General features: G+C 45.0%; 3 protein-coding genes and 1 pseudogene across 6 annotated transcripts in view; all 4 read right to left on the bottom strand.

Moving 5' to 3' along the window:
• Nsfl1c (NSFL1 cofactor) overlaps positions 1 to 10,431 on the bottom strand; it is a 20,292-nt gene extending 9,861 nt beyond the window's left edge. The window contains exons 1-3 of one of the 2 annotated variants that reach the window (XM_027954151.2): positions 10,260 to 10,430; positions 7,780 to 7,877; positions 1,897 to 1,971 (exon numbers count right to left, since the gene is read on the bottom strand). In XM_027954151.2, coding sequence (XP_027809952.1) covers positions 1,897 to 1,971; positions 7,780 to 7,877; positions 10,260 to 10,364 — 278 coding nt within the window. In that variant the 5' untranslated portion in view covers positions 10,365 to 10,430. Of the gene's footprint in view, positions 1 to 1,896; positions 1,972 to 7,779; positions 7,878 to 10,259 lie in introns of both variants that reach the window. The other variant, XM_027954161.2, reaches the window with a different exon arrangement.
• A 9,764-nt stretch (positions 10,432 to 20,195) lies between these two features.
• Positions 20,196 to 28,397, bottom strand: Sirpb2 (signal regulatory protein beta 2). Of its 3 annotated transcripts, none has more exons than XM_027920464.2 (5): positions 28,196 to 28,397; positions 24,467 to 24,832; positions 22,823 to 23,164; positions 22,147 to 22,203; positions 20,196 to 20,842 (listed from the first exon to the last, which is right to left on the bottom strand). In XM_027920464.2, the coding sequence occupies exons 1-5, from the start codon at positions 28,314 to 28,316 to the stop codon at positions 20,742 to 20,744; spliced, it is 987 nt and encodes a 328-aa protein (XP_027776265.2). In that variant the 5' UTR covers positions 28,317 to 28,397; the 3' UTR covers positions 20,196 to 20,741. The 3 variants fall into 3 exon arrangements, with proteins under 3 accessions (XP_027776265.2, XP_027776283.2, XP_027776276.2); XM_027920482.2 differs by having other exon boundaries at positions 24,467 to 24,570; XM_027920475.2 differs by lacking the exon at positions 22,147 to 22,203.
• Positions 28,398 to 47,735: 19,338 nt separating this feature from the next.
• On the bottom strand, positions 47,736 to 69,316 carry LOC114108422 (signal-regulatory protein beta-1-like). Its single transcript, XM_027956046.3, has 6 exons — positions 69,189 to 69,316; positions 65,208 to 65,564; positions 54,223 to 54,537; positions 49,774 to 50,091; positions 49,124 to 49,223; positions 47,736 to 48,058 (listed from the first exon to the last, which is right to left on the bottom strand). The coding sequence occupies exons 1-6, from the start codon at positions 69,262 to 69,264 to the stop codon at positions 48,043 to 48,045; spliced, it is 1,182 nt and encodes a 393-aa protein (XP_027811847.2). The 5' UTR covers positions 69,265 to 69,316; the 3' UTR covers positions 47,736 to 48,042.
• On the bottom strand, positions 56,214 to 56,393 carry LOC114081079 (U2 spliceosomal RNA; annotated as a pseudogene).
• Positions 69,317 to 70,606: the final 1,290 nt, after the last annotated feature.

The raw sequence follows: 70,606 nt of genomic DNA, 5'->3' as shown, positions 1-70,606 counted from the left end.
GAGATAGTACTTGAGAAGGCCAGGGAAGCCCAGATCTCAAATACAAGCCCCCACACAACCACACGGGGCTTGGTAATGGGTTAAGGGTGGCTTGAGATTAAATTAGTAGTTTTTTTTTTTAACTTGAGCCTGAAAACCAGTTGTCATGTAGCTGCCTTCTTATCACTCTTAGTCACAGCCAAGTCACAAAACCTAGGAAAATTAGTTCCAATCCTCTAATTCTAGAAGTCACCTGGGAATGTGAAGCAAAATTTAGGTCCTGACAGGGCAGTGTCATTTCAGGTCTGAAATGCTGAGGGGCCAAGGGAGCTATGGATGTGAAATAATGGAGGGCTGGAGAGGAAACAGTGGAGGCCATTTAGGAGCCTAGCATTCACATACTTAATGACAACACATTTCACTCAAGGAATATAAAACCCTAAAATTAACATATATTACTGAACTTTGTATTTAAATGAAGGTTCTGGGGAACATAATATAGGTGAAATAGGAGAACACATATAATTTCTCAGCCCTCTTGCCAAAGACTAACCAATGCGAGGAAGCTGCATTTCCATGATTACATACAATGTTTCTCAGGAATATTTGGTGGACAGAGGCAGACCCATGGAGAACCAAAACCCATAAAATGAGGCTGAAGCCAGTTTATTCCCATTCAGTCCAGCTAAAGTTCTGCTCAACAGACTGTAAGGTTTTTAACTAAAGGATCTCCAAGCCTTGGCTTAAGAACTGGGAGTCTAGGATCAAGAGCCTTAGGAATATGCATGCCCTTGACCTGGTATTTCCACACCAGGAATTATTGTAAGAAAATAACCTGAAATTGGGTCAAAGATTAATACACAAAGATGCTCACTGCACTGATATATAGTAGTAAAGAAACTGGAAACAGCTGAGGATGTATCTCAGTGATAGAGTACTTGCCTAATATGCTCAAGGCCCTGAATTCAATCTCCAGTACTGACAAAAACAAACAAACAAAATCCAAAATACCCCCAAATAACAAACAAACAAACAAACAAAAATTAGAAACAACCTAAATGTTGGTTAGTCCACATGACAGATTATTATTTAGCCACTGAAGTTGCCATGTGCGATGGCACATGCCTGTAATCCCAGAGACCAGGGCGGCTGCTGAGGCAGGAGGTCATCATGTTCAAGGTCACCCTACACAAATTAATAAGACCCCGTCTCAAAAAATTAAAAGGACTTGGGATGTAGGTCAGTGGCAAAAAAGAGAAAGAACACGCTCATGAAGAATTTTAATGACATGAAGGGCTTAAGACCTAGCATTAATCCAACAAAAGAAACCAAAATCTGATCTTCACCTTGCAAAATACAACACAGAACAAAGACCCATTGGGAATACACCAAAATATTAACTGTAGTTATCAAAGGGTAAGTGAACATTATATTTTATATTAGTTCATATTTTCCACAATGGACATTGATTTTAACTTTTAGGAATGTTCTAATAAAATCAATCTGTGTGTGTGTATTGGAGGAGCACACATTTAGAAGCCTATTACTCTATTTATTATGTGATGTACTGCTTTATCTGTAAAAAGAAAAAAGCTGGAAAGAAATACATCAGAAGTACTGACACCCGGTTATGTCTGTGTTGATGTGAATGACTTTTTCCTTTTGATTTGTTCCTGTCCCATAATATTCATCAATAAATACACAGTTTTAAAAACAATTTAACAAGACAAACCCATACAACCACAAAAGGGTGAGAGAAAAGTAACAGGGGACAGGGATCACTTCTAAGCTACAGGGAGTACGGTTAGAATGTACCCCTATCCCCAGCAGTAAGACTAACAGTGACCCACATGTGTTCCATATCATGCTCTAGGTGATCTAAGCACCACTGCGGGATATGCCCCATCAAAAACTTACCTCTGTCCTTCCTCCTCCTCCTCCTCCTCATCTTGGTCATGAATGAGGTCTCTGAAAGATGTCACCCTATTATCACTGGAGACACAGAAAGGAGCAAAATGATTTTGGGGAGTTTAAAGAAGGTAACCCCATCACCAGCTTCGGAGTTGAGAACAATGGAATTAGAGATGTGTGTGTGTGTATGTGTATGTGTATATATATATATATATATATATATATATATATATATATATATATATATATATATATATTTTTTTTTTTTTTTTTTTTTTTTTTGTGGGATGAGAAGCTGTATGTAGATGAGGGTTAACCTCCCCTAAGCTTATTTGTAAAATAATGTGGCATTTATTTCTTCAAAGCCACACAGGACTGAGAATAAATTAAAAAGTGATACTATGAGGTAATATCATAATATTATGATATTATGGGGAATCTAACATAAGTTATCCTGGGAGGGGGGCAATGAGGTCTTTACTTCTTTAAAAGCATACTACTGGATAACTGTTTTCATAATTTAAATTTTAAATACTGAGGGATTGTCTGCATGTCAGGCACTGAATAGATGCTGGGTCTGTACAGTTCGTCCCATAATAGAAGAGACGGGCCAGGCAACCATCCATTAAATTTTGTGCCAGAGGGGCCCAGAGACAGCTCATAAGGCCTCATAAATATGGAGCCTCTTAAGAGGGAATGGGAAGAACATTAAAAAATACCATTCCAGCCCACCCCCTCCAAATCTAGGGACATTCTACTACTGAGCTATATCCATAGCCAATTAAAAAAAATAAAAAAAAATATTGTTTTAGTTGTCAATGGGCATTTATTTTATTTATTTATATGCGGTGCTAAGAATCGAACCCAGTGCCTCACACATGCTAGGCAAGCGCTCTAAACTGAGCTCCAACCCCAGCCCCTCCAGTCAACTTTACTTTTTTATTTTGAGACAGGGTCTTGTTGGCCTCAAACTTGTAATCCTCCTCCCAAGTTGCTAGAATTACAGGCATGTGATACCACACCCAGCTAAAACACCACATGTGGACTAGTGCCAAAGAACGGGTAGGCAGGCAACCAGGTGCATGAATGGTGGTTAGGCTGGTGGGCAAGGGGACAGTACAGCATTACAGGGAAGCTGCATATGTAAATGTACAGTCACACACTGCAGGAAGGATGAGGAGTCAGGAAGTAGAAATGAAATGAACATGAGGGTGGGCAGCCTCGGGGAGAGGTCCTGCTTGCTTCTGCTGCAGGTCAGTTAAGAAAAGGTGTTTATTAATACTTAGGAAACAAGCAGTGTTGTGCAGGTGAGGAGAGCACACTAACAGAGGCCTGAGGAGGGTGAACTCTCTCCTCCAACGCTGTCTTACACTACTACTTTCTTCCTAGTTTAGACCTGTTCTCAAGAACAGGCTTAGTTTTTCAAGGACAATAAGACACAAATTTTATAGATGAAATATTTCTGTATTTCTCCCAGGAAAAAATAGCGTTCCTAGAATATGGGGAGTAGAGTAGAGGCTAACAGAGGTTTCATGAGGCCAGACAGGAGGAGTTGTTTACAAAGATTAAAGTTTCAGCTTCATCTTGAAGATTTTTAAGTAGATAATGAGAATAAGAGAGGCTCCGAGCTTCCCTCAACAAGAAGTGAGAGAATCCCTGCTTGAGCTAGCTGAACAGCCTACTGGACATTCCTTTGGCTAAATACACTACAGTTCACAAGGATCTGAGTGCTGACATCTCTATGGTGCCCAGACAGGCTACTTCTACTTGCTCACCTGCCCTGGGGGGAGTTCAGAGAGGATCAGCCCAAAGTCTCCTCCAGTGATATGGTTAGGATAAGTATCCATGGGAAAACCCCTCCCCCTGTTGCTAAACTCTTTCATACAGACACACGTATGTCTGCTTGAGCAAGTCACTTGCTCTGGTTTTGGTTGGAGGTTTTCTCCTCCCCCACCCAAATCCACACATCTAGATTTTGAAGGTATCTGACAGATTCTGGTGTCAACGTATGTGAATCCAATCCCAATTCTGCCTCCTACTGTAGGATCTTGGGCATGCTATTTAAATTCTCTTAAGTCTTCATTTTCTCACGTGTAAACAGTAATAACCCCAGCATTAGCTTCCTGGGTTTTCTGTGTATGGTTGAGGTACTGATGGAGAAAGAGTCCTTTGCATACTGTGGCACATTTAAGTACTTCTCTTGAACAGCAATTCTGAAAGCATGGTCCTTGATCAGGAACATCAACATCACCCGTAAACCTATGCAATGCAAACCTCCTGAATAAAAAACTCTGGGAAGGGTACCTGGCAATCCAGTTTTAAGAAACCCTGCAGACAATTTTGATGCACCCTCAAGTCTGAGACCACTGTTCTGGAGTAATGCTCTGAGAGTCACCTTATGGCATGGACATCCCGGGCATATTACCAACGTTAGATTCCTCTATCCTATGATCTTCACAAAATGTCTCAGAAATTTCCATTTTTTTTTTTTTTGACCATCAAAACTATATTCCCCAGAACACTGAAAAACAAAATTCTATTCCTCAGACTACTTGGAATCCCAAAGAAGCACAAAATCCTTTATTAGATCATATTTTCAGTTTTTAATCTGGTCATCTTTGTTCTGTGTGGCAGCATCTTCCTGTGAAGATGGAAATGTATCTGTGTGGCTACTGAACATCTGAAATGTGGAAAGTGCAAAGAAATAACTGAATGCTTTATTCAGTATTTTAAACTTAAATAACCACATTAGGCTAGTAGCTAACTAAACGGACAATTTAGTTCTGGAGAATCTGACAATGGCAGTCCCTGAAATCCTAACAAATTATACATCTTGTTAGATAAGAGAGGAAAAATACTGGAAGAAACTGTTACCTCTTGCCTGATCAGCATATAGGGGACAGGGGTGGGAGGTGCTGGGCAGTGAGACAGCCTATGGCAGTATAAGCAACTATGGTTTTAGACAGACTTCGTTTGAATCTGTGAGTTACTCAACCTAAGACCGAGCACCATGATACATGAAAGGAGAGCGCACTGTCTACTCCCAACGCTGATGACAGATATAAGAATACAGGTGGGAATACCTGGACAAGCTAGACAGATGGTAAATGTTCCTGAAGTGCCAGCCCTCCTGCTTCCAATTTGCTTAGGGAGAAAAAATTAAGTTAAATACCAGGAAGAATTCAAGACAACACAGGAGATGTCACCCAGTAATAAGTGGGTATGGTCAAAGTGAATGAATTAGAGTTGCAACTGGAGTTCTGAAGAACAGGACTGTGGAGTACTGCTCAATAGAGAGTTGGGGGTGGAGATGAACTTGGAGGAGGCAGAGGGCAAGAGTGTGGGCACTCACTCAGATGAGAGGCTTGAGCAAGGGCAAAACCAAAAATAAGGCAGTACTGGGACACCAAAGAACTTGGTTTGGCTGGAACAAAGGTGAGAAATGAGGAAAGGGGAAAGCCTAGGAAGGTAGTTCAGAAAGGTGTTGAGTGCCCACAGGAGAAGCAGTATGCTGCTGGGGATGAGAGCCGAGATGCTGGAGGCAGAACAGCCCTGACCTGAAACCCTTGTTTTACTGACTGTGCGATCTTGGAAGAAGCCTAGCTCTAGTGTCCTCATCTGTAAGATGGGAACTATAACAGTACTCAACTCAGGGTTGTTGTAAAGACTAAAAAGGTGTGTATGGAAAGGCTTACCTCAGAGCCTGGCACCTACTAAGTGCTCAATAAACGTCAGCTGTTATCACTGAGGATTTTACACCTCCTTCCATAGCAAGTGCTAATCTTTTTAGGTCTACTCCTTTAAGAATGTAATAAAAGCTATGGACGCTTTTACTAAAAAAGGTATCTGCCGAAATACATACAAACTTGTGCCTATAATTCCAGTTAATTTGTAAAGCAACTCATATCCATTCCACACACTCCTCTTAGGAGTTCACAGGCTCCACATCAAACATCCCTGTCCTAGAGTGACGGAGGAGCTCACTGATTGTGGTTACAGGGCAGTTGTGGCACCATGAATGGAAGGTGAGAAGATGACAGCAGCAGGTTAAGTACTCTGCAACAGCCAGGTCAGCGGGAAGCAGGCACTCCTCAGATCCCTTCGGGTGGTAGCACAAGTATGGCTTATGGTGAGCATACAGTTGACACTTTCCTACTAGACAAGGACAATGACAGAACAAACAGTGCCTTCCTTCTTCCTCTTCCTAGGCTTCACCAAAGTCCATTACCAAAACCAAGGCTTAATCAAGACAACGGGACAAGGCCTCTTAGGCCTAAATGTGTGTCTAGTCTTTCATTCCTTTCAGGCTTACTGTTAAACTCTATTTCCTTGATTATTTTACTTTAATGCTTATTTTTACACATATGTATTTGCTGTGGAATGGGACAGGGTACAAAGAACCAAGAAGTTGAGAACGGACGCCCAAAATGATAAAAATAAAATGAGAACAGAGATAACATATACTGTGCTCTAAGTGCTATGTAAGTACTGATTCATTTAATTGTGCGGCAGGCACTAATATCATTTCCATTTAACAGGTGGGGAAAACTGAGGGATTGAGATAAGTAATCTGTCCAAGGTCACAAAGCTCTGAAGTAGCAGAGCTGGAATTTAAACTTGGCAGTTAGGTTCCTGAGCCCCTACTTTAATGAACACTGTCTTGGGGGACTTTAGGACTAATACAGAGGAGAGGAGTGTACTTGTGACTGGCATTAGAAACTAAGTTTCTAATCCTCTACCTTGGTATTTCTGACATGTCAACATCCCAACAGTGATCCACGATAGATATCAAAGGTTTATGTTCCAGGAAATAAGCCACCTCTACCAGCAGCTGCAAGAATGACCCTTATCCTAACAACCAATCCCAGGCAGTAAAATCCCAATATGCCATTACTAACACCTCACAGCTTAACACCTGCAAATAACTCAAAGATCACTTTCCTATTAGCTCTCTTCTCTGGAGATAGGAGGCTGAGAAAGATGTGAAGGGAGCAATGAGATTTGGACTTTGTGTTCCTTATTCAAAGGGAGGACATGGCCTTAAACTTCAGATGCACTCAGAAGACAGACAATTTACCACATCATGGCAAAGAAATATCCTTTTTGCATTTGGGGTTGAATTCAAATTCAAATAACCAGCACTGTCCCACTCTGTAGATCACAAGAGTGATCTGCCATGGGAGGCAAGGGGCCAAAAAAGTGATGCAAATGGGATCCCAGAGGTTAACGCTGTGTCACCTCCCTAAATCAACTTTGGAAGGGGTAGGTTACACAGGTTAATTTTCTACAAGACTTGTTTTTATCTTTCTTTCTTTTTGTGGCTGTCCAGGGACTTGTGCATGCTATGCCAGCACCTATCCACTGTATCCCAGCCCCTCTTTTCATTTTGAGCAAGGATCTTGCTAAGCTGCCTAGCTTGGCCTTGAATTTGTCATTCTCCTGCCTTAGCCTCTGGAGTAGCTGGAATTACAGGTATGTGCCACTATACTAGTTAATAGCATTAACGGCCATCCCAAAATATCAAAGCAGCATCCCAAAAGGCATCTGACCTAATCTCTTTACATCTACAGTGACACTGCTTAACAATGTCAAGAGATGGAGTAGTCACTCCCTGAGTTTCATAAATAAAAGGCCCTCAAAAATCTTAAAAAATAGATTTTGTAGTTTTTCCCAGACTTAGATTATAACAACACTTGGGTAAGAGTTACACATGCTTCTGCATAGGAAATGATGAGGCTTTCAGGGAGTTACTAGTCAACACTTGGTCTAATTTTCTCACTGGAACCCAGTGGCCCACAAATCCAGGTCTGAATCCTCTGTTAAGTCAGAAACTAGCTCCTCATCACTGCTGGAAACGCTCATGTAGCAGGAAGTGAAGTTGGCCCTTACCTGGGGGCTGTGCCTCTGGACACTGAACTGGGGGTTGCCTGCGAAATGGTCACAATGTCTTCATCCCCTCCGTCCTCGTAAAAGCTTGCTAGCGCGATCTGAAACAGAGAGGTAGTACCTTGGGACCCTTAAAACAGTCCTTCACCTAATACATATCTCATCTGAGCACAAAAGAACAAAAATATAGACACAGCCTACACTTACAAGATGGCTTGTGTCTGGGGCCATAGAAAATTAGACCAAAAGGTAGTGGATGAACTGTTAGACTTCATGTCACCTGAAATTCCACCCACTAAGGGGTAAAAAAGGCAAGAAAAAAGATACTCTTCATTCATATTTTACAAAGTAAAAGCAGCATGTATTTATTGAACATTTATTTATGTGCCAAATTGTTTTGAGCACTTGACATGTGTCAATTCATTTATTCCTCACAGAAACTCATGCGATTAGTACTATTACTGTTTCATTTTATATTGATACAGAAGCACTCTGAAGTTAAGAAAATTGCCCAAGGTTAAGGTTACTAAGGAGAAGAGCCAGGTTTGATCCCAGGCAATATGCTCAGATCCTCATTCTTTAAGTGGAGTCCCTCCAAATTGCCACTTTTCCTTTCTTTCTGAAGCCCAATTTCTATCCCCCCCCCCCTTTGGTACTGCGGATTGAACCTAAGGGCTTTACCACTAAGTCACATCTCCAGTCCTTTTTGTTTTTAATTTCGAGACATGCCTCCCCAAGTTGCGATTCTCTTGCCTCAGCCTCCTAAATTGCTGAGATTACAGGTGTTGACACTGTGCCTGGCTCCTAGTGTCTTACTCTGGGAAATGGGGACACCTGTCCCATCAACCCTGCACACTGGATGAGATGATTAATATTTAAGCACAATCATTTCTTTGCTCTATGCATACAGAAGGACTATATAAGAGTCCTTTGGCCATTTGTGATTATATGTCTCTCACCAGCTCAATTACACGTATTTACTAATCACTCTGCACAAAGAAATAAGAAAGAGCACTGAGGTCTACAGAGATGATGAAGACACCACTCCTAATCTCAAGGAGACACTGAATGTATAGTCAGTGTACAGGAGGCACCGAGCCAACATGGGACATATCAGCCTGTTGGGAGGTAGTGCATTATCTTGGAACTTGAAATGAACTGACATTCAGAGAGCCTGCATTCAAGTCCTGGCCCTGCTGGGTAAGTCACAGCACATACATGAGCCACTTTCTCCACCTGGAGCGACACAATGAGATAGATGACCTGTTGACCATTACACTATGTGCTTTCAGGAAGAAGATTTTCTATTTCGCACTTCTGCCCAGCACAGGGCCTTTGGGCTTTGCCTGTACAGGTATGCGATGCTTTAACTCTTACATTTGGGAAGCAATTTAAGTGGTGCTGTCAGCAGATCCAGTTCAAATCCCAACTCCACTACTTACTGGCTGTGTGACCTTGGGCACATTCCTTGTCCTTTGGGATGTTAATTCCTCATCCATAAAACCAGGCGAGTCTTTACTTGTTTGGTTAGAATCAGATAGAACTGAGTTCCGATTCTATCTCTCCCACTTGGAAGCCAATAAGGCCTTCCTTGAGCAAAGCCACTTAATCTCAAACCTCAGCTGTAAAACGTGAAGGTTAAATGACATAAAACATGTAAAGCAGTTAGTACAGTGCCTGGCTTGTGGTAAGTACTCAATAAATATTAGTCATTCATCATCATCTACCTAAGACGTAGGCTGGCCTAGAACATTTATGCAACTCCTTCTATAATTAATTATTGAGGGCTTCTTACATGCCAGGCATTGTTCTAGGCAGTGGGGGCTCATCAGGGTGCAAAAATCCCTGTCTCATGAAGCTTGTCTTCTTATTCAACAAGTATTTAGTGAACACTTAATACGTGCCAGTGAATTAAATAGTAAATTCCAAGAAACTCCCATTTTACAGTTGAGTTAACTATGGGGAAGAGGCTCTAACCCTGCGCCACCTCCCCAGGGGTAGTTTCTCCCAGCATTAGGTAAGAGGGGGCGTGGGCCAACTCCATGGCCAGGTTCTTCCCTCCGCCGCCGCCACGTTGCGGCTACGGAATTGCAGGATCGCGTCGTCGGGAGCGTGGTTCCACCCAGGAGCCAGCGGCTCCGACCCTCCTGGCCTGCAACTAGCGCCCAGCGCGGCAGCCACGCCCCCAGGCGACCCCTCTCCACGGCGGCGGCTGCTGCAGTGCGCGAAGTCTAGCCAACGCCGCGAGCGGGAGAGGCAGGGGGGAAACAGATCCGGCAGGGCAGGCCGGGGCTGGCCCGCGTTCCCCGACTCCCAAGCGGGGCCGGTGACGCGTGGCCAGCGGCCCTAGCACCCTGAGGCCTGGGTCGGGCCCCGACCGGGCAGGGATGACTATGCGCTTCGGGCGCCTCGGGCTTAAAGCGCCAAGCGCCCGCGCCCGGCAGTCCCCGGCCCACCCGATGCGGCCCGCCTCGCGGCGCTACCTGCAGGTCCCAGCCGGCGGACTCGAGGAAGAAGCGGGCCCGGTCCTCTTCGGTGCCCGTCACCGCCACGAACTCCCTCAGCGCGTCCTGTCGCTCCGCCGCCATCTTCGCCCCGTGCGCGTCTCAAACCGCTCCGGCTGCCGCCGCACAGCCCCAAACCTGCTGCAGCGTTCCGCTCAGCGGTCTACACAGCCCAGACGCTGGGCGCCCGCCCGCAGGCCCCGCCCCACGCGGTGCCTCACGCAAAACCCTCCGTGCGGAAATCCCCGTCGCTCCGCGCCCTCTGGAGGCCGCAGCGCGCACAGCAGCTTAACGGCGGGAGTGGGCGGGGCGGAGGATGAGAGGTGGAGCAGGTCTTCCACTCCCTGTGCGAGGAAGATCCCTTAGAGAATTGAGACTCATCGTCTCATCCTCTCATTTCACTCGTCCATTTATTTACTTGTTCAAACATTTCCTGAGGCCTGGCTATGGCCTGATGCGCTTCCAGGGTTATGGATTTGGCAGGGAACGAAGTTACTGCCCTCTTATTGCTTACAGTCTTGCAGGGGTGTGGGGGTTGGGGGAGGAGGGCGGTGCCCAGACCTTAAATCTGTCAATCCTCTACTCACAACCTTTCCATGGTTCTTTGCGTCACTCTGCACAAAAGACAGTCTCATGGCATGCAAGACTCTTGTGAGATAAGCCAGCTCCTCCATCTCATTTTCCCCAGTTCCTACTATGCTCCCGGCTCTAGGCACCTTGCTCCTCTTGCTGTTCCTGAAAGGTGCCAGGCATGTTTTGGCCTCAGGACCTTTGCATTTACTGCTTTCTTGCTTTGCTTAGAGCACCATTTCCTTGCAACTCAGCAAAGTACTCTCCCACTGCTCCAAGAGCACGTCTTCGGACATAAGTTTATCATTTAGGTACTCAGCTTCTTTTCCCTTTTGCCTCCTGCCACCCTGTCTGAGACTCTCTTCCCTTTGTCACCTCCTGATTCTTCTTCAGGTCTCTGTTTAGGTGTCCTCTTCTTGAGGATCCTTGAGACACTCCTCAGCCTCTGTCCAAACCCTTCTTAATAAAGTTGTTTTCTTGGAAACTTTGAAATATAGCTGGGCTCAGTGGTGCACACCTGAAATCCTGCCTACTGTAGAGGCTGAGGCAGGAGGTTGGCACGTTCAAGGCCAGCTTCAGCAATTTAGTGAGCCCCGTCTCAAAATTAAAAAGGCTGGGGATGTAGCCTTCAGTGGTAGAGTGCTTGTTTAGTATGAGTGAGGTCCTGAGTTCAAACTTGAGTACAAAAAAAAAAAAAAAAGGAGAAAACAAAGAAAATTTGATACACATTAAAACTGTGCAAAAAAAGAAACTTGACATTTATCTGTCAAGTGTGTTAGGGTCCTGAAATATCAGGAGGATCACAATTTTGAGGCAAGCCTGAGCAACTTAGACTCTGTCTCAAAGTTAAAATTTAAGAAGGAATTGGGGGCACAGCTCAGTGGTAGAGTGCTTCCCCAGCACGCACAAGGCTCTGGGTTTAACTCCACGTACTGTGAAGACAAAACAATAACAACAAAAAAGTATTAGGGTCTAGATTCTGGTTATTATGAGCAGGTTTTCAGCTTTACCAGGTCCTGGCAGGAGTCATAGGAGGATGGGGCTTTTTTGGAGGTACGAGACTCATTTCCATTTCAAGACCACCTAGCCCCACCCCTGCTCCTCAGCCCCTACTCCTTTCATTGCTTTGCCAACTCCACATGCCCCACAACCTCATGGAAAGTCCAAGAGGTGGAGGCTCGCTCTGGACCATGCTCATGCATTACTGGAGACTAACAACAATGAACCCCAGCTTAAAGATCGGTGGTATCTGGGCATGGTGGTACACACCTGTAATCCCAGGTACTCAGGAGGATTGCAAAATCGAGGTGGTATAGTGCTTTAAGACCTCAGCAACTTTGCGAGGTCTTAACTTAGCAAGATTCTGTCTCAAAATAAAAAATAAAAAGAGCTGGGGATGTGGCTAAGTGGTTAAGTGCCTCTGGTTTTGATCCTTGCTGCAAAAAAAGAAAGTAATGTGTGGTTTTGATTGGCTCAACTGGTATTAGAGACTGAACCTGGTCATCACCTGTTCTTCAGTTTGTTCCACTGAGGGGAGCCCTTTCTTAGGCCAGGGGACCCCTCGTGTCTCTCCCAGAGGCCTTGGGACATCTTTCCCCATAATAGTACCTGGCAGTTATGTTTACTGAGCACTTACTATGCCCTAGACACTCTTTTTTTTTTCTAATCTTTATTTTGTTTATTTATTTTTATGTGGTGCTGAGGATTGAACTCAGGGCCTCACATGCGCAAGGCAAGCGCTCTGCCACTGAGCCCCAGCCCCAGCCCCACCCTAGATACTCTTAAAAGAGCTTCAGATTTACTAACTCATTCATTCTTGTGGCACCTATGGAGTGAGTTCTGCTACTATCATTTTATCAGACCTCCAAGTGGGCTTGAATCTAGGTATCTCGTGCCTCCAAGTCCGTGTTCCTAACCACTGCACCACTCTGCCTCTCCTTGCCCCATGGGTCCCTGATCACCAATTCCTTTGTCTGATTTCTGCTGAAAGCTCCTGACCAATCTGACTAGAGGAATTTAGGAATTTGATCAGAAGCGGATGTGAGGGCATGAACTTGAAACTACAATTACATAACACTTAGATCTAAGTGTCCTGAACAAAACTGGGTGTGTACATGCTTGTAAAATGAGGAAAATACACAAGCGCAGGAAAACACATGAAATTGTGCAGGCCCACCCTGAATCCACCTCCAGTCCAGCTCCTGACACAGCCTTCTATAAATATTGGGCCCTCAGCCCAAGTCCGGGATGCTTCTCACTCTCGAGACAACCCTTCTGCTTCCTTGAAGGTATATCCACTTTCCTAGATAAACCTCCGTCTATGCCTTTGTGTGGCTTGTGCTGAAATTCTTTTCTGTCATGGCCAAGAATCCCCTGGGTCCTGAGTTCAGTTCCCCCTCCCTTCTGGGACTCCTCAGACCCTTCAACAGAGACATCTTTTCTCCCATGACAAGATGACACTGGACCCTCCAGAGGCTTCTGCAAAGAATGTTAATAATAATAATAATAATAATAATAATAATAGTAATAATAATAATAACAACAACAACAACAAAAAAAAAAACAACAACAGTTATTACTTTTTGCAGTACTGGGAATTGAAACCCATGGTTCTCTATCACTGAGCTATACTTCCAGCCCTTCTGATTTTATTTTGAGACAGGGCCTCACTAAATTGCTCAGGCTGGCCTTGAACTTGTGATCTTCCTGCCTCTGGCTGTTGAGTGGCTGGATTTAGCTCCTTTATCTTCCTGATTCCCTACTATCAACACTTGTCTCTGGAATATTAGTACTTGGAGGAGGTTTGTTATTATTGGGGTGTCCATGTGGGGTCCAGGTCCCTGGTGTCCCAGAAAATTGAGCAAGATCCTCACAAGTGATAGGCAAAGTACAGATTTGCGGAAGGTGAAGGTGGAAGTCAGCACAGAATGGACTCAGCAAGAGGCCCCAGTGTCTGGAAATTAGTGTCTTATATGCTGATGTGCTGAGCTGTGTGCTGTTCTCTTCCATCTATGGACCTGATTGAAGACCTTCCCTGTTTGCTCCCTTTGGTTACCTTATGATACCTGACTAGAATAGTGTCCAGTTTCCCCCCATTGGTTAATTAATTAATTTTTGGTACCAGGGATTGCACCCAGGGGCACTTAACCACTGACCACGTCCCCAGCCCTTTCTACATTTTATGTTGAGCCGGGGTCTTGCTAAGTTGCTTAGGGCCTTGCTAAATTGCTGAGGCTGATCTCAAATTTACAATCCTCTTGCCTCAGCTTCCTGTGTAAGCAAAAATAACCCCAAATGGGAGCCTACCTGGGATCAGCAAGCTGTCTTTTCCAGGAGCAGTGGAGTGGCACATTTTCAGGGGTGAAAATGGTGACTGGTGACAAGAGGGGTCTGTTTTTTATAAGTCTTAGTGTGAATCATAGCAGAATGTGTAGTGTGACTTAATCATTAGAGACTTGGGAAGTCGGGAAACTAGTCGTGCAGATTATAAATCTAACTCAGGAAAACAGCTGGAGAAGCTCAAAGCCACTGTTACTGGGGAAGGATGACTGACCAGAGCCCAGAGCCTAGAGTTTACCTCCTTCCTCCCGGGACTCATCATCCCTGGGAAGGGCTGAAGGCCCAGAGCCAGGGCCTGGTGTCTACCTTCTCTCCCCTGGACCCGATGTTCTCCCTCCTCCCTGGGGGCCGTCACCCCCCTTTTCTTGGGGGGTGTTATTTCCCACACCCTTCACGCTGAGTCACTGGGATTACAGGTGTTTGCACCAGGCCTGGCTCCCACTGGTTAATGCAGAGAACCTAATCACAGTACTGTCCACTGTACCCTTGTTGGTCATTTAGAGTACCGAAACTGTCGAGGGAATCGTTGTGTGACAGGGTCCTCTGGGCAGGAGTTGTCATGGCAACGGGACTTGTGGTGCCTCATCTCCTGTTATGTCCTTCAGGGGCATCTCTCTGGTCCCCTGCCTCCACCATCTTGGCGTCCTAAACTCCCACCTCCAATCTGATTCCAGTAGTAATGAGACCTAGTCCAAACCATTATGGCAACTGTGAAATATTTTACAAGTCTGGCCACAGGAAACACTGGTAGGGCTGCCTGGCAAACAGAATTGTCCAGGTCTGATGGGGGTGTGCATTGGCTCAAAGGCACATCACTGATCATTTCCCAAATTTTGGGATTCTCCCTCCTCCTCCTCCTCCTCCTCCTCCTCCTCCTCCTCCTCCTCCTCCTCCACCTCCTCACTTTTCTCTTTTTGTCGTACCTGGGATTGAACCCAGGGACAATCTACCAATAAACTACATCCCCAGCCTTTTAAAAAAATTTTGTATGGAGACAGGCTCTACCTAAGTTGCTTAGGGCCTCACTAAGTTGCTGAGGCTGGCTTTGAACTTGTGATCCTACAGCCTCAGCCTCCTGAGTCGCTGTGATGACAGGTACGCACCACCACCCTGGCTTTTTGGATTCCTTTTCTCTGGAGCAGGGTCAGTAATGACATGGGGGGACAACCACATAGAGTGAAGTCTTCTCAATGGCCAGTGAAGGTGGGCGGGGAGACTAGGAGTTTGCTCTCAAAGCATGTCCCCTGTCCAAGGGAGCAAAAGGAGTAGGGTTATATAGTTGGTGTGGGGGGGTCACCCAGCAGGCAGGTGAATGGGCAGAATATTTAGGATTTTCTGCCCCGCCTCCATAAGTGACCATATTTGGCCCATTCTAGCAGTTGCCATAGAAATTGTAAACTGTCAGCTGGGAGTGGGTGGGAGTTTTGCCATGAAAATGTACAAACTCCTGTCAACATGGCATGGAAACCAGCTTAGACCGGCTTAATCCACTTCTAGACACTTTTCTCTAAAGATGCTTCACATCTCTGACGTAGGTCATGCCTGTGCTGATCACGCAGGAGTGCTGGGGACAACGAGAAACAGGAAAGAATAATGGACCCAGAAGGGTCTCAGAGGGGCTCTGTAACAATTGGAACACAACTTGGCAAACCCAGCAGAGCTGATAACCTGCGAATTCTACTTGTCGCTGTGCACTAGGGAAACTTGCATGTGTGCACCAGAATGTAAAGAACCAGTCACTGTGATAGTGAGATGCCACAACAACTGAGGTTTCCATCCATCAGTGGAATTCACAAATACATGACTACAAAGGAATACTATACAACTGTGTACACGAATGAACTAGAGCATCAGGTAATCCACCTGGATAGACCTTAGGTGTGGAACCCAAAAATCAAGGCTGGGAATGGTCTGTGTAGCAAAGTGTGCATATACAGGGACATTTATAGAGAGATCAGAAGCATATTACACTGTGCTTGGCTAGACCTGGTCACCCTTGCTTCCTCAACCCAAAGGCATATAGCTGCACCTGAGCTGTGTGTCTTGAGGGGAGGATACCGTGGTCTTTGTTTTTAAAATGATTATCACTAACACGTATTAATTGTGCACATCAACGGGGTCTTTCTGTACACATTCACCTCATGCATTGAATGTGCCTAACCCCCTTCCACTCTCAGCCCTCCCTCTCCCTGACATCTGTCCCGGGCTCTAACAGCCCCTCCTAATTCCTCCATCCCCTCTCCTGCTTGCCCTTCTCCATCTCTAGCAACCGCTGTTCTCTTTCCACTTCTACAAGGTTGACTTCTTGGTTTCCTTCAATGAGTGAAAAACGGATGATATTTGTCTTCCCAGGTCTGGCTGGTTTCATTCAAAATAACCTTCTCCAGGGGCATTCATGTTGCTGCAAGTGACAGGATTTCATCTTTATGGCTGGACAGTATCCCATCGTGCGAATACCATGCTTGCTTTCTTCCTTTTTTTCCACTTTTTGTCCTGGGGATTGAGCTCAGGGGTGCTTAACCACTGAGCCACAGCCCAGCCCTTTTTACTTTTTGAAACAGGGTCCCACTAAGTTGCTTAAGGCTATGCTAGGTTGCACACATGCGCGCGCACACACACACACACACACACACTCCTACAACTCATTTTTTTTCCAGAATTGGGGTTGGAACCCATGGGTGCTCTATCACTAAGCAACATTCATAGCCCATTTTATTTTTTATTTTGAGACAGGATCTTGCTAAATTGCCCAGGCTTGTGGGAGGCCGACATAATACGTGACCATGTCTGTCTCCCCTTCTGACCCGTGCGGCATTGTCTGGTCACTCTGTGATCTGGTTGCGTAGGTAACCCAGACCATAGCCCCGATCTTTAGGGAGCAAGCGACTGTGTCTCGTGCATGGGTTTGTCTTCCTACATCCCCGTGGGTGGAGCTAGGCTAACCTGTTCCTTTGTAATATTAGTCTTTGCCCTGTTTGGGATAGAATGTTCCATGGAAACACCTTTTGTGTGTCCCCTTCTCTTACTGTGCCTTTGGGTGTGGCTTTCCTAGATGTCAGTCAACCTGCTGACAGCAGACACCATGAAACTAGACCCAGCCCCTTGAAACCTGACCCCTTGCCTCATTTGAATAGCTTCTCCTCAATAAAAGGGGTCAGCACTTGCAGGCGCTCCCCCCGCCTTTCTGTGGACCCTTAAGGTCAGAGGAGTTGTCACAGCACCCCCAAAGAAAAAAGTATTTCTGTCTCTTGTGTGATTATTTTGCACAGCCCAATTAGCCCAGTTCCCCTGGAGTGACCCCTGCGTATTTTAATCATGTGCAACTCTGCAAATGGTGTCCCTGGGTGGGCGAAAGGTCTGAGTGTTTAAGTCGCAGGGAATGCAACACAGGCTGGCCTTGAACTTGTGATCCTCCTGTCTTAGCCTCCTGAGTCACTGTGATGACAGGTGTGCTCCACTGTGCCTGGCTTTAATTTTTTCCCAGGTAGCAGTAAGTGCTACGAAGAAAACTCGAGTGGCTTTAGGGAAATGAGAGTGACAGAGGTGCCGTCAGGTGGAATGGCCTAGAGGCCTCCTGAAGGAAACAGTTAAGGAGACACTGGAATTAGAGGGCTTGGTGTGGCCATGGTCCTGGTGGCCGCCGGAGAGGCCTCACTTTAAGATGAAGTCAGAGGAGGCAGGAGGAATGGGCGCATTCAGGGCCCTGCAGAGTGAAGAAGCTCCAGGGGTGGATCAGGTCTCCTCTGAAGTTATGCTGGAGGCCCAGCCCCTGCTTCCCACTGCCCTGGCCTCAAGGGGCTCCTCTAACAAATTATCACAAGCTCAGTGATTTAAAACAACATTTATTTTCTCATTGTTCTGGGCAGACGTCTGAAATCGTCTGAAATCGAGGTGTCAGTGGGGCCTGGCTGCCTCCAGCCTCCGGGGGAGAATCCTTCCTGGCCTCTTCCAGCTGCTGGTGCCTGCTGACCTCCCTTGCTCTGTGGCCACACCATTAGGATTCTCATTGTGGTCCTATCACTGTCTGCTCTTCTCCATCAGGTCTCCCTCCCCCCCCCCCCCCCTTACAGGGATGCTTGCAATGGCATTGAGGGCCCAGCTGGATGAGCCAGGATAATGGCCCCATCCCAGGATGGTTAATTTAATCACACCTGCCAAGTCCCCTCCCCCCACGTTTTTTCCATGTAAGGCCACCTTCAGGAGCTCCAGATTATGACGGGGCTATCGCTGGGAGGGGGCATCATTAACCCTACCCCTCTACCCTTTCCAAGGTCTGCAAATAGAATAATTTATTCAATTCTCAGACTCAATTAGTGTCCTCTTTGGCTTTAGTTCAAGCTGTTTCTCTCTGTGTTGTAACGAAAACCATCCACACCAACCAATTTCCTTCCGTGTAAGTGCTAATGAGTGTTGGCGTGGGAAGAGGAAAGGCAATGCGCGTGTGTTGAGGGTCCACGATGCGCTCAGTCCGTCTCCAGCTCCGGGGAAACGTGAAATCGAACCACTTCCGAACTTCCGAAAAGTCCACAGGGTTATTTTCAATGTTCCGCGAGGTGAAGTGACTAATTAGCCACTAAGCGCCCACAGTGAGGGTGGGGAGGCCAGGTGTGTCGGGCTTCTGGCTGTCAGCCCTGCGGACATTCTGGGGCAGACAGGGCTTTGTGTCCCCCGCATCTACCTTTCCAAGGTATTAGAGGATGCTTGGCAGCACCCTTGGCCTCTTCCCACTAGATGGCGCTAGCAACTCCTAAATTGTGGCCACCAAAACCCTCTCTGACCTTGCCAAAATCTACCACCGTGACAGGTGGTGGGGGCAATATCACGCTCTTCATCTTCATCTTCCTCCTTCTCCTCCTCCCCCTCCCCTCTTCTTTCCCCTCTTCTTTCTCCTCCTCCTTCTTCTGGTACTGGGGATTGTTTATCCCTGAGTTACATCCAAAGTCCTTTTCCTTTTTTATTTTGGGACAGGGTCTCACTAAGTTGCTGAGGCTAGCCTCTGAGCTTGCGATTCTCCTGCCTCAGCCTCCCGAGTCACAAAACCACTCTTCTTGAGAACTGCTGCACTACATTATGCTCCCTGGTGGAGGTGATGGTGGAAAGAGGTGGTGGTGCAGCTGGGAATTGAACTCAGGAGTCCGAGAGCCAGTAAGAGGCTGCCTTTGCACCACTGACCTGGACGTCACCGGTTACTCCATAATATCTACCCTCCAGTTCTCTAGTGAAAATTTTCAGTTGGGCACCTTTTTTTTTTTTTTTTTTTTGCCAGAATAAAGGCTATAATTCCCAGCCTTCCTTGCAGCTGGGGGTGACCGTTATCATCAGTCTAGTTGGGGTCCGGGTCCTTGGTGTCCCAAACAAAGAAATGGGCAAGACACACAGAAGTAACAGGCAAAGTACAGATGACTGAAGGTGAAGGTGCAAGTGGAGCTCTGCTCCCTTAGGTAGATCAGAGTGACTCAGCAAGAGAGAGGGGCTCAAGGCCAGATGTCTGGATATAAGTGTCTTATATGCTGGGCTGTGAGGTGTTCTCTTCCCTTTACGGACCTGATTGAAGACCTCCCCAGTTTGCATTGATTGCCTTTGATACCTAATTTGAATGCTGTCCACTTTACCCCCTTGATCATTTTAAAATACTGAACTTGTGGCAGGAGTTGCCATGGTAACGAGCTTTACTGTAAGTAGGGACCTGCCCTGTCTCCCTGTCTAGTCCTCCAGTGGCATCCTTCTTATACCCTGCTTCCGCCATCTTGGTATCCCTGAACACCTACCTAAGTGGCCATGAGACCACCTTCCAGCCAATGAGGTGGCCGGTGGGCAAATTCCTGACTGTGCCATTACAGGAGAAGGTCATATTCCCCTTCCCTGACTTCTTTCCCAGTTTCACTGCCTGGAATGAGACCTATTAGCAACAAGGTCAAGGCGTGTCCATACCAGGGAGCCTCTTTATTGCCTGTCTGGCTTGTGGTCAGATTTTCCTAGAGAAATCAACTTTCTTGATTAAGCCACTGTTATTTGAGAGCTTTTATTTATTTATTTATTTATATTTATTTATTTTGCCAAATCTGCACTGTAATATCACACCCATCCAAGCCAGCCACACTGGGAAAGGAGGGAGGAGGAAGCTGGGAGAGGGGGATGGGAATGGAGAGGCACCATCTGTCTGGCTGGGTGAGCTCAGATGCCCAAGGAACCTGGGAAGAAGACTCTGAATTGTGTCTTGAAGGACAAGAAAGATATGGGAAGGCACAGAAGGAGGGGACTCCCTGGAAGGGGCTGCAGCAGAGGTGAGGTCTTGCAGGCTGAGAAGAGAGAGATGCGCATCTCGAACGGGAGCCCAGCACCAAGGGGAGAATTTCACCAGGTGACTGCAACCAGGTGATGAGATATAGTTTGTCATTAGGCCTGGGGGTTTGCGGAGGCTGGGGTGGGAGGCTGAGGAGTGTTTCAAGAGCCTGGCTTGTCTCCAACTCAGAGCATCTACTCTTGGGCTGACCCGTCACTCAAGAGCTTTCCCCACGCTAAGCTGTGTCCAGCTCTGCAAGGCCCAGGGTCTCAAAATCTTCTTTGCCGGCAGGCAGCCAGGGCCAGAAGGAGTGCAGCCAAGGTCACTGCTTTCAGCCCCAGGACCACAGGAGTGAGCACAGACAGGAGGCCTGGGGGCAGAGGGCAGAGCTCAGGCAGGATCCCAGCGCCTGCACCCCAGTGCTGTCCCTGCCCTGCTGCTGTTGAACCCCCTGGACAGGTCCTTTCTACATTGGGAGAGGACATCAAAGACCATTCTTCCTTTTGTCCTAGGCCCAGAGAAGCCTGGTATCCTGACCCTGCTGTATCATTTCAACAGCATCCCGAACCTCAAATCAGAGCAAACTGCCCTCATTGATGGCCACTCAGTCCCTCTGCTTCAGCCCCCAGCCGAATCTAACCCTGAAACGATTCCCACCATGCAGGGTGAGGGTCCAAGTTTTACAGACGAGGAGACAGACCCAGAGTGGGAACTGATTTGCTCAGGGCTGTGTGTGCCCATTGTATTCAGGGACTGAGTTATTACACGGTCCCCCAAGAAACGCGGGCAAAAAGAAGTGACGAGACCCAGGTGGTCTGGCTCCCAGGGATGGCAGGAACAGGGCCAAGAACCAGGGAGGCAATCTGGTCACCTCTGCCCCAAGCTGCCTGTGGTCATTGAGTGCCTCTGAGTTACCAGGTGATATGCCTGACACTTCTGGGCATTTGACACCTGTGATCTCACTGGGTCCACACACAACCCCAGGAGGTGGGCTGATTCATTTTTTTTCCTTCATTTTTCCCTTCTCTTTTTCTTTTTCCCCCATGGTTCTATGGATCGAACCCAGGGATGCTCTACCACTGAGCTCTAGCCCCAGCTCCTTTTTAATTTTATTTTTAAGACAGGGTCTCGCTAGGTTGCTGAGTCTGGCCTCAAACTTGCGATCCTCCTGCCTTAGCCTCCCAAGTGGCTGGGATCATAGGCGGGCACGACCATGCCCCGCAGCCTCTCTGATTCTTATTCCTCTTCCTGCTTTTGTTCGTGAAGTCAGCAGAGATTCATAGAGCAAGGCACCCCCCTCGCCCCCCCCCCCCCCCCCCCCCCCGCGGGCTTACACAGCCGGAAAGGGGCTCCACCCAAGAGGCCCTGCCACAAAGCCATGTCCTGCAGCGCTGTTGTATGTGGCTTCACAGTGCAGCCTCACACTCTGAGTCACGGGGACTCACTGCCTCTCCAGCAAGACTGCCCGCTGACACTCAGTCCTGGCTACTGGAAAGCCCTGTCTTTGGTGGATCTGCTATGACGTTGCTCTCTGGGTTCCCCACTCTGCAGCTGAGATGAACCCTAGGGGTTTTCTTGGAACCCTGGGACTGCTCCCTTGCTGTGGCTAAGTCATCTGTGGTCCCCGGTGCCTATGGGGGGCTCATTAATTCCACTGGAGGGAGGTCTACTCACCTGTTGGAGATGCCTGAACTGCAGGTTCATTGATCTCTGTGGGCGACGTGGATTTTGCTGTAAGGGAGAGAGGCAGAGCCCTTCTCTTAACCTTTTTCTACTTCCTGAGCCCCTGTGCTAAGAGCTGAGGTCACCAATATAAATCTGCCAATACCTGGGTTGGGGCTATGAGTCAAACCCTGCGACTACAAAGGACTAGTCAGACCTTCGCCTGTGCATCTTTGGTTTACAGCCAATGTCTGATTCATTGCGGCGTCTCCAGCACTAAGTACAGTGCAGAGCTCTCAACAGGCAAGTGAAAGACACGTTTAAAATTCTTAATGGTCTAGACAAAGTTTGATGGAGCCCAGAAGCATGAGAAGTTAACTTTCTCTGAGAGAAGGGTGAAAAAGTTTCACAGAGGGGCTGGGGATATAGCTCAGTTGCTAGAGGGCTTGCCTGGTATGCACAAAGCCCTGGGTTCAATCCCCAGCACCATAATTTTTTTTTTTCCACAGAGGAGGGCTGTTTATACTGGGCTTTGAAGGTTGAATAGGAGTTTCCTAGAGAGAAGGAGAAAGTGTTCCAGAGAGACGGAAAAACTTTCACAATGATATGGAGGCTGGATAGGAGCTGGTGTGTGTGGGATGTGGTGAAGAGTTCCTTTGGACCACCTGTCCCAGGCAGGCTGCCTCACCTTTCACTCTCAGCTTGCTGCCCTGTCCGGACAGGTACTGTCTGTTGGATTTCCTCTGAAACTTTACACAGTAGTAGGTGCCTGCATCCTTGGTCGAGACGTCTGGCAGAAGAATGCTGAAGTCGCTGTCAGAGGCCCTTACTGCTGTCACATTGGGGTGGGAGAGGCCTGCAAAGTTGTAAATGGCCTCTCGGCTCAGACCAGTCCCCCGGAACCACCTGATGGGGCCGGGGGGACCGTCCCCCAGCACCGTGCAGTTCAGGAGGGCAGTGTCTCCGGTGGTCACCTCCACCAAGTCCTGGGGCTGGATGATCCACAGGTCTGGCTTGGGGTCCCCGGCGCCTGAAGTCAGAGAGGGTCTTCGTTGGATTCTGTCTCTCCTTTCATGGTCCACTCATTTCCCCCTCAAAGCTCTCCTCCCTTCCCCCTTCCAGGACTTCTGTCCTCAGCCTTCCCTCCCTTCCTTCCTTATGAGTTGATTCATTCTGTAAGGAGATCCTAATTATCTCCCTGGGACCAATGTTGGGAAGACAGAGCCCTACAGGGCTCCCGACTGCCCTTCCTGAAGTCATGTGGTGGTGCAGATGTTTAAGCAAAGTCCCCTGAGGCTCCACAACCCCAAGGAAGGTACCACTGAAGCTTGGAAGGAGCCAGGGAAACAGGGGTGATTTCACAAGTGGGTTTTCTTCTGTTTCAACACCAGAAGGCGCCGTGAAGTAGAAATTTTCTTGCCTATTTTACAAGGTAAGCACTTGAAATATGTACAGCTGAAGAGGCTCATTTAAGAACACACTGCTGCCAGGTGTAGTGGCACATGCATTTGGGAGGCTGAGGCAGGAGGCTGCAAGTTCAAGGCCAGCCTCAGCAACTTAGTGAGTCTCAAAAAAAAAAAAAAAGGGCTGGGAATGTGGCTCTGTGGTAGAGCTTTAGGGTTCAATCCCCAGTGCCAGTCAATAAACAAACAAACCCAAACAAACAACAAAAAACAAACCCCAAACAAGCACCCCCCCCCCCCAAACAAAACAAAACAAGAAACCCTCACAGCTATTGAACAACAGATGCAGGATTTGGGTGTCCAGGCCGTCATGGCAGGAATTCCAGACACCAGGACTGATTGCCTGGGGATCAGGGCAAATGACATTGGCAGCCAGCCCCAGGTCTTGACTCCCGGCTTGTAGCCTGGCAGATCCACTCTTGCCCTGGACTTGGGTGGAAGAGCACAGTTCCTTGTCCCTTGTCTTGGAGGTGAGCCAGGTGACTTGCTTAGCCAATGGGCTGTCAGCAGACATAATGTCACAGAGGCTCTTGGGGAAAGTTGCCTCTGGGCCACTTGGATTTCGGACACCCCCTACCCCAACACACACACCCAAGTTACTAGCTCTCTAGCTTGGGTCCTGGCAGGGGATGTGAGGCAGAACTGTCCCAGCTGCAAGCAAGGGTGTGGGGGAGGCGGGAATACCTCCACCGCATGCCACTGAGACTGCGCTCGCCGGAGAGCTGGAGGGCGCAGGCGGGGGGGGGGGGTCCTGGGAGAGCAGGAGGGCGCAGGCGGGGGGGGGGGGGGTCCTGGGAGAGCAGGAGGGCGCAGGGGGGGGCAGGGAGGGGGACGGAGCGAGTGCGGGATCAGCTGGGCCTGCCACTCACCCTGCACGGTCACAGCAGTGCCCTCGCCCAGCTTCGTGTCTAGGTCCTCACTGGAGACTGCAAACCTCACACAGTGGTAGGTTCCAGAATGCTCCTTGGTGACTCTGTGGATGTAGATGGAATAATCGCAGTCGAGGCGCTCCCGTGTCCGCTGGACCGCGGACGTCACTCCAGGGAAGAAGCCACGCTTGAAATTATAAATTTCCTGCTGGTCCTGAGAGCTCTCTTTGACCCATTTGATCATATCATCAGCGCAGGAGCCAACCACTGTACACCTCAGTAGGAGGGTGTCACCTTCAGCCACCAGTATGGGGCCCTCGGGCTGCAGCACCTGCCACTCACTCCAGCTGCTCTGCTCAGAGGCCCCTAAACAGAGGGGAAAAGGCCTGTCACTGGGTCAGAAGGCCTTGGAGCCCTGCATGTCAAGTTTAAATGGATCCAGTCATGATCTAGCCAAGAGCCATTGCTCAGGACAGGAGACAGAGGAGTCAGGGGCAGAACAGCTGGCGGCAGACAGGGAAGGCAGCTCCCTAGAAGCTCTGCCAAGAATAGGGAACTTAAGTGCCACCACCTGCTGGGCGCTGCATGATTATCTCACTTGTTCCTCACAATGCTCTTCTGCCATATGAAGTGTCATCCCTATTTGATAGCAGAGACGGAGGGGCCCCGAAGGGTGGGTAGCTTGCCCAGGATCCTTTGCTAGAAGTTGAATCGTGTCCTCCCTAAATGCACATGTTGAAGTCCTAACCTCGGGCACCTAAGAATGTGACTGTACTTAGGGTGCTGAGAGAGGGGATTAAGTTAAGTTGAGGTCGTTGGGGGGGGTCTCTAATTCAATCTAATTGTTGTCCTTTTAAAAAAGAGGAAATTTGGACAGATATGTACAGAGGGACGATCATAGGAAGACAAAGGAGAAGGTGGCCGTCTACATGCCAAGGAGGGAGATGGTGAAGGTGCCCACCCTGCCAACCCCTGGGTCTTGGATTTCTAGACTTGAGAGTTGTGAGAAAATACATTTTAATTTTGTGATACTTCGTGATGGCAGATGAGTACATCACCCAATAAGGATGTGTTCCTAGGGCCCCGGACCGTCACCCTCAAATGTCACCGCTCAGGGATGCAGGCTGGTATGGTGTTCCATTCATTGTAAAGCTCCTCCGGCCTCCTGTGAGTTCCACAAACTGCAGTTGCTATTCGTGTGTTGGGCGGTGGGTCTACTTGGCCCCAGAGGGGGTACCAAGAGCGGGGGCGGGAGCCTCCATGGAAGTTCTTCTACACCTGGGTTATCACGCCCACTCCTCTCAGGGGCTCTGATGTAGAAGCTATTGTCATCTCCATTTTTATGATACTGGAGACTAAACCTAGTGCTTTACCACTGAGCTGTATCCCCTTTTTATTTTATTTTCTATTGAGACAGATTTACCTAAATTACCCAGGCTGGCTTTGAATTTGGGATTCTCCTGCCTCAGCCTCCTAGGTAGTGGGAATTATAGGTGTGCACCACCACACCTGGGCTATTCTTGCCACTTTTTTTTTTAGATGCTCAGAGAGGTGAAGAAACATGAGGTGAAACTTGCGTTCAGCAGATGTCATGACGGGATTTGAACTCAGATCAGATGACTTTAAGGTTCTACACCACAAGGTCACTAAGTTCCCCATTCATCTGTATTCTCATCAGGCCTTGTGAATAACTTGGTCCCACATAGGACATAATTTGTGGTGTATCTTATTCCTTTTGTGTTCCCTGTTTAGGGTAACCTTTGAAAGTCTGGCAGAAAATCAATATTTGCAAACAAATATTTGAAGTATTTCTGACTCTGGGTAGTTTAGATTTATGACTTCCTTGTCTAGAGCCTAAAACATAATTAGTCAAAAGTATTTGTGTCCATGCACGGTGGTGCACGCCTGTACTCTCAGCAGCTCGGGAGGCTGAGGTAGGAGGATGGCAAGTTCAAAGCCAGCACCAGTAACTTACTGAAGCCCTAAGCAACTTAGTGAGACTCTGTCTAAAAATATACATATAAAAAAGGGCTGAGGATGTGGTTCAGTGCTTAAGCACTCCTGAGTTCAATCCCTGGTACCCTAAATAAATAAATAAATAAATAAAATAAAAATAAATAAATAAACAAATAAAAAGTATTTGTGGAATGAGTGACCAGGAATTATGATTCCTGTTTTACAATGAAAGAAACTTACTTGGGTAAGTGATATGGTGTAGCAAGTCACATGACTCTTGAACCAGGGAGGATCTGGCCCCACATGTGCATCCCACTGGGACCTCTCCTGGGGTTAACCAGTAGGACCTGGGGCCAGGGCCCGGATGGACAGGAGATGGAGGGAGGCTGCCTGGTGGGGAGGGAGGCAATGAACTCAGAGACTGAGCTGGTCCCAGGATCCCCACGACTCAGGAGCTAAACAGGCCTGCCCCTGAAATAGGGGAGCTATAGGTGTAATGATAATTATAGCCATCCATTATTAAATCCTTATGCTATGCCAGGTGTCAACTTGTTGAGTCGTCCTAGGAAAGTCATGAAGGGCTTTTACTATTGGCCCTATTTTACCGATGGGAAAAAGTGAGGCTCAGAGAGAAGTCACTTAAAGTGGTCAGTGGTGGGGTTTGTGTCTGTGTCTCAAACATGCCAAGGCTGGCACATGGGAGTGTGATGTGTGTTATCACACGGGTTCCCCGGCTTATGAAACCGGAGTTTGAGATGAAATTAGATTCTCTGCTTCACCAATTTCTTCATGGGTTACTCTCTCACAAATTTGAAGAATAAAGTCCACAGACAATAATGGAAGGCAAGAGTGAACAGAATAGGACTTAATTAAGTAAGAAGAAAAAAGAGAGAACTCACCCACGTCCAGAGGGGAGCTGATAGCAAGTTTTTCCACTTAAATGTACTAGTCTAGGGACTTACATAGCTTCTGGGTAGGGGCACTGCTCAAAATCCATGCTAACCAAGTATTGGAGGCTATTGGCTTGGTTCATGATCCTCCAATAGGCTGTGTCCTCAAAGCCCTGAGTTTGACCTTTCTTGTAATTCCCATTCCATTCTTATTCGTGTAGACAGCTCGGTTTAATGCCCTGCTGTTGTTTTAAAATTCCTCTTGTTTTCTCTTTACAGTACTGGGGATTGAACCCAGGGCCTCTCACATACTAGGCAAATGCTCTGCCAACTGAGCTGCCCTTAGCCCTTTTTATTTCATTTTGAGACAAAGTCTCTCTAAATTGCCCAGACTGGCCTCAAACTTGCCATCCTCCTGCCTTAGCCTCCAGAGTATCTTGGATTTGGCATGTACCACAGTGCCTGACTCTTATTGTCTCAAAATTCTTAATATTTTTTCAACAAGAGACCTGCATTTCCACTTTGCATTGGCCCCACAAATTATGTACCAGGTCCAGGTCTGAGCTTCACCACTCGATATTTAATATTCACGGGATCCCTGGGGAAACAGAGGCTCACAGAGCCTCAGCATCAGATGTGGGCACCCAAGTTCCAGCCAGAACCCCGTGGCTCAAGCCCAGAGCTTGGGGACTTAGTCATTTCCTCATGTCTCTTGAGACCCTGGATCAGCTTTCTGCTGGGGCCAGGAGAGTTCTCGGGGTCCCCCTCCATGCACAACCCGCACTCTTGGTGGGTCAGACACCTCCTGGCATGCCAGAGCACTTGGTGCCTTTCTCTGAGACAAACCAGGGGTGGACCCCATTCAGCTCCAGATTCCACTCACCTGAAAGGACAAGGAATAGTGCCACTTGCAGGAAACAGACAGGTGAGTGAGCCACAAGGGTGGGGGTGGTTGTTGTGAAGGGTGCCCAGCGTCTCCTGTGGTCCCCAAGACTGGCTGGCATTCTGCTCTCTGGTGAGTGTTGGAGTCTGAGCTGGGCCCATATGTGAGCCTGTTTCTGTTTCCTTCTGTCCCGGCTACTTGGGGGAAGTTTTCACTACAAGTCAAGGCTTGTGATGCAAGAGGAAGGAGCTGGGTCCAAGGGTTTCCGGCTTTCATGTTGGGGTTATGGTTCCTGTAAAGACTGTGTCAAAACCTTAATGTGTCCATGCCACTGGCCCTGTGTAGGAACCTTGGAGGACGATGAGCACCCCTGTCACAGGGTGTATCTGGTGTCAGCGGCACCTTGAATAAACCATTGGGTGTGTCTTCATCTGGCCATGTGAGCTTTCAAAGTCACTTGCCCTCTCTGAGCCTCTGTCTTCTCTGCAAAAGGAGGTCAGCAGCAATCCCCTCCTCAGAGAGTCGTTGAGAGGATCACATGCGCAAGGCACTTAGGAGGGCTCAGGACGACGTGAACGCTAGATATGTTAGCCATTGTTGTCGTTGATGTGTGGTGTGGTTAGGGCTCTCCAAGGGATGAGAGAAAAGTGACGGAAAGCACTTAATAACTATGTGCACGTGCACCCCCAAGACAAAAACCCCAGCGAGGCACATTCAGTGTGTAGGTGCAACTTTGCTGACCCTCAAATCGGTGGTGCCCAACAAGGTTGCAACGCTGTTACACTTGAATAGTGTCGAATACCCAATCAAAATGTATGTTATCACACAGGGAAGTCAGACAAGCTAGCATGGAACTGGGGGTACATAAGACAACGCCCCGCTGTGCGTGGGGCTCAGCCTCTGGATGCAAATCGGCCGGTCAGTGCCTGCCTGATACAAGGCTGCATGCTGCTGATTCCCAGTGCCCTATCTCTCCGCGAGAATACAGCAACAGTGGGAAGTGGAGGAGGTGAGACTTGCTTAAGAGGGATTGATTATGAAGCCAGCCTTCACGCAGGGCAGGGAGGGGACAGACCTGATTCCTGATTGCACAGCTCTCTAAACCTCCATCTCCTGAGCGCCAAATGTAGCACATTCAGATTGTGCAAAATCGTGTAGATGTGGTCTCCTCGTTTTCTGTAACTGATATAAACTTCCTCGGGAGCCCCTGTTGGGCTGGCTATCAGGAAGGGAAGGCTGAAACATGATTGAAGGCAACCCCAGGCTCTTCTAATATGGCCACACTGTCTGGGTTCAAATCTTGGCTTTACCCAGATCAGGCCGTGTGATTCTTGGACAATCATTTGAGTGCTTGTGCCTCTGTTTCCTAACCTGGGGCTGGGGATGTGGCTCAGTGATGAGATGTTTGCCTGGCATGCCGGAGGCCCTGGGTTGTATTCCCAACACCACACACAAATTGTTTCCTGATCTGTAAACAGGAATAAGATATGGTTGCATGTCTGGGCCAAGAAAGTACTTGTCAATGTGACGGCCATTCTCTTTTAGTTTAACTGAGTTTTTTCAGACAAAAACAAAACCCTCAGAATTTCAGTGTTTCCCTCCATTCTTCCTACTTCAGATTGTCCTGTGTGCAGGGGAAACTTGTTTCTTCTTGGGACAGATTGGCAGGACTTAGGTCTGAACTATGGACCCTCCCCTGTGGTGCAGATTCTTCCCTGAGGAGTCATTCTGGCCTGGTCCCTGGGGTGTGCTGGCTCTGTCTGGACTTCTTTTCTGTGGTTCTGGGGATTGAATCCAAGGCCTTGCACCTGCTAGGTCGATGTTCTGTCATGGAGCTATACCCGGTGAGAAATAGAAAGGTCAGTGGTCCATTTTCAAAATGTAGTATTTAACCTTAATTGGGATGTAAGATCTAACGGTAGCCATTTTAACTATAGCCCTTCTCTTTGCCCGCCCCCAATTTTAAAATTATCCAATTGCCTAGACTGTAACCCCAAGCTCCTCCTATCAGAGCAAGGGGGCAGTGCTGCCTTAGCGATAAAAACAGGTGGCCGCCCACCTAGGTGTGCTTGCTTGCTGGACTTTCTTTGGTAGCACGCCCTTCTGCAGAAGTGCAGTTGGTCTTGCCAGCCTACTTTGAGCACATGTCTGACTCCTTGCCGTACCCCGTATTTCTAACATACCCCCAACCCTTTCCCTTTTATTTTGAGACAGGGTCTCTCTCAGTTGCTCAGGCTGGTCTTGCACTTGTGATCCTCCTGCTTCAGGCTCCACAGTAGCTGGGCTTACAGGCGTGCACCCCTGGGCCTGGCTCATCTGGACCTTTGTGGCCTTGTATTGGTTTCACCTTCTTACTCCATGGCGCCCTCTGCCTCTCCTGTTGAGGAGGTCCACATATCAGAGCCTCTTTGAAGTGATCTTACCCCATTTGCCCCCATTGGTTACCTTATGATACCTGATTGGAACAGTGTCCGATTTCCCCCCATTGATTACTTTAGAAAACCCCTTTACCCTCCTTGGTCATTTTAAAATACCAAACCCATGGTGATAGATCCTCAGTGGTGGGAGTTGCCATGGTAATGGTACTTATTGTAAACAGAGACATGATGACCCGTCTCCCTGTCATGCCCACCAGCAGCATCGTTCGGATACCTTGCCTCCACCATCTTGGTGTCCAGAACTCCCACCTGTCACAGGGAAGGTGGGCCATAGTCCCTATACTCTCCAAAAACCAACTGGATTTCTAGACCCCACTCCCATCTGAGTGTGTCAGCCCAGGGTCGAGGGGTGTTGGGACACTAGTATCTCACTTCCTGTCCTTTTGCTTGCCCCCCTCCCACCAAATCGCATGGGGAGGATTTCCCCTTCTTCGCCCTGGTTGGGACTTTCCTAACAGCCCTCTTCCTAACAGAGGGCTTCCTCTGTTCTAGCAGGAACCCTCTGCTGTCTCCTCAAAGCAACAAGCCTCATACTCCAGCTTTAAAATGGGAAAGAGTTTCCAGGGAAAAAAGTGAATACGACAAGGAGGGAGAAAGCACAAAAAATACTCTAATGCTATGTATGGCCAGGTGTAGTGGTGCACATGCGTGATCCCAGCAACTTGGGAGGCTGAGGCAGGAGGATTGAAAATTGAAGGCTGGCTATCTCAAATTAAAAAAAAAAAGAAATAAAATAAAGGACTGGGGATGGAGCTCAGTGGTAGAGCACTCTTAGGTTCAGTCCCTAGCCAGTAACAAACAACAAGAACCCCAGCAATGCCAGTGTCTTTGCAGTTAGCATTTATCTCCACTTCTTCCTCTGCTCTCTTCATCAGAAGGCTGAAAGCCCGAGAGCTACATTTTCTGGTGCTCCTCACCAGTGCTGTTAGATTAGGTTGGTTCTACTAGGAGAGGTGCTTGCACGAGATCTTGAAGGGGAAAGAGGACAGGCATGATTGCTCCTCCAGCAATAGAGAGCGGCAGATACTTGGGCAGCAGCAGATTTAATTTTTGCAAACGTGAAGTTTTGCAGTGCTTACCCTATTGGATCTTCTGTAGATCACATTTAAATCACACTGGGATTCCTGGTGAGCTCTCAGGTTCCCGCTTCTTTCAGACCCAGCAGTGAACTTGGAGATTTACGAGGATTTCCAACGGCTGAGCCCCCAATGCTAGGATTCCCACAGGAACAGAGCGGTGGTGTGTGGCTTTTTATGCCTAACCCTGAAGTCATCTAGCATCATTTCTGCCACCCTTTTCATTCAGGAGAAAGATTTTCTTGTCTTAATCCTGAAGCCTCTAAGGTCTTTGACCTCACTTTTTACTATTTGTAACTTGTCCCACTTTATGGTTCAGTTGACCTTTCTTGCTTCCTTTTCCTGTTTTATGTCAAATCCTATGACATATGCTTTGATGCTGGTGTTTTAAATTTTCAGGGAGGGAGGACTTACATACAGGGAAGGGTGCAGATATTAAATGTGTGGCCCAATGAATGTTTAGACTTCTTTTTTTTTATTGGTTGTTCAAAACATTACAAAGCTCATGACATATCATCTTTCATACATTTGATTCAAGTGGGTTATGAACTCCCATTTTTACCCCAAATACAAATTGCAGAATCACATCGGTTACACATTCACATTTTTACATAATGCCCTATTAGTGACTGTTGTATTCTGCTACCTTAGACTTCTTATATTTGTGTAATCACCACCCCAAGATATAGAAGGTTCTTTCTTGTTCCTTTCCATTCAGTCTCTGGACCCAGACGTAAATACAACTCTGATATCCTTTGTCTTTTCTTTCTCCCTTCTTCCTCCAGCTCTCTTCCCTCCCTCCACTGACCCATCCTTCCTCCCTCCCTCCCTCCATCCCTTCCTTCCTTTCTTCCACTAGGGTTTGAACCCAGGGGGGCTCTAGCATTGAGCTATATCCCCAGCCCTTTTTATTTATTTATTTATTTATTTATTTTGAGGCAGGGTCTTGCTAAGCTGCCCAGGGTAGCCTTGAACTTGAGACCCTCCTTCCTCGGCCCCCTGAGTCTCTAGGATTACAGACGTGCACCACTGCCCTGGGCTTTACTGCTCTGATTTCTATCATCATAAATTATTTTGCTTGTTCTTCAATTGCATAGAAATAGTCAAACAGCAACTGGTGTCTGGCTTTTCTTTTTCTTTCTTTCTTTGTTTTTTTTTTTTGTGTGGGCTATTGTGGAAAACCACATAGCACTAAATTTACCATCTTAACCATTTTCAAATGTAACAGGAGTGTTAAGTATACACTGTTGTGCTGAAAATCTCTAGAACTTTTTCATCTTGTAATTCCTAAACTCTGTGGAGTTGGCCCTTTGTATCTATAAATTCAACCAACTTCTGGGATTGAAAATATTTTGTAAAACTGCATCTGTATTGAACATGTCCAGGCTTTTGGGCCGTCATTCCCTAAGCATTACAGTGTAAGAACTGTATATATAGCGTTTACATTGTACTAGGCATGGTAAGTCATCTACAGATGATTTAAAGGGTATTGAGGATGTGTGTAGCTTAACTATGTAAAGGAGAAATACTATGTAAAGGAGAATCTGCCACTTTTTCTTTCTTTTGTGCAAGAAACACAATCTGTTTCTTTCTTTCTTTTTAAAAATACCTTTATTTTATTTATTTATTTTTATGTGGTACTGAGGATTGACCCAGGGCCTCACATGTACTTGGCAAGCACTCTACAACTGAGCCACAACCCCAGCTACCCACTTTTGTTTTCTGATGGGGGATCTTGAAACCAATCTCCCACAGATATCAAGGGATGATATCTATGTGCACTAACCGATAATCACCCCTTCTTTCCCCAGTTCTGGACATGGCCTTTCTATATTCTGTCACCAGAATTACGACCACTTTAGGTACTTCATATAAGTGGACTTATGCGGTATTTTTCCCGTGGTACCTAGCTTATTTCACTTAACATGATGTCCTGCAGATTCCACCACATTGTACCATGTGACAGGATTTCCTTCTCTTTATTTGTTTGCCCTGCTGGAGATCGAACCCAGAGCCTTGAGCATGCTAGGCAAATGCTCTACCACTGAGCTACTCCCCAGCCCTAGTTTCGTTCTTTTGAAAGGATAAATAATATTCTATTCTATGTGCATACCAATTTTTAGAAATCCATTTATCTGTGGACTTTTGGTTTGCTTCCATCTCTTGGATAGTAAGAATTGTGCCTGCTGGGCATGGGAGCACATGCCCCTAATCCCAGCCGCTTGGAAGGCTGAGGCAGAAAAATTGTGTGTTCAAAGTCAGCCTTAGCAAGGCCTAAGCAACTCAGTGAGACCCCTCTCTCTAAATAAAATATAAAACAATGGCTGGGGATATGACCCTGGTACTAAGTTGCCAAGGCTGGCCTTGAACTTGTGATCCTTCTGCTTCAGCCTCCTAAATTGCTGGAATCACAGGTGTGTGCCACGATACCCAGCTTCCGTTCTTTTTGATAGTGGTCATCCTACTGGAGATGAGGTGATACTTCATTGCTGCCTTGATTTGCTTTTCTTGTCATATCTAATGAATAATTACCAAATCTGATATCTTGAAGTTTTCTCAAAGTAGTTTTTATATTTTGGGGGTCTTTCTTTAATGCATTTTGAGGTAGTTTTTGCATGTGGTGTTGGGTAAGGGTCCAAAGTCATTCTTTACATTGTGGGTATCCAGTTTTCCCAACACCATTTATTGAAGAGATTGCCCTTTCCCCATTGTGTAGTCTTGGTGTCCTTGTCAAAAGTCATTTGACCACATATGAATGGATTTATTTCTGAGCTTTCTATTCTACACCATTGGTCCTATATCTATCTTTATGCCAGTATTATGTCTTGTCAATTACTGTTGCTTTATAGCATGTTTTGAAATCGGGAAATGGGTGGCCTCCAACTTTTTTTTCTTTTTCAGGATTGTTTGGCCTGCTCAGTGTCCCCTGAAATGCCATGTGAATTTTAGAAATTTTTTAATTTCAGAAAAAGTGCCATTAGGATTCTGATAGGAATTGCAGTGCATCTGTAGATCATTTTGGGTAGTAATGATATCTAATGATATTAAGTCTTTCAATCCATGACCATAGGATGTTGCTATGATTTGAATATGTCCCCTACTAGTTCATCTGTTGGAAAATTAGTTCCCAATGCAGCAGTGTTGGGAGGAGGGGCCTAATGAGAGGTGTTCAGGTCATGACAGCTCCACCCTCCTAAACGAAGTAAGCCTGTTCTTATGAGTGGATGAGTTCTTGGGCCAGTCATTTTGTTGTAAAAGTGAACTTTGTTTGCAAGTGCTCACTTGCCCTCTTGACCTGGGATGTCCTGTATGATGCAGTAAGAAAGCTCTCACCAGACCCTGCCCCTATGCACTTGGATTTCCCAACCTCCAGCACTGTGAGCTAAGTAAACTAATTTTCTTTATACATTTTAAAATACCAGTCTGTGGTATTTTGTTATGGCAACAGAAAATGGACCAAGACAGTTGTCTTTCAATTGACTTGTGTCTTATTTAGTTCCTTTCATCAATGTTTTGTATGTTTTTCTCTGTACAACTCTTCTACCTCCTTTGTTGTTTATTTCCAAGCATTTTATTCTTTTAATGTTATAGTAAATTGGATCGTTTTCTTAATTTTGTTTTTGGATTGTTTAATGCCAGTGTATAGATATGCACCTGATTTTTGTTTTGTGTGCTTTTTGAGATTTGTGTATCCTGCAGTTATGCCGAAATCATGTGTATTGTAATATTTAGGATTTTCTACATGTAAGATCATATCATCTAACAGAGATAATTTTACTTCTTTTTACAATTCAGATGACTTTTATTTCTTTATCCTGTCTAGTTGCTGTGGCTCAGACATTTAGTGTTATGTCAACAGTAGTGGCAAGAGTAGGCATCTTTGTCTTGTTCCTGATCTCAGAGAAAAAGCTTTTGGTCTCTACCATAAAGTATGATGATAGCTGTAGGCCTTTCATTTATGGCTTTTTATTGTGTTAATATAGTTTCCTTCTATTCCCAGTTTGTTGAGCTTTTAAAATTTTATCATGAAAGGGTACTGAATTTTGTCAAATGCCTTCTCTGAATCAATTGAGATGATCACATGGTTTTTGTCCTTCAGTGGGTTAATGCGTATTATTTGTTTTTTGTTTGATGAACCAGACATAATCTCTACTTGGTCAGGGTGTAAATCTTTGAATGTTTATCAAATCAACTTGCTCGTATTTTGTTGGAGATTTTTGTATTAATATTCATCAGGATTTGGGCCTGTAATTTTCTTCTTTCTTCTCTCTTTGCCGACCTCATAGAATAAGGTTTTTTTTTTTTTTTTTTTTTTGGTGGGGGGGATGATTTTGGAAGTTTCTCTCCTATTCAGTTATTTGGAAGGGTTTGAGTAGGATTGAATTCCTTAAATGTTGAATAGAATTTTCCAGTTAAGTCATCTGGTCTGAGGCTTTTCTTTTTGGGGAGGTTTTTGATTACAGCTTCAATTTCCTTACTTGTGGAAGTTCTATTCAGTTTTTTAATTTCATCATGATTTAGTCTTGGTATGTTGTATTTAGAAAAAAAATTTTTTTTAGTTGTAGATGGACACACAATACCTTTATTTATTTTTTAAAAAATATTTATTTTTTAGAAGTAGTTGAACACAATACCTTTATTTTATTTATTTATTTTATGTGGTGCTGAGGATCGAACCCAGGGCCTCGCGTGTGCTAGGCGAGCGCTCTACTGCTGAGCCCCAGCCCCAGCCCTCAATATATTTTATTTATTTATTTTTTGTGGTGTTGAGGATCGAGCCCAGGGCCTCATACGTGTGGCAGGCGCTCTGCCGCTGAGCCACAATCCCAGCCTGGCATGTTGTATTTTTAAGAATTCATCCATCTCTTAAATGCTATCTGATTTGTTGGTATGGAAATGATCATAGTAGTCTCTTTGTATTTCTGTGATATTCATTGTAATGTGCCCCCTTCAATTTCTAACTTTAATAATTTAAGTATTTTTTTCTTAGTCTAACCAAGTGTTTGTTGAATTTGTTGGTATTTCTAAAAAAAAACCAAACCAAAAAAAACATCGAGTTTTGATTTTGTTGCTTTTTCCTCTTCTTGTAGGTGCTGGCATCAAGCCCAGGGTCTCTGCCTGCTAACCAAGCGCTCTCCCCGTGAGCTACACCCCAGCTCTGGCTTTGTTGATTCTGGTTTCCCTGCTCTCTCTTTCTCTTTCCTAATCTTTATTATTGCTCTTCTTATGGTACTTTTTGGTTTAGTTTCTCCTTTTGCAGTTCTATGAGGTGCCAAGTTGCTGAGCTAAAGTCATTTATCCCTATCAATGCTCTTGAGAAGCTGATGTGACTCCATTTTTGAGAAACCAGCCTCTACCTCAGAGCAAAGCCTAAGGAAGGGGGCCTGACACTTGTCCTTGGAAAGATCCACAGAGCACTCCCTGCTGAGTTGTTTGTCTACAAATAACAGGAGAGATCTGCGGCACCAGGTGTCCCAGACTCAGGCTAGGTGAGGACCCATAGCAACCTCCTAGCAACCACAAGCAGCATGAGACAGGGAAAATACCTGGGATGCCAGGTGACCCCCCAGTAGTTTATGGTGGTTGATAACATGTTGGGAAACCACGTAGTTCAGCACATACACCCCTTGTGGCTTAAACCAATCAGTTCAAAAGAATCCCCCTCTTGTACTAACCAATCACCCTTACCCAACTTGTTCCCGCCAGTGAATGTGCTAATCAATGTTAAGAGTTGTTGTTTGATTTTCCCACCCCCAAACCCAAAATCTCACTGAACAAAGGACCAGGACTCACTCCCTGGGACCGCTGCATCGGAACGGTTGTGAGTCCAGGCTCCAGCTTGCAATAAAGACTCTTGTGTGATTGCATCAGATTTAGCTCCTGGAGGTCTATTGGGGTCCCAAGAATCTGGCATTACACTCTCAGGACTGCTTCCGTGCATCCCATGTTTTGACATACTGTAATTTTCATTTTCATTTATTTCAAGGTGTTTTCTCAATTCCATTCTGATTTTATCTTTAAAATCACAGTGATTAACAGCGAGTTGTTTAATTTCCACATACTTTTAGATTTCCCCGTTTTCTTTCTGCTATTGATTTCTACTTTCATTCTGTGATGTTATACGATTTCAGTCTTCTTAAACTGTTTTTGGGGAGGGTGGTGGGGGTACTACGGGGGATTTAACCCAGTGGTGCTTAACCACTGAACCACATGCCCAGCCCTTTTTTATTTTTTATTTTGAATCAGGGTCCTCCTAAATTGCTGAGGCTGGTTTTGAACTTGGAATCCTCCCACTCAGCCTCCTGACTCTCTGGGATTACAGGTGTGGGCTACCGTGCCCGGTGTCTTCTTATACTTTTTACGACTCCACTTTTGTGGACTAATATGTATTCTAACTTGGAGAATGTCCATGCGCCCTTGGAAAGAACTTGTGTTCTCCTGCTGCTGGGTGGAGGGCTCTGTGTAGTCTGTGGGTCCAGTTGGTGTGTAGCGTTGTTCCCATCTGTTTCCTGTTGATCTTCTGTCTGGTTGTTCTTCCTGTAATCAAAGTGGGATGTTTAGGGCTCCTATGATTCTTGCACTCTTATCTCTTTTCTTCCATTAGTTTTGTTGGCATTGGCAACATATATTTGGGAATTCTCATGTCAGATGCATTAATATTTATAATTGTTGTGTATTCCTGGTGAAACTGACCCTTTACCATGACATCATAAGCTCCTTCATCTCTTATGATGGATTTTTTTGGGGGCTTAAAAGTCTAGTTTCTCTGGTAGAAGTATGGCCAGCCCTGCTGTCTTCAGATTCTTGTTGGTGTGGTATATATTTCCCCATCCTTTCATTTTTATTTTCTGTGTCCTTAGATTTGAAGTGAGTCTCTTACAGACTAGTTTGATCTTGGGTTTTTATCCATTTGATCAATCTATGTCTTTTAATTGGGGTGTTTGGTCCATTTATCTTTAAAGTACTTACTTATATGCAAAGCCTTCATATTATAGTTTTGTTATTTATTTATTTTTTTGTCTAACAGCTTGTTGGTCTATTCTTCCTCCCTTATTGCTTTCTTTTGTGTTTCACTGATTTTTTTGACATGTTTTGGTTTCCTTTTCATTTCCCTTTGAGTGTATTCTATAAATATTTTGTTTGTGGTGACCATTGCAACTATTCAAACATCTTAAAAAGTTAACTGTGTTCTTCAGGAGGTTGAGGCAGGAGGATTGCAGGTTCAAAGCAAGCATCAGCAATTTAGCAAGGTCCTAAGCAACTTAGCAAGACCCTGTCCCAAAGTAAAATGTTAAAAGGGCTGGGAATGTGGCTCCGTGGTTAAGCACCCCTGGGTTCCATCCCTGGTACCAAAAAAAAAAAAAAAAAAGTTAACTATGTTCATTGGATAATGACTTTGTTTCAATTACATATAAGTACTTCCTTACATTTCTCCTTTCACTTAACTGATGACACAATTACCTCTTTTTATATCATTTGTCCATTAACTGATTTATAAAGAATTACATTTTTAAAAGTTGTATGTCAAATTTATAAATCATTTACACACACACATCCCAATACCATGGGACTGTAGGTTTGTGTCTAGGTTATCTTAACCTGAGAGTTTATGTTTTCCTACGGTTTTGTTTCATTGTTTATCTACCTTCCCCTTCAACCTGAAGGACTCCTGTCAACATCCGTCATAGGGAAGGTCAAGTGGTACACTCCTTTGGTTTTGTTTATCTCAGAAAGTCTAATTCTCCTGAGTTTTTGCTATGTGAAATCATCTTTTTGTGGGCAGTTTTCTCTTTATTACTTTGAATAGAGCAACCCACTCCTTTTTAGTATATTAGGTTTCTTCTAAAAATTTTCAGATAATTTGGTAAGAGCTCTTTTGAATGTGACAAGTATCTTTTCTCTTACTGCTTTAAAGATTCTCTTTGTCACTTTGACAGTTTGATTATAGATGTGTCTCGTGTAAATTTTTAAAAAATTCTGGTTAGACTTGAATTTGTATGTCATTTTCTCTCCTCATGTTGGGGAAGTTTTTAGCCATTATTTTTCAAATTGGTCCTCTGTCTCCTCTTTTTCTTTGGTTCTCAGTCTTTCAGAGTGCATATTTTGTTCTGTTTGATGGTTCCCCACAAATTCCTTATACTCTCTTCACTTTTCTTAATTCTCTTTGCTCCTCTGCTTCAGTAATTTCAAAAGTTTTATCTTAATTTTTTTGGTCCTGGGGTTTGAATCCAGAGCCACATCCCTAGTCCTTTTTATGTTTTATTGGGAGACAGGGTATCAGGGGATCACTCAGCTGCTTAGGGCCTTGCTAAGTTGTTAAGGCTGGCCTCAAACATACGATCCTCCTGCCTCAGCCTTTGGAGCTGTTGGGATGACAGGTGTGCACCACCATGCCCAGCTCAAAAGGTCTATTTTTGAATTCACTCATTTTTCTAACTGGTTAAGTCTGCTGTTGAGTCCCTCTAATGAAATTTCTCATATTACTCATTTTCAGAATTTCTGTTTTATTCTTTTTCATGGTTTCTATCTCTTGATAGTCTCATTTTGTTTATGCATATTGATGATTTCATTTAATTGTCAATCTATACTCTTTTTAAATTTATTGAGTATCCTTAGGACACTTATTTTGGATTCTTTGTCTGGTAATGAATATATCTATATTTCTTAGGGTTGGTGTCTAGCAATGTTATATGTTCATTTGAATGGACCAAGTTTCCCTATTTCTTTATGTCTTATTATCATCTGTTGGGACTTTGGCATTTGAAAACTCAAGCTACTTCTCCCAGTGTTTGTGGTGTAGTTTTGTATAGGAAGACTTTCTCAAATCAGCCTGGCTAGAGAACTTGGAGATTTATTAAGTCTTTTCTGGGAACACAACCTTTTTGGACTTGTGCATGTCGTCTTGTAATGGAACAGGTCTGTAGTTCCTCATCCAGGAGCTCCCATGCTGTGGCTCCTCTGGTACTGTAGTACACCATGGTTTAGAGCTCCTCCTAGTGTGTGACTGTGATAGTACAGACTCTGGTGCTCACCATACCCTGTTTTTCAATTTTTTTTTTCTGGGTACAGGGGAATGAATCCAGGGGCACTCAACCACTGAGCCACATCCCCAGGCTTTTCTTGTATTTTATTTTGAGACAAGGTCTCACTGAGTTGCTTGGGGCCTCGCTAAATTGCTGAGGCTGGCTTCAAACTCATGATCTTCCTGACTCAGCCTCAGCTGGGATTACAGGCGTGCAACCATCGCGCCCAGTAATCTTTGTTTTTAAAAACTTTTTATTAATCTTGTTTTTTATTAGCTCTGAACCATCATTCCCCAGACGTATTCTTAGCAGGAATCTTTTTCTGTGTTTAGCTTTGGGCAAGAAAGAGGCCAGTTGTCATGGGTTGGATGTTGAGTGTCCCACAAAAGTCCATATATAAAAGCTTGGTCCCTAGGTGGTGGTGGTGTTGGGATGATCTGTGGACCTTTAAGAGGTGGGGCCCAGGGGGAGGTCCTTAGGTCACTGAGGGTGGGCCATCGGAGGAGATTGCAGAACCCCTGGTCTCTCTGACCTTCTCCTCCAGTTTGAGATGAACTGTTTGCTCCTACTTGTTCTCTCATGATGATGTGCCACCAGTCTCTATGCTCACCAGAAGTTGGCCAATGTAGGTACCATACGTTTGAACCTTCAAAACTGTGAATTACATATGCCTCTCTCTTTACTTCAAAAGTAGCCCATCTCAGGTATTTTGTTATAGTAAAGGAAAACCGACTATAATACCATCCCCCTGGGTAGAACCCCCCCAAGCCGGAACATTCCAATGAACATTCTGTGTTTGCTGTGACCAAAATACCTGACAAGAACATCTTAGAGAAGGGAAAGTTTATTTTGGCTCAGGGTTTCAGAGATTCAGTCCATGGTCAGCTGATCCTGTTGTTCTGTGCCCATCGTGAGGCAAGAACATCTCGCCAGAAGGGTGTGGTGGAATGAAGCTGCACTGCTCCTGGCAGCCAGGAAGCAGTGTGGGAGGACTGCAGGGAAGATGAACCCTTCCAGGCAAACCCAGTGACCCCCCTCCTCCAGTCATGCCCACCTGCCTACGGTTACCACCCAGCCCGGCCATTCACATTAGTATGATAGGTTACAGCTCTAATGATCCGATCACACCGCCTCTGAACATTCCTGCATCAACACAAAGTTGTTTTTTTTTTTTTTGGGAGGGGGGCATCTCACATTCAAACTATGGTACACTCCTTCCCCTCTTTAGGTAGAAGCCAGGATTTGAGGTTTCCTTCCAATCATGCTCTGTCCTTGGGGTGAGGAGGTTTTGGTAAGTGCAGGGCATGAGTCTTCTTACAGAGTTTAAATGTAGTTAGCTCAGTGGGTGCAGGAACCTCCTGTTTCTGGATCCCTTTTATGGTGGTTGGTCCCCATTTTGTTATGTTTCCTTGGGCAGAAGAGGGTCTGGGGTTTCCTATTTCTCCATTTACTGACATCACTCTTTTTACTTATAAAATCTTTTTGAAATTCTTGGATGCTGTTGAATATCCCATTGATTTCACTCCTCTTTAAAAATAATGTATCCTTGGGGCCCTTCTGTGCCTTTCCATCAATGCCAGTGAGGAATACATTACCTCCTCCTTATCTGCGGACGCCCTGTGCATTTCACCGGTTGCTCCAATATTATCTATCCTCTGACAGAAAGAATGCAGTTGCACTTAGAGCCACAGCTCTTCAGTTTCCTTTAAAATGGAACAATGCCTCATTCCTCCACTTCATGACCCTGACACTTTTGGCTAGTTATTTTGTAGAATGTCCCTCATTTTGGATTTTTCTGACACTTCCTCATGATTAGAAACAGGTTTTTGTATCTTTGGCAGAAATGTCCAGAATGGATGTTATGTTCTTCTCACTGCACCCAACCAGGGGGCACCCACTTTGAATGTGTCCTATTACTGGCCATGTTCACTTTGATTACTTGGTGATATCTGCCAGGCATTTTGACTGTTTTCTTTTTTCTCTTTTGTCATTAATAAGTATGTCGCTTAAAATATCTTTCTAACTCCTATTAAATTCGGTTGAACACTTTCCTCCTAGCAAGGACGGGAAGAAAGCAAATAGTAGCTATTTCTCATGCCCCCCTATCCCCATTTTCTGGTTATATAAGGCAGCTGGGCTGACTGCCTACAGGACAAATGGGATGAGCCTTAGTTCTCAGTCTTTGGGGGTGGGGGTCACTGAGACCACTGCTCCTTGTCCAGGCCTAACCGACTCATTTGCAGGTGCCTGGCTCTGCTGGCTACTCCATTCTCTCCATACCAAGCTTTTTCTTGGGGGACATTTGATGAAACCCCCAAGAATCTGGTGTTTGGAACCTAAACCTTCTCTGACATGCATTCAGCACCCTGACCCCAGGTCCAGGGACCTTCAGGGCTTTTCATCCTAGCAAGATGCAATTTTTCATACCTCACTGAACTCACCACTTACACTCTGCAAGATACCCTTGTTAGGGTCTCTCCACAGCCATTTCCCTCTCCTGCCTTGCCAACAGAATCCCTGTTCCATACTGAAACGAGTTTCAGTGGAACATAGGCCCTTCTAGAACCCCAGGAGACGAATATTCATAGGTTCAAGCCAATTATGCAGCTCCACACTCTGGGCAATGATTATTCAAATAACTGGTTGAGTCTGGGACATGTGTTGAGATTCTGGCTAATCAGATGGGAAGGAAAATCTTCTGGAGGTTTCTGGGAAAGATATTCCACAAGATCACCATCTCTGTGCATGGTGGAGATGGTGAAAAATGAAAAACCTTTCTATGGATCAGTTCAATACATACCTTTTTAAAAACACCATAGAAATTACTTTTAGAAGTAGAAATTACCTTTGTTAAAGAATCATAGAAAGTAAGGCAGAAGATTCAGAGTTAGAGGTTCTGAGGGCCAGGCAATACATCCCACTGTGAATCTGCCCTCTACATGACTCTTTTGCTTCTTCCTGCCAAGCTTGAGATCAACTCCTCCAGGAAATCTGGGGGGAAAATAAGGGTTCCAAGTGGTTTTCATGAAACTCATTATTTTCTCTTTCCACATTTTACTAATGGAGGACTGCAGGAAATTTGTAGGAGCGAGACACATGGGGAATTGGTGGGTTCTGTATGGTTGAATGCATTCAATTTTCCCCCTAGATTCACATTAGTGTTTATGAAAAATAAACGAATAAAAGTCAAATAATTTTTAACAAACACCCCATACTATTGCAAATTCTTCCATCTTTTTTCTCTGATAGAATTAAGCTATCATGCACCCCTGGAGTGTCTAATTCTGACAGGTCATTATAAAACCTGCCTGTTGGTGGCGGTGCTGAGCTCTGCAGCCCCGTTTTCCAAGGTGTCTTTCCCTCAGAGCTTTTTATTGTGACCAAATTAGGCAGCCGATGAATATAATGCGTTTGTCTCAAGGCCATCACTGCAGAAAAAGAACAAATGCACTTGAGTTTCAGAAGCTGAGATCCAGATGAGAGAGATGCAAAAGTTTGGGAAAATATGGGCTCCTGAGAGCTAGTCTCTTCTTGGCTGCCCCCCACCCCCACCTCAGTTACCTGCTGGAGTAGGGCAAGCTTGCTCAAGGTGAGGGACACTGTTAGAGTCTGTAAACAAGTCAAAATAACACCTGGCATTTTGCCAGGGGAATGTTAGAGTTCGTAAACAAGTCTGGATGGTGCCTGGCAAAATGCCAGAGGGAGTGGTTTGAGAAGTAACAAAAGCGAGCCATTAAGTGTGGAGATTCCTTATTGGTTGACTGATGTATCTAGTTTATGCTAATTAGATAAGCTGTGTGGAATGTATAAATACTGCTCCTGTCCTGCAATAAACGGCTCCTACTCCTGCTGTATCAACGTACACAAGTTGTTTGTCACCCCCAGGTTATTTTGCTGCAGCCAGCCGGGCTGCGGCAGGACACAGGAGGGGAGGGGGAAGGGCACTCTAAAGGGGTCCTGCCACCTGCTCCCTTCAGCCCCAGGTCAAATTTGGCAGGATTGAAGAGTCAGAGTACTCAAATTTTCCTTTGGGGTGACAGAGCTTGTGGAGTTCGTGTCCCTAGCCTGACCTGGCCACAGAAGAGCCGATGGAGTATACATTGTGTTTGAGAGGAAGGGCCCTCAAGCCACCTTGCAGAGCTCCTGGGGTGCCAGAGTAGCCAAATCATCCAGGGTGCATAAGAGGACTGTGGGTGCAGCTCAAAGCCAGCGGGTTTGGAGAAGCCCTGGGGTCAGGAAGAAGTTCACGCTGGGGGCACCTGTGTGGATCCAGGTCACAAAGGCACCTGAGACATGTTGGGGACGGGAAGGTGGGGGAAATCTGATTTGATGGAGAACATCCTGAACCACCAAGGTTAAATCCATGGAAAGGGTGTTTAAAATAGAAATCATGTTAGATGGTGGAAAAATTTAAAATGGTATTATGTTTTTGCACACCTGGAATGGTGGCATTGGTTTATTTTGATGATATCGTCCAGTCTCTTCAGGATATAACATTCCCATCTATTAACTGAGGTTGATGTAGAGGGGTGGGACCGGGTGGCACCAAAAGCTTTTCCAGCTCAGATTGTGATGTCAAGGAACAGCGTCTCTCAGATGTTTCAGGGTCCATTTGTGAATGCCTTCCTGCCTCTGTGGCTGTCTTTGCAAGATCTCTCCCCAGGATCCAGTGAAGCTACTGAGAATTACCAGGATACTCCAGGGTGACAGGAACAAGGGGGACATTCCCAACCCCTGCAGGCATCAAGGTTTACTTTACTTGTTTTTTTTGGACCGGGATTGAACTCAGGGGCACTCAACCAATGAGCCACATCCCCAGCCCTATTTTGTATTTTATTTGGCACCTTGCCGTTGCTGAGGCTGGCTTTGAACTCTCGATCCTTCTGTCTCAGCCTCCCCAGCTGCTGGGATTTACAGGCGTGTGCCACTGCACCCGGTTACTTTTTTTTTTTTTTTTTGGCCACTTATTCAAGACTATATTTAATTATTTAAAAAACGATTAGTTGAAGAAACCCACCAACAACTCTCGGTAGATATGAAAACAAAAAAGAAAAGAAAAATATATCTATAATCATGCTGTCCTGACAACTGAAAGAATTTTGTCTTTCTGTTTTTCCTTTCAATTCATGCCTGTGCAAGTCCTTGTTTTGTACCAGAGCCTGGAGATCACGTTGTATCCAAGTGCTTTTGGGAGGCCAGAAGGACAGAAAAGGAAAATCTAGATATTTTAGTTCTGCTGCTTGGCTGCCCTGGCAACCAGCTTTCCAGGCCCGATGGCTCCAAAAATATCTCTCCAGCTTTGACCTCTCTCTCTGAACTCCATACACATCTGTCCATCTTCCTACTCAGCATCTCTGCTTCCTGTTTACAGCTGAACTGTTAAGTCCCATGACCAGCCCCCTTCTCCCACCTGCCTTCCTCCCCCTAACCCTAACCTTGCCTTAAAGCCATCCCTAATTCTTCTTCCTCCGGCACCTTTCACATGCAGTCCCCAGCGAGCCCTGTCATTTCCACTGTTAGGATATAACCCGAGGTTAGTAGATCTGTCTCCATGTGCATCAGCACCGCCACAGCTCCTGGCACCCTCATGGCCTCTTGATTCACTGTGGTCACCAAACGTCTGAATTTGATCATTACCTCCTGTGCTCTAATCTACTTACCCCACAGGAGCCACGGTAATTGCTATAAATGTAAATCAGATCTTGTCATTTGCTCTGTGGATTAAAACTCTCGAGTCTTCGCGTTCTTTGACTAAAATCCTAAATCTCTCCGGTGGCTGTCATCCCTGTGTAAGATGGCTCCCTGGCATCCCTGCGGCTCTGCCCCATGTCCTGTTACTTGCACTCTCCTGCCCCCCCCCCCCCCCCCCCCCGCTGTCCCCTTCCACTTCCTTGAGCCTCCCCAGCTCCTCCACACTGGAGGGTTTGGCACAATAGATTCCCTCTGATAATAAGGTATTTCCCAGCCTCTTGGAGCTGTTAGCTCAAATGCACCTCTTTTTTAGAAAGGCTTTCCCACCAACCATTCTTTGTAGCGAGCAGCCACTTAATTCCTGACCCCCATGGATATCTCTGTCATTGTAATCCCATTATTCTGCAGACACTTTTCTTTTCTTCAGAGCATGCTTTACATTCTGTCATCCTTTCCCCCCACCTTCTCTTTGCAGCCTGGGTCCTTTCTTCTCTATTTCCTATGTTCTCAGCAGTCTGTAAACTCCATAAAGGCTGAGACCACCTTTATCAGCATTGACCAGAGTTTGCTCAGTGTCTACCCAGCGGTACGCAGTACATACCCAGTGATATTTGTGGAGTAAATGAAGAGAGAGCCTTTACAGTGAGCTAACTCTGGGCTGGGCTGGGCTAGGATGAGGCCATTTCCTTAAATGGATAATGCATCTTTTTGGAAAATGTTGTTGCATTGAATACAACCCTATAACCTGGCATTTCCAATCTGGAGTTACACCCGAAAGAAACTTTGTGTCCAAATGGGAACCCTTCCAGCTACATGTTTCATCTGGTTTCAAGGTATGACATACCTGGGGCATCCTCTAAACCCTTTTTGAGGTTTGATTTAGGGAATGATGAACTATCTAAAGTTTTTGAATAAATGCTTTGAAAAGACCGCTCTGCTGTAATGGATGGATGGAAGGCTCCAGGGCACCCCTGTGAGGAGGCCATTGGAATGGTCCAGGTAAGCACTGAGTAGGGTCTGAGAGATCATGCAAATGAACAGGAAGGAACTTGGACTCGGGTTTGAAGCTGGATGTCTTGGTTCTACCACTTGTTATTTGAGTAACAGCCTGTAGATGTGCATTTGGAGAGTTTTCAGGTTTTGCTAATTTAAAAAAATGCTATTATGTATATATTTGTACACAGTTCCTGGTGCACAGGTGCAAGAGTTTCTTCTACACCCAAGATTGGAAATGCCAGGTTATAGGGTATGTGAATGTTCAGTGCAACAACATTTTCCAAAATGTTTTCAAAAGTAGCTATGCCCATATTTATGTGCCTACAAATATTGTAAGAAAGACTCAATTGCTTCTTTAGTTTGCTATTTGAACAGGGACAAAATGGCACCTCAGTGTGGCTTTGCCAAGGTGTTTCCTGTTTACTAAGGGGCTGCCAGAGTTTCATGGTAGCACTTGGGTCCCCAAAGGGCTAGGAAGGGCCAGTAGAACTGCAGGTGTGTGTTTCCATCTTGGTTTCTTGGTCAGAGTCATAGACTTTGAGGCCAGAATCTCCACAGAAACTTCCTTCCTGAGGAGGGTATGAGAAGCCACCTCTCACTGCCGACCTTCCTGGTCCAGGTTCTCACCTTCTCTGGGGCCTGCAGGAGACAGGGAGGAAGGAGAGCTAGAGAGGGGCAGATGTCAGCAGGCTGACAAGGCAGAAGCCAATGTGGCAGCTGCAGGCATCCCACAGTCCTCCTGAACAAGACAGAAGGGAACTAAGGTCCTATGTCCCTGAGGTGGCCTGTCCTGGCAGTGCCTGTGACCTGAAGAGGAACCAGGAAGCTGAGGAGGACCCTTGTTCTTCTCATCTCCACACCAACACACTCTCTCTCTCCCTCTCCCTCCCCCCTCCCCCTCTGTCTCTCTCTCTCTCTCTCTCACACACACACACACACACACACACACATACACACACATACAGTACTGGAGATTGAACCCAGGTGTGCTTATTGTTAGGTGCAGGGCAGGCTGAACTTTGTTATCTGCAGGATAGCCCACACACTCAAACCCCCCTCTGTCTGGTCCTTTATCACCTGTTTGTGTCAACCCCCCCACTCAAGGCCGAACATTTAACCCTCCTTGTACCGACAAGGCAGCTTGCAGACCCAGAGACCTCATTAGATTTAGGCTATAAAAACTCCCTCCTACCGGGCCCCTCTCTCTTGCTCGTGCGCTCTCTCTCTCTCTCTCTCTCTCTCCCTCTCTCCATCTCTCCTCTTCTCTTTCTTCCCCCCCTTTTTTTCTTTCTCTCTCTCTTTCTCCTCTTTTGTACTACTGCAATAAAGCTCTCTTGGTCGCACTTATTACCGAGCTACATCGGCCCTTCTCTCTTATTTATTTATTTATTTATTTAAATTTTGAGACAAGTTCTTGCTAAGTTGCTCAGGCTGGCCTCAAACTTGGAATCCTCCTGCCTCAGCTTCCTGAGCAGAGTAGCTGACATTACAGGCATGAGCCACTGCACCTGACTCTCTTCCAGTCCAGACCAGAGCACATGTGAGAGACAGAGAGGAAGGTTGAGGGACTGGGGCACAGCTACCAGGGTCCTCCAGATTCAATACCCCTTCAAGGTAGAGGACGTCAGGGAGGACCTGGTGGCTTTCTTCTCTAGCTGAGGTCCCTCCCTGACATCACATTCTTTATCTTGGGTCCCACTTTACCTGGAAGAGAGGCTCCTCCTGAGAGCATAGATGGCACAAAGTGCCATCAGAGGAAACAACTTCCAGCCAAGGAGAAGAATGTAGCTGTATACGGTGGCACCTGATGACAGAAGGACATCAGGAAGATCAGGGTGAGCCTGGATCCTCTACCATTGCTCAACCCCCAGACAGGCTCAGCCCTGCCCTGACCCAGGTACCAAGACTACACCTTGGTCTTGGAGGGAGTCACCTCACCTCTCTAAGCCTCAGTTTCCTCATCTTTAAAGTGGGCATTGGAACATATACTTGAGAAGTCTTTGTACAGAGTGACAACACCCACACAAAGGACCTAGTAGGTGCTCAGTAATTGTTGAAGCTGAATGGCTTTTGGGTGGGAACTGAGGAAGGAGGTTTCACGTGAGCTTGCCCACCTGGTCACATGGGTGGGTGGTCAGCTTGCAGCTGTGAAAACAGCACTTCTGCTCTTTGGTACCAAAGGCATCACCTTCTGAAGAGGATACTGTGATTGCCTTCACATATTACAGATGAAGAGTTCCAGAAAGGTGAAGTGACTTCCCCAAGGTCACTCACACACAGTGAGTAGAGCAGGGTCAGTTTCTCAACCAGCCTGTGTGGCCGTAGGTCTGTGCGGTGAGTCCGCTCCCACTTACCCAACTTCAGTTGCAGGCCTCCAGACTCACTCAGGTGCATGCTCTTTTGGACCAGCACCTGGTCATTGTGCCACACCTGGCAGGTGAACAGCCTTGGGTTCTCCAACTCTGAAGCATTGACCAGGATGTGCCTGTCTTGGCTGAATGTGCTGTCTGGGTTCTCGGTGGGGGCAGAGGCCGCGCAGATCTTGAAGCACCCGTTCCTCTCCAGCCAGGTGATTCGCATGTCTTCAGGGTAAAACCTTTGCACACGGCAGGTGAGAAGGGCCACCTGGAGTTCTGGGATGTAGTGTGCTGAGGTGTACACTGTGGGGACAACTGAAACAATAGCCTTCTTTTACTTTCTTTCTTTGTGCAAAAAGGCCCAAGGAGCATCTGTCCCTTGCTAGGCCTTGTGCTCAGTTCTTGGAATATAACAGTAAACCAGGAAGGCATGTCCCTGCCTCCCGGAGTGCCCACTCTGGTGGGGAGGAAGCAATCATGGGATTCCCACAGGGGTTCCTACAGTAGGGCCACCTCACCTGGTCTGGAGGTAGACAGACTAGGGCAGGTTTCTGGAGGAAATGATCTTTGGGCAGAAATAGGAAAGATAACATACTTGGAGTTAACTATATGCACAGATTGTATTTTCTAAAAAATGGTGACAGCAAGGCCCACATGGTCTTCCAAAATTTTACCTCTCCTCATCAGAGATGGAGTCTGTTTCTCCTCTCCCTGGAATCAGAGTGGGACTTTGTGACAGTCTGATGAGCAGAATGTGGCAGAGATGGCCCGTGGGACGTCTAAGGCTGGGTCATCAGATTGACATGGCTTTCACCTGGCTCAGGCACCATCTTTCTTGGGATACACCCTTCGTACCCAGCACCCAGCCATAAGGAAGCCCAAACCAGCCCATGTGGAAAGACGATGAGGAAAGGCCTGTGTCAAGGAGAACCCAGGCCCCAAGCCTGCAGCCAGCACCAAGGCCAGGCCCCAGCCTTTGCCCAAGGCCCAGGCATCATGGAGCAGAGACCAGCCACCACTGCTCCACTTCCAGAATTTCTGACCCCGAGAATCTGTGAGTGTAATGATGTGGAGGATTTGAAATAAATTGGGAGTACTGGAATAACTTGGATAAAAATAATTTGAGTTTAATCATCTATAGGAGGCGAAGTGGGCCTCACCAGGCTGAGGTTGGTGAGGAGCTAAGAAAAGTGCAGACCCCTGGGAAAAGGACCTATGCAGGGTGATTTCCTTTACCTCCACTCCTTATTTGTGCAGTTTGATTCAACACAACAGCCTGGTAGCTGGAGTATTAGGCCAAAGGAGCTGGGGAAGTTCAGGAAGAAGGGATCTGGGAGAGAGGGGGTTGGGGAAGGGCATCTCAGACAGAGGAAGGGCATGGACAGAGGCCCTGTGGTGAAGCTTAGCAGGTTCCAAAGCTTTAAGATACAAGACCAAAGTGAGAGAGAGGGAGTATGGGTGAGGTGAGGCCAAATTCCCAGTCCATTCTAGTAGCTGTGCTTATGAGTGCCACCCCTGAAGGCTCTGAAAGGCATTCTAAGGAGTAGAGACCCTGATGGTTTTCATTAAATTGCTTTCCAAATCCTGAGCCCCATAGGACTCTTTTTGTAAACTGATGGCCTGAGAGTAAACATCAAGGCCTTTCCTCTCTGACCTCCTTTGTTTCTGAATTTTCTTCCTCATACTTCACAAAAGAAAGGCCTTTGTCCCACACGTCCCGAACCTAGCTATGGTGCATTGCCCTCAGCTTGAAGACTTTGGGACCCAGGATAAAAGGACAGTTCACCAACCTGCTGGCAGGAAGCCCGTCCTGGCCACAGCATCACGGACCTCCCACCGCCTCACCAAACTGCGCTCCCAATCACATCTCTAAAGGCTCTTTTAATAATTATTTATAAAACCTGTCAGACTTTTAGATTGTTTTAGTCAATCGTGTAACTAACTCAACGTGAAAGAATTTTTTGAACACTGAGAGCCTTATGGTAGCAAGAAATTTTTAAAAAAATTTCAGTCTTGTTGGAGTCCTCTGTATTTTCGTGGTTCTCTTTGATAATAAGTCTGTATGATATTGTGGTCAATAAAAAGAACTTTCCAATATGGAATTAGAATAAAGACACAAATTTAGGGAGAGAAAGGAGTGCTGTACAATTTCTTATTATCAAAGAAGACTTTATGTTTCAATGGATGATAGTGGAAGTATGATATTATTTTTCCATTAAATATTTTCAGATGGATGTAACTTCTCAGGGATTATGTTGTATGCAATCATTTAAGCTTATGATGAATAATTTTAGGTGTCAACTTTAAAATACATGATAAACTACATAGCCCTCCATAAGTATTTTTGGGTATATGAGCAAAAATGCTTGGTAAGCATCCCAGTAGATTTTTTTTTTCCCCTTAAGAGCAATGGTGAGCCACTGTAGGGTTTTAAGCAGAGGAGGGACATGGTCTGGTTTTCTTTAGAAAAATGGCTTTGGCTGCTGGAGGGTTAGTGTATGAACTGCAGAAGGCACGTGGGTACAAGAGATTAATTAGGAGGCTATTGCAATTGCCAAGTAAGAGATAATGTCGGCTTGAACTTGGGTATTAATTCAGATAGTGGAAGTAGACAGAAATGTATGGGCTCAAAAGACTTTTTTTTTTTGGTACCAGGAATTGAAACCAGGGGCACTTAACCACTGAGCCACATCCCTGGCCTGTTTAAATTTTTATTTGGAGATGGGGGTCTCATTAAATTATGTAGGGCCTTGCTAAATTGCAGAGGCTGGCTTTGAACTGGTGATCCTCCTGCCTCAGCCTCTTGAGTTGCTGGGATTTTAGAGGAGATTTAAGGGGGAATAATAGAATTTAGTGAAGGATTGGGCAAGGAGGCTTCTCTGGGCTGGGGAGCCGGTTCATGGAGAGTGTGCTCCCTTCATCCACAGAGGAGGCAGAGGAACTGTGTGACAGAGACAGTGGGGAGAAAGGATCATGCCCATCTCTAGGCTGACCATGACTGAACGGTTTCTCTGGGGGGAGGTAGAGCCGGAAGCAGAGTTCCTCAGTTGGCCACAGCGGTGATTCTTACGGGAGGGAAGGGACTCTGAAGTGTGCTTACTGAAAAGTCATGTGACCTTGGGCAAGAATTTAGCTTTTCCAGGCCTCGGTTTCCTCATCTGCAGGAACCAGGACGAAGAGCCATAGAGTTTCTTTGGGGTGTTCAAGGTGGAGAGTAGAATTTAAAACTTTGATCTTTTGGTTAAGCAGGCAGACTCCTATTTTGGGATGCAGGCATTTGAGTCATAAAGAGCTGAACTCTGTCTATTGGGATACCAGAGATTGTCTCCATGGGGAGGGAGGGTGCTGTGGAGATCATGGTGCTGGTAATGGGAGATCTTTGGTTTTCAACGGCTCGATTTGGAAAGAAGAAAAACTCGGTCACTGGACCCCTGGGAGGAATTTCACCACCTGCAGGAGGTAAGTGGGACCTCGCCATGCTGAGGTTGCTGAGGCGCTAAGGAGAGAGCAGACCCTGGGGGAAAGGCCCCTTGCAGGCCAGGGCATGGACTTGAGTAGCAGTTGGAGAAATTTCTTTTACTTGCCTACTTATTCTGCAGTTTGATTCAACACAACAGCCTGGGCTTTGCTCCTGGGGAATGAACAAGAGGCTTTCCCTTCATAAAGGCAGAACAAGAAGGGGAGGCGCAGCCTGCACTGCTCCTGCCTGCCCAGGGTGGGGTGGAGTGGCAGGTTGAAGAAGCATATTTCAAAAGCAGGACCTGGACAATGTTGTTAGGAGTTCAAGTGGGAGAAACATCCTTGCTGAGGCTTAGAAGCCCTGAGCAATCTGGTCCCCACTCCCTTTCCTTTTCCACACACCTGTCTTTTCACTAGGTCCCAGTTACCCTGATCTTCTTTCTGTTCCTCAAACATGTCTTAACTCTTCACCACTGCCGCACCACAGGGCCTTTGCATGTGCTGTTTCCTCTTCCTAGAACACTCTACTTTGCTTGGATGATTCCTTTTCCTCTTTCATATCTTGACTCAAACGTCACTTCTTCCAAAAGACATTTCTCCAATAAACCAGACTTCTCCTGTTATATCAATGCAGCAATCTGTTCTTTCTCCTCAGAGCACATGTTCCGTATAATCGTTTGGGACTTGGCGGATGGAATTCATGAGACAGAACGAGGTCTGTTCTGCTTGCCATGGAATCCCCAGCATCTAGAATAATGCCATCCCCAAAGCAGATGCTTAGTCAACACATTGGATGAATGAATGAATTTCCACCTCCCAAAGACACTAGGAAGCTCTGATGTGGGAGGGGGATAGATACATCAAGAACCTCACGCTCAGCTCCCTCGAGGTTCCCTGGAGAATGAATGGGAGGATGCAGGGAAGAGCTCCGACTGGGGAGCGCATGGCCACCACCAAAGGTCGGCCCAGGAGGTGGGGGGGTCTTACCTTGGAGGAATTGCGAGATGTTCACGTGCCTTCTGTGGGGGCTCTGCAACTCACTGTGGGCCACTTGGCAGGTGACGTGGGAGTAGAGTGAGGAGAAGGTCAGGGACACCAGAGTGGTGCTGACAATGGCGTAGGAGGGCTCCTCTCCAGGCTGGAAGACCAGGGTGTGGAAGGCCGGCAGCTCCCTGCCGTCTTTGAACCATTGCAGGTCGATGTGTTTGGGAAAGAAGCCCCTTGAGATGCAGGTGAGATTCAGGACTTGGCCGGGGCTGGCCCTGCTGGAGGGGCCAGAGATCTCTGGAGGGGAGGGTTCAGCTTGGATCAGGGCAAAGGAGGAGGAAAGAGAGAGGTGAAGATGGCGAGTTGCACTTTAGCACCACGGCCACCCTCAGGGTTCACCTTGCCTGAACCCCCACTCCAGCCTCTCTCTCATCTTCAGTTCCCTCCTCTTCGTGAGTCTTATTATCGCTTCATTATAAACCAGCTCAAGGGCCTAACTTTGCTTCCCAACTCTTCCAGTCCATGCTTGGGGTCTTAAATTCCAGATGTGACCATGGACATCATTTCCTTGTTCTCCTCCCTCCCTGTGTCAACAAACCGTATTGTTAAAAAGTTATAGAAGTCATGGCATGAAAAACAGTGAACTCTTAATTTCCTATCCTTGTCAAAATTATAGACCAAATGCTTTTAACTATTTTAGCTGATTGAGTGTTTCTTTCTGTTTTAAACAACATCTTTACACTGTCATTTCTCATTTTTTCAATTTTATATAATATTGTGGAAGAAGATAATTTAACTCTCTGCCATCTCCCTCCAAGGACCACCTGCACTTCACCCCCCTGCATCCTCCTATCTCAGACACGTCATGACTTTTTGTTTTATCAGTATTCAGCATTTAGATTATTATGACCAAGGAGCATCGCCTGCAGCAGGGCCATGTAATACATTAGCATTACGTTTCTTGGGCAGCCTTTTGTTTTCCCAGGAATTTTTAATGGCCTCATTATTTTTATTTGCTTAGTTTCTATGAACGTATAATAAATTCATTCCTGATTTTTTTTTCCAAATGGTTATAATTCCTCCTACTAAGGAATTGCTGAGTGTTCAAATGGACTTCAGCTTAGGGTAAATCTAGACCGGGGAGTGCACAAACATTTTTTCAAAGGGGTATACAGGCTTGGATTAAAAAAAATCTTTTCATGTTGATAAATCGTAAACACAAAAAAATTAGAAAGCACTCATCATGGGACTTCAATGATTATCAACAAATAGAGATCTTGTTTCATCTATATTTTTCCTACCATCTACTAGTTTATCTATTTTAACTGTATATCCTGAATGCATACAACATAATGGCTTGGCGTATGTATGCATAATAAAACGATCTTATTACAGTCAAGATAATTTATTTATTGTCTTAGTCACATTTTTGTATGTGGTAAAGTTACCTAAAATCTATTGTCTTAGTAAATATTCTGTATATAACTTATTATTAACTATGCCTCTGGCTGAGCACTAGATCTCTAGACTTACCTATTTTATATAAATAAAATTTTGTTACTTTGACTTTCATTTTACCCACTGCCTTTTGCTGGTAACCACCATTGTACTCTCTGTTTCTATGTATTTGAGTCATTTTTTTTTTAGATTCCTCATATAAGGACAACAAATGAAAAATAGAGCTGCCATGATCTAGCAACTCCTGTTCTAGGTATATGCCCACAGGAAATGAAAGCATCCCCTCCTAAACTTTTCTGCACCCCATGTTCATGGCAACATTATTCACAAGAGCCAAGACATGAAAACGACGTATGGGTTTGCAAACGGATGAGTGGAGAAGGAAATTGTGGTATAGGAGTCTGCACAGTGGAAGATTATTCAGCCTTAAAAGAGGAGATCTTTCCATTTGCTGCAGCGTGGGTGAATTTTAGAGGGCATTATGCTAGTTAAGGCAGCTAGACACTGGGCTGTTTTATTTCTTGAATGTCCCCAAGAGGCACCCCATTCCTGGGAGGCACTGTAATACCAGTATGATGTGGAGTGGATGCAGCAAGTTGCCAGTCCATCTCCCTGCTCCCCAAATCCACTTACCACATTGTCCTTGGAAAGAGGACGTTTTAGATATTAAACTGATAAAACTCAGACTCTTAGCCAAAAGGGCAGGAAGTGATGACATTGGGTTATGTTAAAACAAATGCCAGGCTCTCTTGTTTCATTCCTAACTAGGAATAAAATGTTTGTCTGAGTTAAGAATTCTTTTTAAACAAGCAAAACACCATGATGATAATTAAGATTCAAAAACAATACCTCCATATCATCTGATATTCGTCAGCATTCAGATTTTTCTGCTTGTCCCATAAATATAATTTTATAGTTGGTTTGTTTGAATTAGGATCCAAGCAAGAGCCATATGTTATATTCAGTTGATGTCTCTTAAGCCTTTTTTATTCTAAAAGAGTTCTCTTCCTCTTTTTATCGTTTGCCTTTACTTGTAGAAAAAAACCAGGTCAGGGCTGGGGTTGTGGCTCAGTGGCAGAGTGCTTGCCTTGCATGTGTGAGGCACTGGGTTCAATCCTCAGCATCACATAAAAATAAATAAATAAATATTTTTAAAAAAGCAAACCAGGTCAACATCCCTACCGAATTCTATACCACATTCCTTACTGTTTCCTATGGTTTTTCAACAGGAGTGAGCACCCAATGCTGACTGTGGTAGTGGGCTTGATAATAACACACCCTTTGTTTTCTGAGGACACTCTTCTCTTACTGGAATTTCTTGAATTCAAGTTCTAGCCTCAGGGTCTGGTTCTCAATGAACCCAAGCTAAACTCTGTTGTTGTTTTTCTTCTTCTTCTTTTTTTTTGGGGGGGTGGGGTATCAAGGATTGAACCCAGGGGCACTCAACCACTGAGCCATATCCCCAGCCTCACTTCTTTTTTAATTTTGAGACAGAGTCTCCCTAAGTTGCATAGATCCCCTCTAGGTTGCTGAGGCTGGCCTCCAGCTTACAATCCTCCTGCCTCAGCCTCCAGAGTCTCTGGGATTATAGATGTTCACCACTTTGCTCAGGTAAACCCTTTTACAAAATCCCTTGAAATCGTTTATCTTTGTCTGGTTAAGTCATGCATGGGCCCTTCTGAACCCACGCAGTGCTCAGCTGTGTCGCTGAACTCTGATTTATTTAGTAGCAGCTCAGGTTTTGCTCTTATAAATAGTGTGATGAAAAGCCTAAAGTGTAAATCATCTTGAATTTATGTGAGCAGATCTCCGGATAAATTTCCAGAAGTGGAATTGTTGAGTTATAGGGTCATATGTATTAGGTGAGATGTATATGTAATATGTGTATGCTATGTGTATATGTAATATGTGATTTTGCTATATATTGCAAATTCACCTCTTATTGGGTTATATGATTTTGCCTTCCTACCAGCAAAATGTGGAATACGTGTTTCTCTGTAGCTTCCCCTGCAGAATATGCCGTTAAACTTTTTGATTTTTGGCCAAGCTGATAGGGGAGAAACCATGTCCCTATGTTGTTTTAATTTGCATTTCTTTTTATACAGGGATAGCTGAACATACTTTTATATGTATCTAATTTATATGTATCTAATTTTCTATAACTTATCTTTTCATATTTATCAGCTAGGATTCTATAAATTTGCTTGTCTTCTAAAATTTTAGAAGCTCTCTGTATGTCAGGGATGATTCTTTTACTGCAAGTTGCAAAATATTATATGCACACATTCATACACAAGTTTCTGTTTGTATAATATGATGGGAATTACCATTCCCCCCTCTTTTTGTAAAAACAAAAAATTTGAATTATAGTTAGACAGGTTTCCCCTCACTTCCAGGTTATAAAAGAATTCACATATGTTTTCTCCTAGCACTTGCAATTTCATATTTTACATTTAAATCTCTGATCCATTGGGGACTTATTTTAGTGTATGGTGGGAGGTACTGGATACATTTCTGGATTTTCTCTTCTGTTCCATTGGTCCATGTACTAACGCTGCAACTGACCCAGCACCATCCTTGAAGACCCTCCTCGTTCCACTGAATTGACATACATCTTCCTCGCAGAAATCAATGGACCATACATTCGTGTGGATCTATTTCTGGAATCTCTATTGTCTATCTTAATGTCAGTCTCATGCTGTACGGTTACTACAGCTTTATAATATTTTGTGTTCATGAGGGATAGGGACCATAGTTTTCTTTGCCTATGCCTTGATCTGGTTGGTATGAGAGTGATGCTGGCCTCACAGATTGATTGGGAAGCAATACTTTGTTTTCAATTTTATGGAAAAATATGGGCAGAATTACTTAGAAGTTTTTTTTCTTAAATGTTCAGTAGAATTCCTCAGTGAGCCTGGATTATTGTTTGTGGGAGGATGCATAAACTATAAATTCAATTTGTTGAGTAGATACACTAATAATCAGGCTGAGAGAGCCTTTGGTAATCTGTATTTTTTAAAGAATTTGTCCATTTTTTCTAAGTTCTCGAGTTTATTGATAGAGATTTTCACGAAGTTCCCTCATCAAACTTGTAACATTTGTGGAGTCTGTACCTGGGCCATCTCTCTCACTGTTGATATTGGTAATTTGTATCTTCTTTCATTTTTCCTGATTTTGTGGCTGTTGGTTTATTGATTTTATTAATTTTCTGAAAGAATTAGCTTTTGGCTTCATCAGTTTGCTCTATATTTTTCCATTTTTTATTTCTGATTTTTTTCTGTGTTCTTTATTATTTCCTTTCTTCTGCTTATTTTGCATTTCACTCTTCCCCCTCTCCCCTGCCCAAGTTTAAGGATCACTGAATTGAAACTTTTTTCCTGCCCAATTATAGAAATTAAGGACTATAACTTTTCCTCTAAGTACTGTTTTGGCTGTGTTCCACATATTTGTATCTTGTGCTTTTATTTTTTTCTATTTTTAAATTGATTTGTGCCTGTGTTTTAAGGTAATATTTTTTTGCAAGCAATGTTTAAAATACTTTCTAATTTTCCTTTTGATTTCTTCTTTGATGGTATATTATTCAGAACTGTTAGTTTTCAAATGTTAACTTTCCAGAGACCTTTTCACTTTTGTAATTTAATTCCACTGTAATAAAATACACACACACACACACACACATACACACACACTTTGTATGACTTGACTCATTTTTAAATTTACTGAAACTTATCAATGAGCCAGAATTCAATCTAGCCTTTGCACTTGAAAAGAATCTGTATTACTCTCTTTTGGAATGGAAAGTTTTATAAACATTTGCTAATTTAAGTTGATGTATATTGTTGTTTAATTCTTCTACATCCTTATTGATTTCCTGACTATCTGCTTTACCAAAAAAATTTTTTGGAGTGGGGGTACCAGGGGTTCAATTCCAGGGCACTTGGCCACTGAGCCACATCCCCAGACCTTTTTTGTATTTTATTTAGAGACAGGGTCTCACTGAGTTGCCTAGTGCCTCGCTTTTCCTGAGGCTGGTTTTGAACTTGCAACCTCCTGCCTCAGCTTCTAGAGCTGCTGGGATTACAGGTGTGTACCTCTGTGCCCTGCTCTGCTGTATCAATTTTTGAAAGAGGGGTATTGAAACCTCAGATGTAATTTTAGACTTGTTGATCCTGTAAGTTTTGGTGCTATGTATTTTGAAGCTCTATTATTAGAGGCATAAATATTAGAAATGGTATTTTTGTGTGTGTGTAATTGCTCACTTTATCATTATGAAACAACCTTCTTGAATCTTGGTAAATTATTTATGCTAGATCTACTTTGAGATCAATGTAGGCATTCAGATTTAAAAAAATTATTGTTAATGTGGCATATATTTTTTTCATTCTATTATTTTATTTATTTAGTTTGGGGTACTAGGGATTGAACTCAGGGGCACTCTACCACTGGGCCGCATCCCCAGCCCTATATTTTATTTTATTTAGACACAGGGTCTTACTGAGTTGCTTAGCACCTTGCCTTTGATGAAGTTAGCTTTGAACTTGTAATCCTCTTGCCTCGGCTTCCCGAGCTACTGGGATTACAGGTGTGCCAAAATATACCCAGCTCATCCTTTCATTTTTAAATCTAGTTGTGCTATAGTTTTAAAGGGATTTATTTTTTATTTTTTTGCAGGAAATGTGTAATGGGCCCTATTTTAAAAAATATCATCTGAAAATCTCTTCATTAAGGTGACTAAATAACATCTGTCTAAGGTTTTTCTTTTTTACTTTTGTATTTTGCAGTCCAGAAGACTGAACCCAGGACCTCACGCAAGCTGGACAAGTGCTATAACCCCAGCCCTCTCTGGCTAGGCTGAAATATACCATCTTTTGTTTGTTCTCTGGCTCCTGTACTGTACTTCATTTTCTCCACTGTACTTCATTTTCTGACTGTCTTTGTTTTTAATATTCCTTTTATCTCATTTGTTAAATTTATTAGCTATTATTCTTTGTTGTGTTTTTTTTTTGTTTGTTTGTATTAAGATTTCTGGTGTACATTATTACCTCTTCCCTGTCCATCAAGGGATAGGATGCCACTTCATTTAGAACTTATAAGAGCACATACCTACTTCTCTTTTTCTAGTCTTTGTGTTATTTTGTCACACATTTTACTTCCACATATGTTATAAGCCCCCAGATGTTATGTTTTCTTTGAACAACTATGTTTCAAATAAGTTAAATTAATAAAAAATTCTTTATATTTATTATTACCACCTCTGAAGCTCTCTTTAAATTAGATTATTATTATTTTTTTCTGAGATGGGAAAAGCACATCACTATATTGAAGTTGCTCAGGCTGGCCTTGCACTCATGGGTGCAAGTGATCCTCCTGCCTTGGCCTCCCTAGTAGCTGGGGCTACAGGTGTTGCCCCCCTGCATCAGATTCTGATGCTCTTCATTACTTTGTATAGATCCATATTTCCATCTGGTAATATTTTACTTCTGCTTAAAGGATTTCTTTTAACCTTTCTTAGAGTGCAGGTCTGTCAATCATGAATTATCCCAGCTTTTGCATGTCTGATCAAGTCTTTAACTTCATTTCTAACATCATGGTGAGATACATGTCACATTTATCATCTTGACCACATTTTAGTGGCCAGTGGTGTGCAGTGCAATCCTGTGACTTTGCGCCCATCACTATCATTCATCTCTGGAACTCTTTCATCTAGCAAAACTGAAAAGAAAACTTAGAATACTTCAGAAATTTGAATGCCATCTGTGCACTGATTTGTACTCCTTAGAGGAAAATTTAACTTCACTTTTCCATCTTTTTTTTTTTTTTTTGGTGATGGTGAGGGAATGGGAATTGAACTTGAGGGTGCTCTAACACTGAGCAACATTCTCAGCCCTTTTAAAAAGTTTTATTTTGAGACAGGGCCTCACTAAGTTGCCAAGGCTGGCCTTGAAGATGTGACCCTCTGCCTCACCCTCCTGTGTCACTGAGATTACAGGTGTGTGCGCCTGTGTCCAGCTCAATATGGATTTTTTTCGTATTCTCCTTGCACCTACCGCATCAGCTTCTTGAACATACAGAATAACTCATGGTCACTTTAATGTCCTTGTAGACTAGTTCTACCATTTGTCTTTTCTCACTAGGTTTCAAATGATCTTTCTCATTTGAAATCATATTCTTGTGCCATTTTCATGCCTGATAATTTTTTTAATGGATGCTAGACATTGTGGATTTGACTTCATTGGGTATTGAGTATTTTGCCTTTCTATAAATAGGTTTGAGCTCGCTTTGGGACATGGTTAAATTACATGGGAGACAGTTTATTTTTCTGTCTCACATGAAAGTGTTGCGAGGCAGAAGCACAGTGTCATCTGGTCTAGCTCTGATGGTTCTCCTTTTACTGAGACAGAGTGCTTCTCTGTGTTCTAACAGGTGGTCCATGAATTATGAGGTTTCTCATTCAGATTCGTGGCAACAGACACCATTCTTGGCCTGAATGAGGTCCTCAAACATTTTGCCCCTAGCTTTGGGTAGTTTCCTCATGAGAACATCCTTTTCAGTCTTTTGCTGAGTTCTCAAGGGGACCTTTCACAGGTCTCTGACGTCCTTTCTCTGTGCAGCTAGCTGCTTTTTGGAGATCCAGTCACCCTTTGGCCTCTGAGAACTTCTAGATCCTTCAAGGAGAGCTCCGGGTTCTACCTGAGGTCACCCTTCCTGCATTGTGGCCTTTAAGCTTTCTCAGGGAGTACCCTGGGGACAGTCCCAGTGTTCATCATATGAATTTCCCTTCTAATGGGATCACTGTCTGTTGCCTGATGTCCAATGTCATGTCTATGATTTTTTTCCAAGAGTTTGCTCAGACTTTAGTGGGAGAGTGAAACCGGCCTCTGTTGCTGTTTAGGCAGAGATCACCCCTCAGCATTTTGTTATTGTATATGTTCTCACCTCTTCCCTGGCATCTTCGAATTGGATTTTGTTGGTATATATAAAGGTCATTAATTTCTGTTTGTTGATTTTATAATTTTCTACATTGCTACATTATCTTGTTTGTAATAGCTTAGTGTTGATTCAATTCAGTTTTCCAGAAACCACATCATCTGTAAAGAGAATTTGCTCACTTTCTTTATCATTCTATATTGGTTGCTTTCTCTTTCTAAAGACATTGGCCAATAATTCAACACAGTGTTAAACAATTTTAGAAATGGTGGGTATGACTTTGAAGACTATTTGAATGCTCTAGCAGGTCTACCTCTTTGAATCCTCCTGTCTGGAAGGGCCCAGGGGCCATCCCTGTGCCTCTTGAATGGTGGGCAGCTTGGGGTCTCCAATTCTCTGTTCCTAGTTCTCTTCATTATTTTTGCTTTGTTTAACCCCCATTTTTCAAAAAGGATGCATAAAATGCAATCCTTTGTGATCTTGCAAACTCTGTAAATTGGCTGGGTGTAAATTTGAGGTTGGAAATATTTTTCCCTGAGGCTTTGGAAGGCAAAGGCAGTAGCCCTTGTCTTTGGGTACCCAATGCTGCCCTTAGCCATCTGCTCCTGATCTCATCCTCGACACTTTCTTATAATGTGGATTTTAATTTCCAATTCCTGAAACTGATAAGACCTTTTCTTAGTCCTTGAATGCTATCTATATTCTCTTTGTTTTATCCATGGCCTTAAGGTTCTGAGAACATAAAAATTAAAAAGTTCTGTTGGAATATATGTTTCTATGATTCCTTTAAATTATTCCACTCATTTAAAAAAATATCATAATTATCAATTTACCAACATAAACAAGGCCAAGTGAGCTAAGTGCTCTGCTTCCAGGCCTTTGTGGATACCGTTTTGAGCCTCATGAGCTTTATCTTCAGCCATGATTGAATTAGCCAGGCCCAAATTTAAGAATTCAAGAATTTAAGAAATATAGGGATATATAATCTACATCAAAATATGCAATCCTTATTGAATAGACACTTCTCAGAAGAGGATATACAATCAATCAACTAATATATGAAAAAATGTTCAACATGCCTAACAATTAGAGAAATGCAAATCAAAACCACTCTAATATTTCATCTCACTCCAGTCAGAATGGCAGCTATTAAGAACACAAACAACAATAAGTGTTGGCGAGAATATGGGGAAAAAGGCACACTCATACATTGCTGGTGGGACTGCAAATTGGAAAGCAGTATGGAGATTCATTGGAAAACTTGGAATGGAACACCATTTAACCCAGCTATCCCACTCCTCAGTCTCTACCCAAAGGACTTAAAAACAGCATACTACAGGGACACAGCCATATCAATATTTATAGCAGCACAATTCACAATAGCTAAACTGTGGAAGCAACCTAGATGCCCTTCAAAAGATGAATAAAGAAAATGTGGTATGTATACACACACAATGGAATATCACTCAGCAATAAAAGAGAATAAATCATGGCATTTTCAGGTAAAAGAATGGAGTTGGAGAACATAATGTTAAGTGAAGTTAGCCAATCCCAAAAAACCAAATGCTGAATGTTTTCTCTGATATAAAGATGCTGACTCATAATGGGAGTGGGGGGGGGTGAGCATGAGAGGAATAGACAAACTCTAGATAGGGCAAAGGGGAGGGAGGGAAAGGGAGGGGAAAAGGGGGTAGGAAATATGGTGGAATGAGATGAACATAATTATTCTAAATACATGTATGAAGACATGAATGGTGTAACTATGTTGTGTACAACCATAGATATGAATTGAAATACATTCTGCTGTCATATGTAACAAATTAGAATAAATTAAAAAAAATAAATATGATGCAACTGTTATCTCCCATCATCTGAGGCGTATACTTGTTATAGCACCATTTAACAAATAGGGAAAAAGATGTTAAGTTTTACACTGACTGATGAGTAAGTAGCAGGCACTCCAAAATATTTCTGAATGTTGTTAAATGAAAAGCCAACATGTTTTCTTTGTTGTGTTGTTGTTGTTTTTTGAAAAATACTTGAATATGAAAAAAATGCAATCCTTATAATTTTCAATCTCAGTAATTCTAATATTTATATCATATGGGAATCTATGGTTTGATGCTTTAAAGATAATATTCTAAAGTTTAATTGGTTGTAATATCCTGAATACTAATCATATGTACTAATTAATGTGCAGCAGGAACTCTCCTGAGTATTTTATATTCATAAATACATTGACATTTATAATCCTTACAACAAATCTTCTAGATGGATACTATTATTATCCCTATCCTACCTATCCTACAGATGAGGCATAGAGAATTGAAGAATCTCATTTCAGTTTGTAAATGGCAGAGCTAAAAGTGGAACCCGGGGTACCTGGCCCTGGAGCCTGTACTTTAGTGCAACCTATTCATGAGCCTTTAGGAGTGGCAAGATTCAGAAGGTCAAGACTACAGCTCCGTCACCGGGACCCTCCACTGTCCTCCTCATCTGTCCCTAGTCTTGACACAAGAGCTAACAAAGGGGGCTGAGCTCCTGGGGCTTGTGACTTGTCTAGGAACAACTTATCTAGGGCTCTAGGGATCTGGACTTACTACGCACAAGTATCAGGGTGCCTGGTCCAGACTTAACTTCCACGTTGCCATCGCTTATTGTCCTGAGCATCAAGCAGTAGTAGGTGCCAGCGTCTGCGAGGGTGAGGTTGCTGATGCGGATGGAAAAGTCCGTGTTGTTTGTCTTTGTGACGTCTGACATACTTTTTATCCGAGGGAAGTGGCCTTCTTTGAAACTGTAGATCAACTGCCGGTCCCGTTCAGTGCCCTTGAACCACTTAATGGATCCCACGGGGAGCAGGGAGGTCACAATGCACCGCAGAGAGGCTGATTGTCCTTCTGCTATGGACACCGACTTCACAGGTTGAATCACCTGTGGCTCCTCCTCACCTGTCATTCCTACAAGGAAACACAACTCGGTCACTCTTTTTTATTTATTTATTTTTGTGGTGTTGGGGATTAGAACCTAGGTCCTTGTGCATGCAAGGCAAGCACTCTACCAACTGAGCTATATTACAACTTAGTTTCAAGCGCCCTGTCTTGGCCCATCCCGGGTTGAGGCTGGGTGCTTGGGTCCAGACTGCAATTGAAGTCCCATTAATTCCTTCTTCGCACATCATGCATTAGCATCTAGGATGGGAAAATGGCTGAACTGGATGCCAGGAGCTTCGCAAAGAACAGACAGGAAGAGAGTCCTTGTGAAGGATTCAGACAGGAAAGTCACAGGGAAGAAACAAATCTTTGAAAAATTGTTCAGTAACCATAGTAAACCAGTGAAATGTACATTTAACCCAAAAGCACAATGCTAAAGGCTATAGCAGACTAGCTGGAAGGGTTACAAAAAAAAATTTAGGCAAGACTCAGCATATGAAACACGAGGGCACGTTTTCCAGCTGCAATAAAAGAGACAGGTTGATACCAAGGCCCACAGAACGGTCAATGACACCGAGAGAGAGACTAAAATTGGGTATAGGAAACTATGCAGATTTCTTGTGCAATCAAGCGGATATTGTACTCCCTTGGCAGAAAACTCTTGATAAGAAAACAAATATAACTTTAAAAATGTGATATCCTCCAGGAAGTGGGATGGCTATAGAGACTTGTATCAATGACTTGTCTATTTCTTCCCTGTTTGGATTATTTGACAAGCTTGTAATAAAAATAAAATAAAACATTTCTCCCTTCTAAAAGCATACACTATTTTTAGAATGTTAGTTTGGTAGAAATGAAAATGATTGTCAGCTTTCAATGTTGCTAACAGTGTCGTGGAATGGTATCATGAATCAGGCTACTGCCACTGCAGGAAGCCACCCGTGAAATACACGAGGATCTTCTCTCGGCATGGAAGCCAGAGAGAGAGAGAGGCCTGGCATTGGGAACTCTCCGTGCCTCTCCCACAGCAATAGATTCCCCAATGCAAGTGACCTTTCCCTCCACTTGGCTAGGAAGGTTCCTCCTAGTAGCTCCAGAGGTGGGTGTAACCTCTTAGGAACTGAAGAGCCTATCTTGAACCTTTTTTGGAGAAGAACATTCTTTGGAAGGCCTTTGATGCCTCCCAGGATAAATAAAGCAGATGTGGGCTCCATTTTGCCAGAAGCTCCATCAGTTGGATCAGCTTGCCCGTCTTGCCCGTGCTTTTGAAACTAATTTCTGTGTTCGTGGCATTTTCTGCATTTCATTTCCTCTTAGCTTTTATTTCTCAGCCAACCCCTTCCACCGAGGGGAACCCCATTTGCCACCCTACGGCAGGCAGTAATATAAATGGACACACAAAGGAATATAAATGGATGACAGCGGTGCAGGCCTGTCATCCCAGCAGCTCGGGAGGCTGAGGAGGAGGATCCCAAGTTCAAAGCCAACCTCAGCAACTTAACAAGTCCCTAAGAAACTTAGCAAGACCCTGTCGCTAAATAAAAAGTAAAAAGGGTTGGGGATGTGGCTCAGTGGTAGAGGGCCTCTGCGTTCAATCCCTACCTAGTACTGGAAGAAAAAGAAATCAGCAAGGACATCAACAACAACATCAAAACCAAAATAGAAAGAAAAGAAACTAATAGTTAAAATGACGTGGCTGAAGTGTATGTTGGTATTGATGATGATGTAGATATATGTATCTTGGCATGGAAAAAGATCTCCAATTTGTCTTTGAGTGAAAGAGCAATAAAACATTGAGTGTAATCCTGTTTCTTTTTGAGTTCAACACATGTGGAAGCAACATAGTAAAGAGGTTAAACAAAAGGCTTGTGGGCCCCCTTGGATCCATTAGAATGCCTCCTCTTTTGCTTACTTGATGTTTGACCTTGAAAAAAATTACTTAGCCTTCCTGAGCTGTAGATTTTCATCTATGCCACATAAACACTGTGGGAAGTGAGACTTTCCTTGTAGTTTTATTGTTAGATTGAAACCCGAAAGCCTTTGAGAAATACTCAAGACTCATAGGAGGACTTTTGCAAGAAGGTTGCTATGGTTTGAGCATTCCTCCCCCCTCCCCGCCAATTCGTGTTGGAAGATGAATTCCTGAGTGCATCAGTGTTAGAGGTCAGGCCTCCTGGGAGGTGTCTGGGTTGTGAAGGTACAGCTCTCATGAATGCGTTAATTTCTTTCATAAGGTGAGTGAGTTCTCTCATGGAACTGGGTTAATTACAGCAAAACTCGGTTGTTTTAAAGCCAGTCCATCCCTCATGTTCTGTGTCTTCTGCATGCTCCACTTGCCTTTCCACCATGAGTTGAAGCCAGATGAAGCCCTCACCATTGTGGCAGCTTGATCCTTGAGCTTCCCAGCTTCTAGAACTGGGAGCCAAAATAAACTTCTTTATAAATTACCCAGTCTCTGGTATTCCGTTATAGTAACAGAAAACCAACTAAGACAAAGGGCCTCTCCCCATTGACCTGGAGTCCAGAGGATGAGGGCCTGGCCTGGGCATCAGGTTGATCTGGTCTCAAGGTGGGGCTTCAGGTCTGGAAATTCTGGGAGGCCCATTCCCTCCATCTTCTTCCAGTTTCTTCTATGGAGCACAATAGATTATTCCTATCTCCCATCACTACTGTGAATTTAAACAAAGACTCAGATTGCCAAGGACACACAGAGAGTGTCCTTTCATGGTTAGAACCATTTTTGAGATATTCTTTTGTATTTACTAAATCCTGGAAGGATATAGCAGCCAGAACTTACATAGATACTTCCGTGTGCTACATCTTACTCTAAACACTCAATTATAATTAACTAGTTTAATTTTTACTACAACCCTATTAGCAAGACATTATTATTTATCACCATCTCACAGACAAGAAAACACAGGCACAGAGAAGTTTAGTAACTTGCCCAGAATCAAACAGCCTCCAAGTGATGAAATATGAAGTTGAGCCTTGGCAGGTTGGTTTTGAAAAATATCTGTGCTTTTAGCCACTTCAAATGGCCTCTCACCTGAGATGCTGATAATCATGGGAGGAGGAGGGCTGCCTCTCCTGCCTGCCCGAGTCAGCTGTGGGGAGAAGGGAGGGGACAGGCAGGAGAAAGGCTCATATCAATAATGTCGTTGTAAGATGCTGGGATTCTGGGAGACATGGTCTAAAAAGCACCAATTTCCAATTTTTTTCTAACAGTCCACATTCCATGTATAGTCCTGAAATTTTCCCTCTCTCTCCATCTAGCCATCTACATCCTTCAGAACCAAGACAGCACCCCGCAAGCCCTGGGTGCCATGGCCTTCAGCAGGACCAAGAAGTCAGCTGCCACCCCCCTCCCTCCTCCCTTGGAAGGGCACCGGGTCCTGCCCATCAAGCACATGGGGGTCATGAAGCCTTTAGAGGGGGTCAGGAGTGCAGGAGAGGAGGGGCTGGGACCCCCTGCCATTGAGGGAGGCCTGGGCGGGACGGTTGCTGTCTGGATCTGGGTGGGAAAGGAAAGGATCCCTCCAATCAACGAGGATCTGGAGGGCTGGCGGAGGGAAGTGTCTCAAAGAGAAAGGGGCAGCAGGGAAAGAGGCCCTGGAACAGAGGTCCATCTGCCCCGTGGCCAGTGCTCACCTGAGAGTCCCAGCAGCAGAGGCAGCAGCAGGGGCACCAGAGGCAGGTGGGGCTGCGAGGCAGAGGTGGGCATCATCTGCTCCTAGAGCCTCCTGTCCGAGGAGGTTCCAGACTCCCTGCTCCTTGGAAAGAGGCAGTATCTGTCTTCGGTGAAATAAGAGGAAGTACCGGAGGGAAGGGCTGTGGGATCCTGGCACTTCCTGCTGGTGGACTGAAATGGGAACTAGGCACGAGCTCAGAAGTGACTGATGTCAGAGTCCCCAGGCGCTTGCAGGGGCCCCAGGGGACTCCTCTAGCACCCAGGCTCTGTTCCTGGACCCCTCAATTTCTACTTGAGGGGCACCCATGGCCATTCCTCATGAGGGACCCTGGAGGCAGTCTGGCCTGGTGGAGGGCGTGTGTGGTCTGTGTGACAGGCTCCCCCTGGGCACAGGTGAGCTGCAGAGCTGGGGTCAGGAGGAGGGCTCCTGGGCATGGGGCCTCCAGGAGCCAGGCCCTCCTTCTCTTCTCTCCAGAGGTGCCAGGGTCAAAGAGCTCGTGTCTGACGGGGGCTGTGTTTGGGCAGAGTCCCCTTTTAGAGGAAGTGGCTTTGGGTGAGGTGTATGGAATTAGACCTTGGGAGTAGGAGGGAGGTTTCTGTTCTGGAAGAGCGGGGGTGGCGCCTGAGCCTCGGCCTGCTTGCGCTGCAGGAGAGCTCATGCCCAGAATCAGCTGCGGGTGGCGAGGAGGGTGCCTTTCCTGGCCATCTAGGTCTGAAGCCAGCTCTGGGGAGAAGGAGTGGAGGGGCCAGAAAACATCATCCCAAGAACGGACTTCCTCTTTCAGTGTACTTTTGAGCAGCAGCAGGCATACAAGAGTGTGCCCGGAGCCGCAGCCTAGTGCCAGACATAGCCTCCTGTGACTCAGTTTCCCCACTGCTCCCAAGCCCCGCCTCCTTCGCAGTGGCTGACCCTAGGCTGGGATGGGAAGGGGCAGGACCACAGGGCCGGAGGGAGGATCTGATTGCTCTTCGGCAGACACTGGTGTTTTCACCGTGGGCAGGTCATCTCCATGCCTGGTGTCCTACTTGGCATCTACAAAACAAACTCACCCGTCATGTCCCTCTCACGCCTTCCTGGGTCCCTATCTCAGCGTGTGACACCTGCTGCACCTCCCTCTCCACAGTCACCCCTGGCACGGACAGCCTCATCCACTTTCCCTGTGTCAGCCATCTGCTTACCCTGGGGTGGTCCTGCTAAAGGAGAAGTTTGATCATGTCACACTTTCAGTGGCTTCATGTCACTCTCTTTTGGTGGCTTCCCATTACTCTGAAACCCTTCTCTCGTCCGCACAGATTTGGCCCCCGATCCTTTGCCAGCTGCACTCCAGCCTTCACTTATGTTTGGGCTCAGCTCCACTGACCTCTCTGCGGGCACTTG

Source organism: Marmota flaviventris, chromosome 2 (genome assembly GCF_047511675.1).
Source record: "Marmota flaviventris isolate mMarFla1 chromosome 2, mMarFla1.hap1, whole genome shotgun sequence".
In the NCBI taxonomy this organism is placed as follows: domain Eukaryota; kingdom Metazoa; phylum Chordata; class Mammalia; order Rodentia; family Sciuridae; genus Marmota; species Marmota flaviventris.
Note: the sequence above shows the minus strand (reverse complement) of the source record. Positions and strands in the feature narration are given on the sequence as shown.

Bases quoted from the DNA above. Each gene is read 5' to 3' on its own strand.
- Sirpb2 (XM_027920464.2), bottom strand. From the start codon at position 28,316: ATGCCAGCCAGTCTTGGGGACCACAGGAGACGCTGGGCACCCTTCACA. The intron at 24,833-28,195 runs GTGAGTGGAATC...CCCTCTGTTTAG, and splicing joins ACTATTCCTTGTCCTTTCAG to GGGCCTCTGAGCAGAGCAGC. The intron at 22,204-22,822 runs GTGAGGCAGCCT...TCTCCCTTACAG, and splicing joins CAGCAAGCTGAGAGTGAAAG to CAAAATCCACGTCGCCCACA.
- LOC114108422 (XM_027956046.3), bottom strand. From the start codon at position 69,264: ATGATGCCCACCTCTGCCTCGCAGCCCCACCTGCCTCTGGTGCCCCTG. The intron at 54,538-65,207 runs GTAAGTCCAGAT...CCCTGATCCAAG, and splicing joins CACCCTGATACTTGTGCGTA to CTGAACCCTCCCCTCCAGAG. The intron at 50,092-54,222 runs GTAAGACCCCCC...CTATTGTTTCAG, and splicing joins CATCTCGCAATTCCTCCAAG to TTGTCCCCACAGTGTACACC.